The sequence below is a fragment of the Lactuca sativa genome, chromosome 3 (assembly GCF_002870075.4).
Source record: "Lactuca sativa cultivar Salinas chromosome 3, Lsat_Salinas_v11, whole genome shotgun sequence".
Taxonomy (NCBI): Eukaryota; Viridiplantae; Streptophyta; class Magnoliopsida; order Asterales; family Asteraceae; genus Lactuca; species Lactuca sativa.
This window is the reverse complement of record NC_056625.2, coordinates 164,488,205-164,560,293: the sequence shown is the minus strand read 5'-3', so window position 1 is coordinate 164,560,293 and position 72,089 is coordinate 164,488,205. Positions and strand designations below refer to the sequence as shown.

At 35.1% G+C, this 72,089-nt stretch overlaps 2 protein-coding genes across 3 annotated transcripts; both read right to left on the bottom strand.

The window, feature by feature from the left end:
• Positions 1 to 2,953: 2,953 nt before the first annotated feature.
• Positions 2,954 to 17,423, bottom strand: LOC111880206 (sister chromatid cohesion protein SCC2). Its single transcript, XM_023876618.3, has 28 exons — positions 16,999 to 17,423; positions 15,531 to 15,640; positions 14,351 to 14,487; positions 14,184 to 14,277; positions 13,841 to 14,103; positions 13,156 to 13,263; positions 12,721 to 12,841; positions 12,480 to 12,612; positions 11,496 to 11,682; positions 10,905 to 11,342; positions 9,479 to 10,017; positions 8,817 to 9,027; positions 8,306 to 8,356; positions 8,063 to 8,221; positions 7,829 to 7,996; positions 7,444 to 7,743; positions 7,011 to 7,163; positions 6,766 to 6,935; positions 6,081 to 6,189; positions 5,811 to 5,978; positions 5,615 to 5,719; positions 5,296 to 5,526; positions 4,996 to 5,129; positions 4,628 to 4,915; positions 4,087 to 4,543; positions 3,906 to 3,998; positions 3,698 to 3,823; positions 2,954 to 3,621 (listed from the first exon to the last, which is right to left on the bottom strand). The coding sequence occupies exons 1-28, from the start codon at positions 17,244 to 17,246 to the stop codon at positions 3,373 to 3,375; spliced, it is 5,550 nt and encodes a 1,849-aa protein (XP_023732386.1). The 5' UTR covers positions 17,247 to 17,423; the 3' UTR covers positions 2,954 to 3,372.
• A 26,027-nt stretch (positions 17,424 to 43,450) lies between these two features.
• LOC111880200 (F-box protein At5g39250) lies at positions 43,451 to 45,124 on the bottom strand. 2 transcript variants are annotated; one of them, XM_023876611.3, is made up of 2 exons: positions 45,017 to 45,124; positions 43,451 to 44,437 (listed from the first exon to the last, which is right to left on the bottom strand). In XM_023876611.3, exon 2 carries the CDS (start codon positions 44,379 to 44,381, stop codon positions 43,623 to 43,625), a length of 759 nt encoding a protein of 252 aa, XP_023732379.1. In that variant the 5' UTR covers positions 44,382 to 44,437; positions 45,017 to 45,124; the 3' UTR covers positions 43,451 to 43,622. The 2 variants fall into 2 exon arrangements, with proteins under 2 accessions (XP_023732379.1, XP_023732378.1); XM_023876610.2 differs by having other exon boundaries at positions 44,924 to 45,054.
• Between the last annotated feature and the right edge of the window lie 26,965 nt (positions 45,125 to 72,089).

The window sequence follows — 72,089 nt, the reverse complement described above, 5'->3', positions numbered from 1 at the left end:
TATCCCACAAAATTTGATGTAATATCTTGGTTAAAACCATTTTTGCTAGAAAAGTCATATTATGTTCATAAAAACCATAGTTTTTATAGTTTTGTTTTTGTGACCTTTTTTTCTCAAGAACATATAGTATGTTTATACTTATTTTCATAGTTTTGCATTTCTAAACAAACACAACATATAAATGGTCAAGTAACTAAGTAACAACATCTTTTCATGCATGTAATACTTTTACACAACTTAAAGAAGAAGCATGCATAACAACTTGAGTTATTATACAAGTTTACTTGTATTCCCCCCCCCCCCCCCCCAACCCCCCACCTAAAACTTGGAAAACTTGAAAATAAATGGGTATGAACTCACCTTGAGTGTGTTACTTGGTGGATAAAGAGATGGGGATGAAGGTTTTCAAGCTTAGAACACTTTAAGACACTTGAAGAACGTTTGAATGTCGAATTACCCTATGGATAATAACACATATAAATGTGTGTAAATGTAACAAAACTAGTATTTTTATGTGTAGAATCACTAGATTTATGGAGAAAGGCTTAGCAAAAATTGAAGAACCAACTTGTGGAGGTTCAAATTATTATAAAAATCATTATTATTAAAAATAATAATATGTTACATGAAAGTCAGGTTGAACTCCCAAGTTCTTGTTGCTAAAAATTTGGGTGTTTAGTCGAGTATAGACTTTATCACATTTGGTGACGAATTCACCAAAAATTTGTGTTTGTAGCGTTTGCTATGAATTTGTCATGTAGTATAAGATTTATGAATTTCACTACTTTGAGTTATGAATATTATTTATACTCAAATAATAAGTGATTAATTTATCGAATCATTGTTTTACCAACCCAAGTTAGGGTTTATATTCGATAATTGTCAACCAAAAAGGTACTTGTATTATAACTTGTCAATGGTACATTAGAAACGTTAGAGAATATCACATTTCTCCTAAAATTCTAATACAATTCGAGTTGACCTGGTTCACTCTTGTTGACTTTGTTTGACCAAAATTTACTGTTGTGACAATCTCCCTTTCTTTTCATTTTGGATATGGAAGGGCTACATGTTGCTTTATTTAGAGCCTAATTAGCTAATGTCTTTAAGGGGTTTCTATTTCTGGGATTGAGATTTCACACCTTCTGTACGCAGATGACGTCATGTGAGTGTCTGTTTGGGATCTAGAGAATATGAATCGACTTATAAGCATTCTGCGTTGTTTTTATTTGGCTTCAGGTCTTAAAATCAATTTGCAAAAAGAAAAAAAAATGATTGGTGTGGGTGTTCCTCATACCCAGGTCTCTTGTGTTGCTGACAGGATTGGTTGTGGTTTAGAAGTTCTTTCGTTTATTCATTTGGGTGTTCTAGTTAGTCAGACTTTGACTCGGGTTTCTGCTTGGTCTCCGTTGATTGATCGGTTTCGGACGAGGCTTTCGGGTTGGAAGGTCAAATGCCTTTCTTTTAAAGGTCGGCTTACTTTGGTTAAGTCAGTTCTAGGTTCGTTAGGAAGTTATATGATGTCGGATTTCCTTACTCCCATGTCGGTTTTGACTTCCTTAAAGGTTATAAGAGCTAGATTCTTTTGGGGTGCAGACTTGGCTGAGAGACATATGCATTGGGTCAGATGGGATAAAGTTTTAGCAACAAAGGATAAGGGAGGTTTGGGTGTGGGGAGCTTATTTTCTTTCAATAGGACTATGATGTTCCGCTGGCAGTGGAGATTTTTTCACTCCCCTGATCTCATGTGGGCTCGTGTTATTAGATCTCTTTATGGTTCTGATGGTGGTTCCAGAACTTTGATTACTATAAGAGTTGGCTCGGGTCCTTGGTATGGGGTTATTCGTATGTTCACCCAACTTAGAGATAGAGACATTGACATTCGGTCTTTATGTCCCATTAGGGTGGGTGATGGTCATCATACTTCCTTTTGGCACGATGTGTGGGTGGGGGAGGTGCCTCTTGCTTCCATGTTTCATAGAGTGTTTGCATTGGATGCTTTTAGACATGCGAGTATTAGTGATTGAATGGCTATAGGGTAAGGGCTTCATACTCTTAGACATCCTCCTAGAGTTGGTATTGAGCAAGAGCAGTGGGATGGCTTCGTCTCTCTTACTTAGAATCTTCAGATTTAGTCGTTTCCAGATAGGTTGGGCTGGATTATTGATACCTCAGGTACCTTCTATGTTTCATCTACGCGTTGCTATATTGATAGTAGTATGCTTTATTTAGGAGGTGTTACAACCCAGTAGAATAAATGGGTTCCCATTAAGTTGAATGTTCTTTTATGGAGGATTTGACTTCTGAGTATTCCAATGAGAGAGATAGATAGAGACTTTCTTATAGGGAAATTTAGGTGAATTCCATTATTTGCATCATTTGTGCTCATTATATGGAAACTATTGACCATATATTTGCAAGTTGTCATGAGCTCATTGATATTTTGGCACGTATCGCTATTTGATTGTCATAAGCTCATTGATATTTTGGCACGTATCGCTATTTGATGGGGTATTCATCTTCCGGAAGATAATTCTATTAATTCTCACATTTTGTGGTTTGATTATGTTTTATGAGAGCTGGCCAACATAAGGCCTTTGATGCAGAGTGGTCATGACTTCACTTTGGTGCAATTGGAATTTCCGAAATTCCACGACTTTTGGAACAGTTCCCCTAGGACATCCTTCCTTTTTGATAATGCCGTTTATAAGGCTTTCTTTTGGATTTGTAATAGATGTAGAAAAGTCATAACCTTGTATCTAAAATAACTTGGTTTAAATAATTAAATCCATACCAAAACAATGTAATGTACTTTGATTTTCTTTATAACTCGAGCATTGTTTAATACCATTACCTAAATTCAAAATACGAGATTGATCTTATCTTTTGCATATGTTTTCGTTGTTGTACATAAGGTACAATCCCCCAAAGCTTGATGTATAACTCCTCAAAGAAAACATAAAACCTTTTAGAATCAAAATTTACCAAAAGCAAATAAGCAAACACAAGAAATTTAATCCAACACAATCTTTTACGATCCTAAACTATCTCAATCTACGATAAAATAATATACAAAAGTGTCTTTCAGGTTCACACAAACCCACCCGCTAAAAAGATCTAAAACCATAGAGCAATTAATAAGAAAAAAGAAAAATCAATGCAATTAGACTAGTACTAGCATGGCCTATATTAAAGGGCAAAGTTGTAAAAAAATGAGAGTGCAAGGGTCGAAGTCCAACCTGCAAGTTGTTGTTCATACTTACTTCATACAACCTTTCTATTCTTTTGATTGATTGAGTGATTGCTTCTTCTTCTTCTTCTTCTAGGGGGGCTGTACATGTTAGATTGTTGTTGTATTGGGTGTATTTACAACTATAACCTTTGTCTACTTCTGGTGGTGATACCGCCTCTTCTCACACCGGTTGTTACGCGGGTCCCGCTTCCCCAATTCTCATCACCGGAATCGTCATCGGAATCTTTATTGTTGTTCCCGTTGTTCACACGGCTTTGTAATACTGCTTTTGTAGTTCCAGGCTTCCTTCCAGGAGGACGTTTCCTTTTGATATTTGCTGTGTAGACCGAGTAGTCGACTGTGTCTTCTCTCAACGCGTTCTTGAATTCCTGTTATTAACATGAAATTAAAGTCGGGATACTTTTCACATATTTTTAATCAAAAAGTGGTGAATGAAAATATAACCTGATATCTTTGTAAAATCTCCTGGTAGGTGGTGGGTCGAGTGGTATCCACCTCACCCACGTTGAATGGGATATTCTGTCGTGAAAGAAACTCCCCTGGTTTCGGAGGGTCAGCTGGAGAAAAAGCCTATAAAACAAAATAAATAATTTCTTTTAATGGGATATAGAAAATTAAAAATTTTATTATTAGTAAATGAATGAGGGAGTACCTGGCATCGAGCATCATCTAAACTATAGATTATTTTTAGGTGCCTTTTCAGCTTCAGAAGTAGTTGCAATGCACAAGCTGCAAGGCAGTCACCCTGGATCATGCATAAGCAGTTAATCAAATGGGTTAACTACTAGAAAGAATAAAGAAATAGTCAGATAGATACATGAAAGTTTCTATACCTGGATGTGTGGAAGATCATCCGGGGATATAATAACAACAGAATTGGCATAGTTCATTGATTGTTGATCAACATCCATAGGCTCGGTTTCAGTGACATTATTAACCTCAGTAGCAACCACCTCTTCTTTAACCTCAGTGGGAGCTTCTTCTTTAATCTCATTGGGAGCCTCTTCTTTAACTGGTGCATTCTCATCTACAATGGGCTCCTCACCAGAAACAGGTTGAGCAGTTGGCTCTGGCTCAGGCTCAGGCTCTGGCTCTGGCTCTGGCTCGTGTTGGACTACACTATTTTCAGGTTGTTTTGGGATTTGCTCTTGTAACTTATGTAGGAATGTTTTCATATTGGACTCGATTCCCCCAGACCTAACTTGTATAACTCTATTTATAGCGTAAATCAAATACAGAGGCTCTTCAGGTAACACGAAAGGGAGTAAAGAGAGTATCTCTGTACAGTATCTGAGAGAAAATGAAAGAGATTGAAATTAAATTGTAATAAAGAGTTTATTTAGGATAGAATTGTGAGAGAAGTTGAGAACCAACATTAAAAAGGTGACAACTGAGTTATGCCATGCGGGGGTATCGAATTTGCGGACGATTGAAGACATGAATTTATTTCTTGATGCGCGATTTCCACGAATGACCTTGTAAATTCGAGAAACACCGAGTCTTGCGTAAGAGAAGGAGCTGCCATCTGGTTTTCCTTTTGTGTTATTAGGTGTCTTGTTTTGGGCATTTGGTGTTTCGGGAAGATTTTGGTTCATTGATTGCATGAAGATAAATGACATCTGTAGTCCATCACCTAGACGGCTTTCGAAAAAGGCAGGATACCTGAAAATATGGTTTATGTATTTATTGGCATGAAGATATTAAGGTTGTAACAACAAATTAAAAGGAGTGAAAGGGATTACTTCTCATTCATATTCATGAGCAAATGATGAGCAAGCTTTGAGTTTGCTTCCTGTGGATCTGTTTCAAGTGCTATCAGATATGGAACACATGTAATCGGATGAACTAGACCTTGGCGTAGAACTATTTCCACAATCTGTTTGACAGGAGCAGTAAATAGCAGTTTTAGTTAGACCAAATTGCCACAAAAAGCAACCTACTTTACTCTCGCTAAAAATATTAGTAACTTACTTTATTTGTTGCATATTTGCTATTATTGATGAAGAAATGTAACGAAAAAAAAAATGAAATAAGATTGTGACCTTAAGAGCAGACTGGCGAACTTGTTCATTTGCATCCAAACATCTACCTAGAATGCTATTCCAATATAACTGAATGATTCCACCACAGATGTTAGTATCACCTGCACCTGCAGCAACAGGGACATGGCTTGCATCTTTACTATTAACAACTTTTTCATATTCAACTTTATCATTCTCCATCTGTTGTTCTGAATCTACAAGGTACTCAAACAAGTTCTGCAGTGATTGCATCTGATGATCAAAAAAAAAAAAAAAAACTTAATTAAAAAAAATTATTACAGAGTAGGATCAAATCAAAGTTTGCATGATATTTTCAAACCTTGATGCGAGCATCGGTGCTAGAAGAGAGTGTTGCTTCTAAGATATTTCCCATGTCTTGTTCCAACATACATTCTGGCTTAGCAATTAAAACATAGCCTAATGCCTGCAAACATGATATAGTGAACATCATAAATAAATATATAAGACTAATAATAAAAAAGAAGAGAATAAAAACGAATGATTATTATTAATACCTGTAATGATCTGATTTTGAGAGCAAAATCCTCTGCATAGAAGTACTTTTTGAATAAGGTGAGGCTGCCAGAGACATCAAGAGTCTGTGTGCTGGAAAGTGACATACGTAACAAAGAGCTTCCATAGCGAATAAGCAATCCAAGACAGAAAAGAGATCGACACACTTGCTGAAAAAATAATCAGAAATTAGGTTGGACTTGGTAGTTAAAAAATTATATACAGAAAATATCATCATGACAACTTAAATGGGCATTGGTCACTTCTCTAACCTGATTGTTTTCGAATCCCAGTGAATCCAAGCGTTTGAAGAATACTTGAATAAGATATCGAATAACAGATGCACCCTTTCCTGCAACTTTGCTCATGGAGCAAAGGCACCTGTAGGTAAATAGATTAGTATATCATTAATACATACTACGAAAAGGTAAATGAGAAAGTTAAATGGTGACAAAGATGCATAATTTGATGAGAGGATCCATTTTAGTAATCTATTTATTGACAATTAAATTTCAATCTTGATGAGGAAAAATATCAACGACTAAAACTACAAGGGTAAATTACAGTTTTCGTCCCTGTGGTATGTTGAAAATTATGGATTCCGTTCCTTCCCTTTAACAAAAGTTTTATAGCACTTTAGTGAATGTCGTTGGTTTTAATCCGTTAACCCAAATGTAAAATGACGATTTTACCCTTACTTTTACGTTTTATTCATGTAAAAGTAAGGGTAAAATAGTCGTTTTACATTTGGGTTAACGGATTAAAGCTAACGGCATCCATTCCAGGGACAATAAGTGTTACAAAACTTTGTTGCAGTGACGAAGAACACTAAGAATTCTTCAAAGGGAAGAAGTCGATTATTTCAACATACATACCACAGGGATGAAATTGTAATTTACTAAAAAAGTATATAAGAGTTAAGGCATCAAAAGAGATAAAGAAAAGAATGCAGTTTACTTGATGCAAGCATGGACAACAGTCAAAAAAGAATGCCGGACGATCATCTGCTTCAAATCTTGTTCAAGATCTTCAATAACACTTTGAGGAAGCTTTCTTACCAAAGGCAAAACAGAGTCGATCACAAACACTATACTTTCCACTAGTTGGGCAACTGCTCGATTATCAGCCTGATATAAAAATATTAAAGCTAAAGCACATTGCCAAAAGTGATAAATATATGTTGTTGCAAAATTAATGATAACCTGTTTCTTTAAATATGGCTGCAATGTGACCACAAACTGAGAAGGATTAGAGGCTGGTGCACAAAGTGCAGGATCCACTAAACAGAAAGCATGCAAGAGCAGGACATAATGAAGTGCACCCACTTCCATATCATTAACATTTGTTTCCTCTACCTGCAGTTCACAGGTTAAATGTTATACAAGAAAGAAAAAAAGTTGACTGGAAGTGAAGAGTAAAAAATGTGAAGTGGGTTATTATCAGTTTTTCACTACCTATCCCCAAACTATTGTCGTTTTTCTGTTTAAGTCCCCAATCTTTTAACAATAGAACACCAAAATTCGTGTTTTACTATTAATCTGTACCATATTTTGTGTTAAGCTTTTTTTACTATGTTATGTATTTTAGTTTATTTAATTGTAAAAAAAAATAAATAAATAAATAAAAAGACAATACCCGTAATATCTTTTCTAACAAGCACTTGCACATGAGCTCACATCGTTTTCTTACGGATGCAAGCATCACAGGACTGATTCCTGCAGCCTTAGCTGCTTGAGGTAAAAAATCAAGGGCTAAATTACGTTTAATAACTATGACAAGTAACTGATAATTGGGCCTTTTCCTCAGCATTTCAACCATTTGTTCAGTCTTCTTTGCTATTTCCAGTGTTACAGAACTACCATCTGCATACATTTGGGTTTGTGAACCTGAAGGCTCCTCAAACCAGAATTCGTAGAATGTCTTGCACACAAGGTCCTGTAAATGCAAGAGGATAAATATTTGTGTCAGAAAGTAATTAATAATTTTATAGTATTTATTAGTTACAAAACTAAAAAATTACCTGAATGCTGGATTCTTCATCGCTAATACGAGAAATGATTTCAATGCAAGCACTGTTGAAGTCCAGGAAATTAGAATTAGAAGTACACATATCCCTAATGATCCTGATGGCTCGTTTCCGAACACTCACTCCAGTATCTTTCACTCTTTCAGCCACCTTCCCATAATACTGATTAAAAAAAAAAGGTGTAAATTAAAGCACAATGTGGAAAAAAAAAAAGTATGGCAATTTTACCCTCTGAGCAACATCAGGATGTGAAGCAATATATCGGCCAACAAGTTCCAATGCTGCTTCTCGTACAGATATAGCAGAGTCACAAAACCTTCCTTCAACAGCTGTTTGAACAAATTTATCACCTAAAACCTCTGGATCAGCCTCTACAATGATACTAACCTGTTTTTAGCATGAAAAAGTGAGGGGGGATTTCTTTCTTTCATTAAAAATGAGGTATGGAAGTTATTATAAAACATGACTTACTGCACGCAATGCTTTAGCACGAATCACAGGAGAACCCTCCCTTAAACTTGCCTGTAATTGATAGTGTCAACTAAAAAAGAAGCATAAAGGGTATGTTTGGTTGGATGGAATGGACAAGGTAATGATATAAGTAAAGTGATGGAATGAATCATTGCATTCCATGATCATTGTTTGGTCAGAAAAATTATGTCATTAAGAAGTTACATAAATGAAAATGGGTTATATTGCAATTTTTCATTAGAGTCCATGATGAAATGAAAAAACACCCTTTGGCTAAGGAATGAAAAGTAACAGTATGGAATGGTTCGTTCCATTCTGTCAGCAAAACAAAGAGGTTTTTGTCATTCTAATGGAAGGAACCATTCCATTCCTTCCGGAATAGTAGTTCATTGCATTCCATCAGGCAAAACAAACAGGTTTTTCTCATTCCATTCCTTCTCCGATTCCATTATACCAAATACTATCAAGTAGTTTTATAGATACTAGAAGCAAATGATGAAAGATATCTGACCAGAAGCATGTGAAGAATTTTATCGAATCCTCTAGAAAAAGAGTTATTCTGTCCCAGTGCCAATGTTATCTTCTTGACAGAACTCCTAGTCAATAAAGATGAACCCATCCCAGAACCACGCACAATTGCTTTTGATTTTAGCCTGGCAAGGTAGTACAAAAACTTCTCTTGTCCATTTGGATCATCTTTGTACCACAAACAAATATAAAACCTGCAAACATCATATAATTAATAAATGTTGAATCCTTGAAAGACAAGAGTAAATTTTACATAAATAGCCCAAAAGTATCCACTTTTGCAACTTTGGCCCTTATTTTTGTCTTTTAAGTAAAATGACTATATTTCCCTTTTCTGATCTGTTTATAACTATTTGTTACTTAAATAAGAAAACAAAATATTTTCCCAGAGAAGATGGTCATTTTATGAAAAAAAAATCAGATGAAGGGTAAAAAGGTCATTTTATTTAGAACGAGGGCCATAAAATCTTTTGAAAAGTCAATAAACCTCTCGTAAGACGAAAACTGTGGAGAAAAAAAATGGAAAGCAAAAACGCTTTTTAGGACCAAAGATGAGAAAAAATAGCAAAACTCAAGGGTCATTTTTGTAATTTACTCAAAAAGATAAATAGTAAATGATGAATGGTGAAAGAAGTAGAAAGTAACCATCTAGTAAAAATATGCACATCCTCAGCAGATGCAAAATCCTGAAGATGATTCAATAACATCTGTTGCACGATCTCCGTTTTTGAAACATCAAAGGTGTCCTTGTCCTTGTCCTTTGACTTTGACTTTTTACGGGTGTGAGTGCCTTCGACTCTTCCTTGAGTCTTACAATAAGATTGTAAAAAAAGGAGTTGTTTTTTGCAGAGACAGAGCTGACAAAACCAACTGCTACCAGATATGTCATGTTCTCTTACTCCCATACAGTCTACATGAAATAATCTCTGACAAGTTTCACATTGTTCCAATGGCTTTTCACTCTTTGGATCCAAACAAACAGAACATGTATCGTCTGGAGGTGAAATGTCGGTTTCATCCCTGCCTAGTAACTCTTTTACAATCCAGAATGTTTCCTTTTTACAGAGGACAGCTTCGCGTTTTAGCCTTGCAGCAACTGTTCCAAGAATATCAATGGCAATGGAACGGGCAGCAACGTCTTTTGACTTCAGACCCGCGTTTTGAAGCAGTAACACACAAAGAACCTGCAAACAATTTTGTTTAATAAAAGAATACAGGTGTGCAAAAAAAAGGAACCATTTTTGGTTGATTTATTGTATTTATATGTAGGGTAAATTATAGAAAAAACATTATGTTTTGGGAAAATTTTGCGATTTAACCATCAATATGTTGGCTTTTTTCCAATCAAACCATAAAAATTTCAGACATTTTTCCAATCAACCATTTCAACTTGTTAAAATAGGTTTCAGTGGTAATTTTCCAAATTACCCATTTTGACATGTTATCAACTAGTTGTATCTGATCAAAATGGTTAGTTTGGAAAGATTTATGAAACTTTTAAGGGTTGATTGGATATATATATATATATATATATATATATATATATATATATATATATATAGATCATAAGTGGTTAAACTGCAAAATTGCCCAAAATATAATGGTTTTTCTGTAATTTGCCTTTATAAAAACCGAAAAATAACCAAACCGAACAGAAATCCCAAAAAGACATTGTTTTGAAAATAGTTTCTATCAAAGAAGTGTTTGTGCCTTTTTTTAAATCACTTGATGTTTTTTGTTGAACAACAATTATTGGGTAATGGGTATGTTTCTAATTCATAATTGGAACTCAATTGTCATCTACTTAAATTGTAGAGTTGTAGTCTTTCTTAGTATAATTTAAGTGTAGCATTTTTTTTTAATATTTACCAGCATGGCTAATGTAAAAATACAAATACAAAAAACTTAATAAAAAAACAAAAACCTAATCAGCTAAAGACCAAACTACAATGGGTTTTTTTTAATACCGATTTCTAAGTTTGGGTTTAGGTTTTAGCCAAAAAACAAAGCGAACCAAACTCACCCCTAATAAAGCACACACTTAAGTGACTACAAATTGTATATATATTACCTCAAGAATATGAGCTGAAGCAGGGTATTCAGGTAAATTCAATGTTGTCAGAAGATCCATAACAAGATTTTCCAACATGACCTTGAACTCAGATGCATCTTGATTTTGATTCTTGGTATTTGCAAATCGTTGAAGCACACGACTCCAGAAAAGACAACATGCATCAGTTACTGCCTCTTGGGATTTAAAAGGGTAACTAGAATCAATTCCAATTTCAAATAACGGATTGGAATCAGGTGCTTCCCTCAAAGAATCAGGAAGGTTTGCACTACAATGAATTAACTGAATCAATAAAGCAGATATCATTTGAATCTGTCTTTGCTCTTCATCTGCAAGGTGGTAAGTTCTAGGAATCTTCTTTGAAAATGGTATTTTCAAGAGCAGATGAAGTAAATCGTCCATCACGTATACTCGATGCTGATTATATGAATAAAATATCTGCAAAATGATAAATTGATAATCAAAATTAAAACTAGATGTTTAAAAAAAATCAATACGATCATTTTCAGTTTCCACTGAAAATGATTAATGAAGAAACCTAAACATTAAAAATATAAACCATAAAAAGAAACAAAAAAAATAACTGCATACCCCGCCTATTAGACTGATTGCCTTCAATTGTAAAAGTTGAACATTATCCACCAATAAAGTTGAAAAGCATGTTTTCACTAGTTGTAAGATGCAACTATCTGAGAGGCGCTCTATCATTAATAAATCCTTTAGAAAACCAATTATGGTGCAAAGTTTCTGAAGTATGTTATGTGCTGCAGCAGAAGTCCTGAAAAAGAAAAGCCTTAATTAATCACTGTGTATATTGCTCATTCTGCATTTTGAAAACTAGGGTCTGTTTGGTATAATGAAATAAAATCACAAAGGAATGGAACGAGTCATTCAAACATATTGTTTATTATGTATTATAACACAACAAAATTGATTAAAAAAAGATATTTTATTAAAAAAACTTCAATCAAATTGATATCATTAGATAAATTGTATACAAACATATTTCATGTCCCTTAAACTATATACTACATGTATTTCAAAAAGTCAAAAAAAGAAGTATTTATCATTTAGAGAAATCTGTTGACAAAAATAAAAAGTTAAATACCATGAAATGCTAAAATGGAATTATAATATATTTTTTTTTAAATTAGTTTTCAAAACAAGAGAGATAATTTAATTGAGGTTTTATTTTTATAAAAACCAACTGTTATTGAAGATTATATATATAGAAAAGTGATTTACAGTTATATTATAACGTAACATTCCTTCAAGAAATGAAAAGGAAAACACCCTTCTTTTATTTCAGTTAAAACGGAATTATAATTTAAAAAAAGTTATTTTTCAAAAATAGAAAGATAATTTAATTGAAGTTCCATTTTTTTTAAAAACAGCAGAGTTATTGAAGATTATATATGGAAAAGTGATTTATAGTTATATATTATATCATTCCATTCCTTCAAGGAACGAAAAAGGAAACACCCTTCTCCCAAGAGAAGGAATGTTGTATTCCATTCCCTCTTGGATTACTACATACCAAACACTACCCAAATTCAGATGACTTTCTATACATACTTGTTTGTTCCTGATCTTTTCACTTTTGCATTCCTAGTAGTACGCCTTTTCTTGCTAGCAGATCCAAAATCCTCATCATAATCATCATCATCATCGTCATCGTCATCATCCTCATCATCATCATCATCATTATCTGTCAAATGCAACACGGGGAAGAGATGGAAAAGTAAATTATTAGAGATATAAGTAAACAGATTGCCCACTCAGCATGAATATCTATTTATATCCCAAAAAGATCTACCGAGTTTTTTGCTCAAATTGCCATTGTCAGTTGGTTTGATGGTGGGACGATGAGATGGATCACAAGCTACCATGACATCTGCTATTTGTCTCCTTGAAAACTCCACAATTCTTTCAATGATCTAACAATAGAAACACAAGATTGAACATAGTTATGACTCATTGAAAGATGAAGTGTTACAGAATGAAAAAAAATTAAAGAAATGGTCCCTGTATTTTATTTTTTACCGTGTTTAGTCCAAATTTGAAACTACTTTCACATTTGGTCCTTGGTTTAACAGTTCATATCGATTTTGGTCTATGGAACCTTGAAATAAGGACCAAAACTAGAGAATGTTCCAACGTTGGACTAAACAGAGTATAAATCAGAAAGCAGAAGGGACATTTTTGTAATTTGCTAAAAAAAATAATGTATAGTTTGAGCTAGGGCACATACCTCTTCCTTGTAGATTTGCTTTGGCATGCCATTATATGCCATAATTGCAACAGCTGCATGGATGGACTCAAGTGCTACCATAATTGTAGACACTACATCCGAATAAGACTGGAAAAGATAACAATTGACCAGAATGGAAATCATTAAAACCAGATTATCAGAAACATATAAAAATAGTTAATGCTTTTAGACACATTCAGTATCTTTACAAATAGGAAAAAAGATGAAAATGCATGACCAATCAGCTACATGAAATCAATGTGTTTTTAACCTAATCAAGAAAACTAAAGATATCCGTCGTACTTACAACCTTTCAGCTGATAGACAGATTGCAAAAGATGCTCAACACTTGATATCAATATATGCAAGAAACAGTAATGTACTTTCATTGATTTGTATATTATAGAATGCTACTCTCATTTCTTATTGATTTAGAGCATTGTATGATAATGTATACAAAGAAAATTTCATGCTTTTTCAAAGTATAATGTCCTAATAAAAAAAAATTAAAAGTACAATGTTAGAATATGGTAGATTTTTCAAAAGTACAATGCCTCAAAAAGAAAATTTGCAAGTACAAGGCTGTAATAGAAAGAAATAGAAGTAGGATTATCTTTTTTTTCTATAAGCATGTATATGTAAACATTGCTAGACAAGAATTAAAGCATGAAGATAGCAAACTTACACTTTCAGATTGAGTAATGGATAAGCCTTCTGCACTGTGAATATGATGATCTAGAACTTTCAACATTCTTTCAAGAAGACCAACAGGGACAAAATGCTGTATTTTGTTTGTTCGAGCTGCCATAACTTCTTTCACAAGAGTTCTAATATTGCCAACAGGCAGAAGTACCCATTCTGCTTCACCTTCTTCCCTATCATCCACAGTAATTTCTGCTTTCCCACATAAATCCTCAAGCACTTCACAAAATCTTTCCACAGCAGCATCTGAACAATTAAGTCATAAATCTTAAATATCCAGTTAACACGTAAGAAATAATAGGAAAGCTGGAGGGGAGGGGGGGTACCTTGAAGTTCAGTGCCTTCTGGTTCAGTTGGTAATGTGTCATCAGATGTTTTCTTTCTTGCTTTTGGTTTTCTAGATGAAGATGTAATAGCATCCTGCAAATTCATCTCCATGATTAGAAAAATAAGAATTTAATAAAATAATCGACAAATGTCATGTGGAAATTACATGTTCATGTTGACGCTGAGTTTCTCCTTTGTCTTTCACGGGTTCGTTGTTAGTGGAGAGTTTTTGCACTAACTGCTTCCTTTCAGATACCTTGTTATTAGGTACCGAATTATTATACAATTGATGCTTCGCAGAACCTGAGAAACTTAAAAATATCAATAAATGATAAAGTGTTGTAAAAATCGGCCTAGAGGCTAGGCGGATGTTTAGTAAGCAGAAAAATTAGGTCAACCAAGGTCAAAACCGGTCAAAATGAACAAGTCGTCAAAATAGTCAAATCAAAAAGTCAAAATTAATAAAATAAATATCTTAATTTATCTATTCTAACCCTAACTTGAAAAATCTTACCAAAAGAAGCTCTCATATGTCTCTCTCTCATCGATCATATTAACACTCAACAGTTAAACATTTAAGTCTATTAATTAACACCTGAGACTACTTTCAGTATTTTGTTCCATAGGAGACGTATACTATAGATTTCACACTTGAATCAAATTATTTCAGGTCTGTAATTATAAATCACATATTATAGTTGTTTACCTCTTTTGTAATGATATTGATCATATATAATAATAATAATAATAATAATAATAATAATAATAATAATAATAATAATAATCCTAAAATTAAAATCTTTACAATTTAAGATCCCAACTAATCGAGTAATCTCCTAGGAACTTTTGCAATTTTGCCTCTCATCTATGTCACACACCTTCTTTAAATATGTTGTTCATTGTTTGCCCTACATTAAATACCAAAATCTCCTGGTTTAGTGTAAAGATGGTAATTAACTAATTATAAGGCATACGCGAGAAGGTTAAGAATCAATTTTTAGAATGCGTTCTCAATAAATGTTTATTTTTTATAACAATTGGAATTAATAGCGAAAGATAACAGTTTCGTATCAGCATGTATCATAACTATTGTCATCTTCCAAGTCCAGTATAAAAATAGACTGCTAACAACAGTAGCGATGACATCTAAGAGCTGAATATTCCATGCTACTTTGGGCTAATTATTAATTTGTGGAGAAGAAATTATATATGCATCATGATACTCCCCCGTGTAATTGGTAAAATTCTTTTTCCTCAAAAACAAAAAGTCACTGAACATCTTCAGAAAATTAAGGCTGCTATAAGAATCAATCAACATTAGAATTGGCTTAACAGGCTTTGTTTACCTGGAGCAATGTGCTCAAATGCTTCAGGGTTGCATCTAAGAACCTCATTGTAAAGGTCTAGATGTCCTTCATGACCATAGGGTGATTGGGTTCCTTTCGTTCTAAGATTCCTGCAAGTAGAAATTAATAATATCAGGAAAGAATATCACCAGAAGTGACTAAAGGTTCGCATTTGGATTTGGGAAGAAGAAAAGATTTAAGATAAATTACAAATTCTGGTCCTACATGTGATATCTTGCACACATTTTTGCAAATTGCCAATAGGAAAAGACACAGCAAATGACAAAAAGATGTTTGTATGGGGAAAGAATGTATTCTTATCATAACAGCCAACAGATTTTCCTTTTATATCAAATGTGACCCTAACCATAGATCTCTTTTGTTGCAGGTCTAGGAAGTTGCATACCATCAATTAAAACATGTTAATATTATGCAGCAGCTAACAAAAAATGATGTAAAAGTAAAACCAACACCTTGCATAACATTCCTTACAACTTGCATTGAAAATTAAAAATACTCTTCAGCGCTTACTTCCATACATCAGATTCATATAGCATGCCAAACCATGCAAATTTTGTAAAAGCACACAACTTTATGTAGTATTACTTTCGTTTCTTAATATGCAACTTAGATACTCCGGAAAAAAATAAAAATAAAATAAAAAGCTTTACAACCAACATTACGTGATCCACACGAATAGGCTTTTAATAAGATGTCAGTGAATAGGACTTCTGCAATAGTGCAAACATGGTGGACCTTGCAAGGGTGCCATTAAAATGGCCATGTAAAGGTGCAGCCTTGAATCAGCCTTGCATACCAGACCAGATTGTCATTGAGAAAGCCAAAAAAAACTAAAAAATCCACATTTCACCACATACCACATTCATTTTTAAATTTGGGAGATAACTTCTTATGAACTGTAGCATTATCCTACGCATATTAGTAATTGCTTACACTTACGATGTAATCTTCTAATAGACCAAATGATATCAATAAATTTTAATACTGTTCTATGTTTTTTACGATTTGATCTCTTCCATAGTTCCATTCATATATTTAGTTACTTCATGTGCAATCCTTGTACTATTCAAGGTCTACAACCATCCTTCAGCGTGCTTTTAGTTTTCAATCCGCATAAATGAAAAATGTACCATTGACTTTTCCTGACGACTGTTCCCTCACAATAAAGTTGATATATACTACTCTAAACTTGACTCCTCGTTCAAAAATGAGAATATTCTCACGTTTCGCATTTCAGAAAACAGCAAAAATTCGAAACATTTTGTTAAGAATGAGCAACATTGATTCAAATTCAAACGCAATTTCAGATCTCAATCTACCATCGCTTTACAAGTTGAGTTTCATTTTTGATTCAGCGTACACGTATGCAGTAAAATTCAGCATGACTATGTACGCAGAGCATGATAAGCAAATTAAAATTCACAATTCAAGTAGTTCCGATACTCACAGGTAAGACACATCAGTAGACTGGAGAAGTTTGGATATCTTGCTAGCCTGATCGGGAACATCACTACGGTTTAACTGCTTGGCCGAACCCGTAGGCTCGTCAATTAACCGCAGGTCCTGGTCAAGAGCGCCGCAGAATACCGGCAGCGACGGCAACGGCAAGCATGGAGCGACTTCGGAATGAACAGTGTTGGCGAGGCTGATACCTCTAGGTATCCCTCCTCCACCTCCGACACGAGAATTCGACATTGAAATTAGTTTCTCCGAACAGAAAAATGTGCGAACAAGTTCATCAAGGGTTTAATCGCTGAGAATTAGGGTTTTCTGGTGAAATTTGGAAAACTGGTGTTCAATTGCTCAGTTTGGAGCCCTGGAGAAGAAATAGTGAGGAATTGGGGCTAAGGGCAGTTGAAAGGGAAAGAAAATATTTGATCTCATACGACTTTTGATCTCTTTTCAAAAATCAAAAATAACTAAACTGATTTTGATTTTAATTTTGATTTTTTTTTTTCAATTGTCTAGATTTTGTGATAATTAAATTGAACTATTTGTATGAGTAGTAATTAACCGCGTTTACTCGTATATTATTTGGTATTTTGATGTTAATAAATCGAATAGTCAAATTTTGAGAAACATATACTAAATTTATATAAATATTGAACAAAATATTTTACTATAATAATAAATTTATTTGGGATATTGATGAAATTAGCATTTATAAACGCGATAACTAACAAATATAACATTTTTTCCGTATTTGAAAATAGTCATTTTGTCTCTGAACATTTTGGACTAGTTATGATTGTTCGAGAGTTAATGAGAATTGACGTAAAGATATTCTGGAATCTTACACAAGTATATTCTCTAATATTATACTACATTTTATAATGTTAACGTCCATTTTGCACTAACATAAAAGCATTTCACAATAAGAAGTTTTGGCTTTTTTAGCTATTGAAGTTTCAAAATTGTCTTTATATGGCCACCAAAATTCTAATTATGTTGAATAGATCATTGAAGTCATGATTTTGCTTCCATTTAGCCATTAAGACCTGTTTTAGCATGTTTAGTAGGTTTTATTTATGACTTATGACATATTTGACCATTTAAGTTATAAAAATGTCACAATTTAGCCTAAATGGATTTTTATGAAAAAAAAAAATCATTTTTTAAATAATCTCTCTCTCTCTATGATGATGATGATGATTATTGCATCAATTCCAAATGAACCATGCTCTCTCAAATTAGAGGATATGGTACCCTCATTATGTCTCCAAATGAACCATGTATGTAATGGCTAGATGAATTATTCTTAATTACCTGGTCTCAGGTATTACAAGCTCATCCAGCTAGGGATGGCAATGGGGCGAGGTTTACCATCTCTGTCCCCATCCTCGAGTCTGTAACCTCGTCCTCGTCCTCATCCTCATCCACAACGGATGCGAGGAAATTAATCTCCCCTCCCTCTTTAAATTTTGGGCTTATCCCCAACTCATCCATGTTCTATCAACATGATAAATCAACTTACACAAAAAAATAACTTCAACTTTAATAAGTTATCAAAACCAGATGTCATATTTAGATTATGTTTACATCGATAATAAAGTTTAACAACCATCAAAATGAGAATATGATTACACAAAAGAAATTTCAATCTTTAGTTCTATTTGTTAGCTTGAAAAAATAATCAACATCATCATCATATGCAACCATCTGATCAACAACCTTTAGTTCTCCTTGCTTTTTACCTGAAACATATAAAACTTATTTTTAGAAAAATTAATATTTATACACATGTATGATATAACAATTGATATATTTATTAAAAATTTACCTTGAAGTTCCTTTCGTAACCAACTTTGGCTACACATTAATGCCCCGACTATTTTCGGTTTGAGTCGGTTATGTTATTTTGTCACCTTATTCCCACTCATGCTAAAAGCTGATTCTGAAGCAACTGTAGAAATTGGAATGGCTAAGATATCTCTAGCAATCTTTTGTAATATAGGAAACTTAGAACCATTGCACTTCCACCACATTAATATATAAAAACCTTCCTCGTTCGGTAACAACTTATCAGCTAAATAACCATCCAACTCAGTTTTTTCAAATCCATCTTCCTCATAAAGCATATTCTCGAAATCTAACTCACGTGTTGATTTGCTTAAAGTAGAACCCCCTCCATGAGAGACGTTTGTTGCACATCGTCGTTTCCAAGAAGCTCCTCGTTTGTCATCATGTTTCTTCTTATACTCTTCAAATAACTCAGTAATTAGGTTACATATTTGCATAATATCACTTTTTGCTTATTCCCCATATAACTTTGGAAAGAAATAACTGATTAACTTTAATTTATAATTTGGATCCAAGACAATTGCTACATTATGTATTACGTTCCAATACTTCTCAAATTTGACCAACATAGTTGATGCCATATACTTAATAACACTATTATGAGGTACTTTCCAACTCAACAACTATAGTTTCATGTCATAAATCAAAGGGAAGAAAATGTTTAACGAGGGATATTTAGTACTAGAAAATTTTTCAGTCACTTGATAGAACAATTTCAACTTTTTAGAAACATTTGATGCCATATCCGTTCATCTTCAATAAGCAAGCAAATATAATGTTTATCTTTTTTGCTCAAATGATTAAAAACTTCTCTATACTCCAAAGCAACACTCAACGTCATATAAATGGAATTCTACCCTGTTTTGCAATCAATAAGTAACTCCTTTTGGCAACCAACACCTACTTTTTTTTAACAACAAATTTAACATACTCCTAAATTACACCTTAAATCCACCAATGTCCACGACGGGACTTGAACCCTCAACCGCAAGGAAAGAGGGCAACATCGGATACCGTTGGGCTAGAAGTACTTTGGTAACCAACACCTACTTGTCGAGCAAAAAGTCTAAAATATTGTATTCTTTTAGGAGAACTTGTCCAAAAGGAGACACTATTCCTAGCATTTTCAATTGCACTGGTAATCAAAGAAAATCCATTATGCACAATAAGATTAATTATGTGTTCACAACATCGCATATGAAATATTTTCCCCTTCAAAATTAGCGATGAAGTAGTAAGCGTACCTAGAAGCTTGTCGACGATGGCATCATTTGTTGAACAATTGTCAAGTGTTAATGTTGACAACTTAGTGTCAAAGTTCCACTCCAAAAAGCATTCCATTATAACTTGTGATAATGCATCAACAGTATGTGTAGATGGAACATGTATAAAGTTGCATTAAACAAAATATAACACTTTTAAACTTCATCCAATATAAATTACAAATAATTACATTAATTAGAGTAAATACCTCATAATTTGATTTTGTAACTTCCAGTTGCCATCTATATAATGTGATGTGATTGTCATGTAATCTTTCTTTTGGTTACTTGTAGTGTCTATTATAATTTGACAGAACACTTGTATTATAATTTGACAGAACACTTCAAGACTCATCTTTCATTTTGTTTATACTTTAGTGTCTATTATAATTTGACAGAACACTTGTATTAAAATTATATTATTAATGCAATGAATGATGTTGTTGCTTGTTTACTACTTTTCATTGTTGTGATACTGTACATGACGTCATCCGCCCCAGAACGTTTCCGCCGTTCTTGGTTTTGGGGTGTGACATATAGTTTAACAAAACTCCGTTTTTAAAGTACAAGCATAACTTGATAGTAAAATGAGTATTTTCAATATCAGTTCAAGTAGAATACTAGTAAAGTATAATGGGTATAGTTTAGGGGTTCAGTCATACTAGATACAATACACGATAACAGAAAGAACAAACTAAGATACTATAACAAGAGAAGATACTAAGATACTATAACAAAACAAACATACTAAGATGCTATAGCATGACACCATTACAGGATCTAACTATACCAATGAATAACTAACTCATTGTTCTAAACAAAAGGTGATAGTTATATTGGGTATACATGATCATATAATTTTAATGTGGATGTTCACGACTTGCAATTGATTGCAGAGGTCGCGTTTGGGTCCCAAAATATTTTGATAAGGAGAGCGTTTAGTATGAGATCTAGCCATCACATTATACCTTCATAATCAATTTAAGGCAATTAGTATGATAGTAGTTACTATATACAATACTACAGAACAGTCGAGCTTACATTTTACAAACAACAAACAGAACAGTCGAGTCTAGTACAATCACTAGAAAGGAACCATAATGCTAACCTTATGATTCCTTAATGTATACATCAAGGGATATATATAAATAGGATCCGATAGGTAATATAATGTGTGTTTTCTGCTTCATTTCCTGTACCTTGTTTGGTTGTGGGCTTAGAGCAGATTCACCCAACCTATTATCTATTCGATTTTAGTTATATATATGTTTCGTACACATTAAGTCATCATAAGGGGTACCGGGTATGGGTCAAGTCATACGACACTAATTCAATGCATAGTTTTCTAGCACTAATCATACTTTTCAAATCAGAACTTTTTGTATACAAAACTAGAAACTTACCAGTAAAGGATTTAATCCATTTTATTAAACCAGTGTAAACTTAAAGGACTTTAGGTGATTGACTCTATAATACCTTAGTTTATACAACATGGTTATATATCATTAATACCCAACAGGTATTTGGGTGTGTGCTTTCCGCCTTATTTCTTGTTCCTTGTTTGTGTTGGACTAGTGTCTAAGTCCATAACTATTTTGGTATGTACTTGACCCGATCGTGCATGGTCCTTTTGGGTTGCCTTCACCAAAGCAACTTGATAGGATGAATTATGGAGAGAAAGGATTAATTATGATTTATTAATATATTATGAGAATAATATATTAAAGGAGAAATCATATTGTTTAATTAATATTAGTCAAGAATTAATAAGAATTAAGTTTGTGGCTAAAAGACATTAATTAAACTTAAGGGACTAGAACTGTCAATTGTGTGATAGTTGAATATTGGGCTAATGGACTCCATATTAGAGGGGTGGACGAATTCTATGGGGAAACCCATTAGAAATCGTCCTAGGCCTCTAAGGAGGGAGTCCATGGGTTGCTTAGGGCCTAAGCATCCAAATTAGAGTTTCCTTGTTAGATAACCCTAATAGCCTCACTATTTAAAGGACCCTTGAGACCCAAAAACGTGGTGAACTTATTCCTTAGGTTTTCCACACGTTTTGGGCAGCCTCCTCTCTCCTTATTCTTCATCCTCTTGCTCTTGGTGTTTGTGAACCATTAGAGGAGTGACATTTGTGACTCTAAGCTTTCTAAAGTCATTACAAGGAGGATTTGTGATTGTTATTGTTACATAACAATCAAGGTAAGATCTAAAAACCCTTCCACATGTTAATATGATTAATTGTATGCTAGAACTAGGGTTTAAAGTCTTGGATGAATTGCATGTACAATAGAGAAACCTAGATCCAAGCATTAGGGTTGCATGAGCACATAGGATATTCTTATGGCCAAAACCCATCAATGGTATCAGAGCATTGATTGGTTTCTATTGTATTGATACCTTGGTTATTTGTTCAAGCTTCAAAAACCGTTTTTTTGCTCCCTACCTGATGAACTCGACGAGTTCCAATGTGGACTCGGTGAGTTGCTCCTACTCAGCGAGTCCATAGAGGAACTCGGCGAGTTCGAGCGTCAGAAGGAGGCTGTTTCGGGATTTTTTGCCTATTTTGACTTAGGATAACTGTCATAATTGTTTAAAATTAATAAAATTCAAATTTTATTGATTCCTTATGATTATCTTTGTCAAAATAAAAGATTTTGGTCATCTAATTAGATAATTGTTGCCTTATTTGATAAATGTTAAATTATTTGGATTATTTGATCATTATCTTGCATGAAATTGAATTAGATCATAGTTAGATAATCACCAATTAATTGTTTAATTGCCTTATTTGTATTTTGATCTAATAGTTTTGAAAGGTTTCAAAATTTGCCCTCAGGTTTTGGAATTTAAATTTTTGAGTAAAAAGGTTTGATTTTGAAATATTTAAATTCTAAACCCTAATGATTTGAAATGTTTCAAAACTTGCCCTCAAGTTTTGGAATTTAAAATTTGATTAAAAGTTTAATTTAGAAATGTTAAATTCTAAACCCTAGTATAGTTTTGAAAAGTTCAAATCGCATCCTTATGGTTTTATTAATTAATTAAGATGTATAATTAAAAGAGATCTAATAAATCCATAAGTTTTGGTTTACAATTTAATTAAATTAAAAGTATAATTATTAAATTTGACCATCTAGTATTTTAAAAGTGTAAAATACACCATATACTATATATAACATTAAAAGTCTAACATTATATATGTATAAGTAAAAAGTCAGTCTTACCGTTAGTAGGCCTCATTCAAGAAGCTGATCTATAAGGGGTGTTTAAGGAAATTTCCTATAAAATGGTGATTGAATGGGTATCCACTCTTACCCACCGCACTCTTGACTAGTGGAGGGTCATTAGCCGAACGGGTAGGATAGGACAGAAACCATCCATTATAAGTATAATGAAGTACAAAAGTAACTAAATGCTTTCATAAAATTCCCAATCTTAGTTACTTTAGGCAAAATTGAATTGATGCAATTCCATGAAATTACACTTTGCTACCTTGCGAAGACGTTAGTGGAGCGCATGTGGTTAACCGGCACACTAAATGGTTCTAAGCAAAGGTAGCAAAGGGTGACTCAATGTTTGTCATAGTTCGGTGGAGCGTGTGTGGTTAACCGGCACATCGAATAGATGACTATAACGTGTGGGGGCACCATGTAAGTTTGCATGGTTATTCACACCCGCTTTGTGATCCTCGGTATCCCAGTCACAAACTAGAGGGGCATATCGAGATTTAAACATGTCATTGAAATGTTCAATGAATCTCAAAAGATCTAGGAATTTTCAATAGATTTAAAACTTATATTTCTTTTTCGTTTTTCATGGTGGAAATTGGTAAATCGTCATTTACCTACCTTCAAATATTCTGCAACTAGATTACGGCATCCCTTTTCTAGGTTGTAGTGTAATGTGTTGGATCCTAGCCTCGATGTTTCATTTGGGTGTCACATCGAGGATTCTAATAAATTAACTTGAATTTGTTTTCTCCCGTTTTGTAGATGTCAAAGTATGACAACTATGGTATTCCCAAATCCCGTGGGACAAGCTTTCCACATGAAGATGATATTCCACAATTCGATCGAGGAACAAGAGATCATGCTTCACTTCCTCCACCTCCTCCAATTATTCTCCCTAACCCACAAGTTTGAAGGCTTGAAAAGTTCAAGCTCACTCAAGCCCTTTTGGCAAGTAAACATGAAGAAGGAAAGTCGGTGTGTGCACACGTCCTAGAGATGAAGTCACACATTGATAGGTTAAGAATGTTGGGATCAGTTGTCTGTGAGGAGCTGGTTGTTGACTGGGTTCTTCAGTCACTTCCTAACTCATATTGTGAGTTCGTAAGAAAGTACTATATGATGAACCATGACGTGACCCTTATAGGTCTCACCGACATGCTTATTGCTGCTGAATTAGCAATGATTTGGCACACTGGAAAAGCAAAGTTGATTGGTGAATCTGCCTTCCAGACCTCTATGGACATAGGCAATGGCAACAAAAGACATGCCATGATCGAAAAGTTTGATCATAAGAGAAAGGCAAAGTCTGAAGTAGTTCCATGTGCTGTTCCAAAAGAGTCAATTTGCTTTTATTGCCAAGAGAAGGGGCATTGGAGACGAAGCTGCCCTATTTACCTAAGAGATCTAAGAGATGGGATAGTCAAAACATATGGCTCTGCTTTAGGTAAAATCCATTAACTAACTCTTTTAAGTTCATATTCTAGATTCTTAATACATGATGTGATAAGATTACAATTGATGTTTTATAGGATCAAAGAAAAGGAGAGGAAGCTTAAGGGAAGAAGTGAGCGGAATCTAACCGTGAAGAAATGGATTTCGATTGCATTGCTTGAAGATTGGATTCTTGAGCAACTACTTAGAGTTAGAAAATATTGCTAAGAAGTATGTATTAACATAGTTTTTCGATGAGTTGCATTGTAAGGACAAATTTTTCCGCAATAAAATAAAATTTTGTTTTATATTATTTATCCTTACAATGGCATGCATGAAAAATTGATGTTTGAAGATTTCTATTATTAGCAATAATGGATTTGATTCTTAATTATGTTACTTGTGGAAATGTCAAGAATTTACCAAATAGGGAGAGTTTCTCATCGTCCAAGTTTCAATTGGACAGAAACTTGGAATCATGCAATGTGTATGATGAATGAAAAATTTTTCACATTTGGAAATTAGACTAATTCGTTGACAAAGTGTCAAGTGAAGGACTAAGAGATCGAGTACACAAAGTTGTGTATTGATCAAGTCCACCACAAGAGTAACAAAGATATTCGTCATGATTTACTAAAAAATTTAATAAATATGATTATACTTATAATATTAAGTGTAATTCTGAATTGATTAAAAGAGTTTAAATCAATAGCAGAACGAATAAGAAGAATCAAGTAGGCAGAAAGATAAAAGTTTCTCTATTCTAAGAAGAAAAGAGAGTACCTTTTATTATGTTTTATGATAGGTCTTAATGATTAAGAACCATATCTCAATTGATCATCTAAGTGAGTCTTAGTACAATTGTATGTCTGAGAAGAGGAATCAAGAATTGAAGAAATGGTTAAATCAAGAAGTCAATCATACTTCGTTCCAAAACAAGTCTTAGAGTTAAGATTGTGACATTGAGTGACAAGTCTTAAGAAGGTTTATAACAATCATCAAATGTGGAAAGTTGTGATGTCTTGGATAAGACAAAGACCAACTAGGACCAATTTTATGAAGTGTTCTGTCTTGATAAAAGCTACACTAACTCTTGAATATTTGTTTGTCAATAAATGTTTATTGACAAGAGAATCTTATATGTCAAGGAGTCAGTGGGAGTCTTAATGGTCTTGAAAGGGTTCAAGAACAAATCAATAATAAACCTTATCGAACATCACTAGCACACGACTTGAGCTTTACAACCTATCGTGTTGACCCTATCTTGTTTCTGTGCCGTTCCAATTGAGTTAATTATGCATGTGACTTCTATGAGTTCTCATTTGAATGCATAAAGGGCAAGGACCTTGATCAATGAAAAGTACATTGATAAGAAAGGGTGAGCTGCTTAACTACTTGGAAGACATGGTGGGCACTCGTGTTACCATAAGGCAAGAAATCAAAATTGAGAAAGTTTGGTCCATATGAGTTTGGATTTGTCGCAAACTTTGGTTTTGACAAATTCACATGGATAGGAACACATACATCATTAAAATCTAAGTGTCATAAGATTCCCTCCTTCATGGAAATGACTGTGAGGAAATGCTTTCACTAAGAGAGATTTGAAGAAGATAGTAATTGTGAAAATTGGATTCTCGAATTCGATTATGGTTACGGTATCCCTTTCCATGATTCGAATTGTGAGATTTGGCAATTAGTCTGAATTGTTTAAGACACACATATGAGTTATCTAAGGCAAAGGTGTATAAGTTTAAGAAGCTTAGATAAAGGATTATCAAAGCATTAGGTATTAGAAATATGAACTTCAGAAATTCAATAAGTATTGTTTTCTGGAAGTTCAGTTGTTTTCTAAAACATGTCAAAGCTAGTGGGAGCATAAGTGTTATGCTTATATGATAATAATCATCATGATAGTGGGAGCATAAATGTTGTGCTTGTATGATTATTAAGGCAAGTATTGCAAGTTAGCAATATTAATTATAGAAAACAAGAGTTATACTTTGCAAAGTCGTAAGGATTGAATAGTTGTTTTGCTATAATTAAGGGAGAGAATATTATGCTTCATTTCAAATCTAAAGGCTTAGGTTGTGGAATGTTAATAGATTTAGTCAAGGATACATAGTACGTTCTCAAAATTTCGACTATGATTATGGCATCTCTCGTCATAGTTCGAATTGTGAGAATGTGACACATAAAATATTATGGCAAAAGATTGATAAAGTATCGTATCTTTATGTAAGACATTATGCATCGTATCCCATACACTTTGGGTAAAGGATCGATTACAGATGCTATAATATTTGACCATTCTAAAATTTTCCAAATGTATAGCGCATTTAGAAGGAAAAAGGACAAGAATCGTTTTTGACTAAGATAATTAAACAACTATCAAAGGACGATCCAAAGTTCGCCGAGGATTGGTCGCTTGTGAGTAGTTGGAAGTATAGTAATGGATGGACCATATCGACATTATTATGAATAGATAAGATTCTATTAAGAATGAGTTGTCATATGGAAAATATGGAAATGGTTCCATATTAGGAGTTAGATATTGAGAGTCTATGTCTAGATTATAAAATTTTATGTAAAAGGATGTTCAAGGAATGTACTTTGAGTGAGAGACATCACGTCTATGGAATTGTATTGTAACAATATTATATAGAGGACTTTGTAATTTCATTGGCAATAGTCATTGTGACTTTTGTACTATGACATTATGAAAGGATCATTGCATAAAATGTTAGAATCTAGCATATTATATAAGTGGTAAAAATTTGATATTCTTTCACTTGTGAAAAGGATTAGGAGTTGTGAAATGAGTATGATTGGAAATGTGTTGTGTGCATGCTAAGAGCATGGGAGAAGTGTAGTAATAATTCAAGTATGAAGTTGATTACCCGAAACAACAAATAATGAGTAATCAATATGGTGATAGATAAAAGGTGTTTTATTTATACTCAAAAGTTTGGGGCCATATGGGATTAGTATTATTCTTGTGTTTCACTTTGCATGTTTTGACTTCCTGAATAATTTAATTGGTTCAGAACAGTCAAATTATTCGAACGGACCACAGTCGTTCATATGTTGGAAGTAGGTATGAATGAAGACTGTCGTGAATTGGTGTGTGGATTGTCTAAAGTGTATTAGACATAAGCAATTGTATGCTGCAACGTTCATGAGTGCTTATGAATATGATTTGAGCATTGGATTAAACCCATTCTCACTTGGATCACTTCATGAATTGTATCACGAGTGATTGGTGAGACGATAACATCTTATATTCTTGAAACCGAGATGTGTGAGTTGTATCTTGCGAATCGGTTGCACATTGATAATATGTAAATGCACCAGTAACTTGGTGTTATAAAACATATTACTGTGTGTGATTCGGTAAGTAAGTGCAAGCAAGCATTGAATCAAAGTTTATCCGTTCCTTTTATCCAAAGTAGGATAAAAGCGATATCTTTGGGCCCCTCGATGATTTAGTGATGGCACTTAAGCGTTTGGCCGAGCCGGGACTAATTTGATGAGATTAATTGTAGACTGTTGTCAGTCGTCATAAATCGGAAGTCAGGAAATAGTATAGAGAAAATGATTAGAACTCATGTCTTATATTTATACGATATCTAGAATGGAAGAATATATGATCCCTTATCTAAAGGACACGCGTATCTGATAAGATCAGAGTTGACAGCGGCTTTGGAAAGCTACGATTGCAGATCAGGATCTGAAGTCATACGCATAATAGTTATTAGACTTATCCAAGTGGGAGACTGTTGGATTAGTGTCTAAGTCCATAACTATTTTGGTATGTACTTGACCCGATCGTGCATGGTCCTTTTGGGTTGCCTTCACCAAAGCAACTTGATAGGATGAATTATGGAGAGAAAGGATTAATTATGATTTATTAATATATTATGAGAATAATATATTAAAGGAGAAATCATATTGTTTAATTAATATTAGTCAAGAATTAATAAGAATTAAGTTTGTGGCTAAAAGACATTAATTAAACTTAAGGGACTAGAACTGTCAATTGTGTGATAGTTGAATATTGGGCTAATGGACTCCATATTAGTGGGGTGGACGAATTCCATGGGGAAACCCATTAGAAATCGTCCTAGGCCTCTAAGGAGGGAGTCCATGGGTTGCTTAGGGCCTAAGCATCCAAATTAGGGTTTCCTTGTTAGATAACCCTAATAGCCTCACTATTTAAAGGACCATTGAGACCCAAAAACGTGGTGAACTTATTCCTTAGAGTTTCCACATGTTTTGGGAAGCCTCCTCTCTCCTTATTCTTCATCCTCTTGCTCTTGGTGTTTGTGAACCATTAGAGGAGTGACATTTGTGACTCTAAGCTTTCTAAAGTCATTACAAGGAGGATTTGTGATTGTTATTATTACATAACAATCAAGGTAAGATCTAAAAACCCTTCCACATGTTAATATGATTAATTGTATGCTAGAACTAGGGTTTAAAGTCTTGGATGAATTGCATGTACAATAGAGAAACCTAGATCTAAGCATTAGGGTTGCATGAGCACATAGGATGTTCTTATGGCCAAAACCCATCAGTTTGGTTGTGGGCTTAGGGCAGATTCATCCAATTAACTATCTATTGATATTAGATTATATATAGCCAATATAAACTAAGTGATTATATAAGTAATCACTGTGGTCACTATTTTTTTATAAGAAATAAGGGTTTTCTTAAAGGGTCTTTTCATTTAATATAAAGGAACTACTGCAATTAACTCCATGAGTAACAAGTGAATACACCAGGGTTATATACAACGAGGACCTAACAAACAATGGGATGTGTGCTATCCGCCTTACTTCCTGTTCCTTGTTTGGTTGTGGACTTAGGGCAGATGCGCACAATCGATTGTTTGTTTACTCCGAGTTTTATATAACTTGTATCCATTTAGTACTCATAGAAAGGATTGTAGAATCATTTTACGTATCTTTCATCAAATTAGGAAATATAGGATTTTCTAGAGGAACATACGAACTTTTCTAAAACATAACTTATAACTTACTACATTTCAACTACATTTTTCAACAACTTTCTACAACTTACATACATCACTAAAATCTTATGAACTCACCAACTTAATTGCTGAAAAACTCTTTCAAATAACTTGTATTCTCAGGAAACTAGTAGACAGGTACTCGCTCTGGGAATTCAGAAGATGGAGCAGTATAGCTTCAAGTCTTGTTTTGTTATTTGCTTATGTGCTCTATGTTTTGTAAACACATACTCTGTAAACACTTTCTATATAATGAAATGGTTTTTCATTACTTTCTTACTATGATACATGTCTTGTGATACTAAACATGACGTCCTCCACCCCGGACGTTTCCGCCGTTCCGGTTTTTGGGTGTGACATCGGCCCAATAAGGCCTAAAGAAAAAAGCTTTCGACCTAATAAGGTCCAATGAAGGGTTTCGGCCCAATGTAAAGCCCAATAGGTCCCAATGAAAAAGTCTTGATCTAATAGGAGTTTTGGGCCGAGAATTCCTGGGCTAAGGCCCAAAATTGATTGGACTTAGCCATTGGATCGAGTTTTGGACTTGCATGAAGCTGTTTCGACTTAAATCACTATGTGTGAAGGTATGAACTTAAATAGCATTGTAGTTTGAATTTCACTAAATGGGATAATGCAAGGTTACATGGAGGAAATTGTCTTGTACAAGGATCACAATCTTAACCCTAATTTGCTAGCCGTGACAAATAAATTAATAAATTACATAAGGATAATTTTGTAATTTTATATATACTCATTTTTTAAAACCAAAAATAACTACAACATATATGGAAAATCCCTAAGATAATGGAACAATTTCTCTTTAAATATCGCCGTTCTACATCTGGATAAACCTATTCCACCATCGCCGATTTCATCTACAACGATCCCCCTCACCACCCATTTTTTTTTTCCGATTTCCTGGCGCCGATTTGTTTTACGGAAACTTCATTCCCTCTGCCTACTTACTTTATGTTCGTATTTATTTGCTCAAGTGGTAGTGTATTGTTGGAGCACCCTCAATGGGCCACTGTGTGTTTTTGATCATGAGCAAGGATTGGTGCAAACTTTTTTGACCTTCAACAAAGTTGTTTAGTAAAGGTAATTAATTTGATTGTGTATTATTTTGTTCAATTTATACATTTATGCTTGTTTTTTTTATTAAATTCTCTTTTATTAGAGATTTAGGGTTTTTATAATAATTTTGAAGTTGTGATTACGTGATTTTGTGAGAAAGCATGTTAATTGTTTTTCTTTTTTCCTTGCATTTTTCGATAATTTAGAATTTATCTTGCCATATGATTTCTACCATCCCAAAATATTTTTATTTCCATTTTGATTTCAAAATTTCAAACAAGTATTTATCAAATTTTGTTTTGCTACATTGGATTGGCTAACATAGTTTCCATATAATAAGCAATTTTCTGTTTCGATATAATATTCTTTGTTTCTTTTGTGAATTCACTGTTTTTGTTCTTCAGGAAAATGACCCAAATGAGAATGACACAATAATTGACTAAATTTCTTCAATTTTTTTCGTTACTTATATTTCCAAAATTCAAGCGATTATCTCTAATTTCTTTCAATAAAGAAATATAGTGTTAGATGTTCATCTGACCGTGCCATCATACTTTCCTCTTGAAGAGTTTTTTTTTTTTTTTTTTTTTTTTGCTCTTCTCATTTTTTTTTATTCCCCCATATCTTTCAATCGTTCCAATGTTATCCCAATTTGGTTTAAGAATGTATTTTGATAAATTTTAATTTTGTTATCATAGATGTTTCTTAAAGAATATAATTATTCTTTTTAATTTTTTTTTATCATAGATGTTTCTCATAAAATGATTTTTATTTTTTTGTTGGTTGTGAACAAATGATTTTAGTTTGTTATTCTCATTACAATCATTCTGATAGAATTCGATTGTTAGAAGTTGTTCTCAATGAATTTATCATAAAGGATAGGAAGGTAATAGAGATAACTTGTGCATGAAGGAGAACATGATGCTCGAATGCCTAAAGGTTGGATGATGGTGTGTGGTATTATGATGAATAATGATCATTGATATTCCAAAAAGAAAAAAATATTCATCGTCTTATTCTTTTAGAATACATCATCAACATATTCTTTTAGAATAGATCAAATTTATTCTTTTAGAATTATCATCAATATATTCTTATTTTTTCATGTAATTTACTTCAAGAATGTTTTTTGTATCTCATTCTTCAAGAATGAAAAAAAGAAATTGATACTTTTTCCAAGATTTTTCAATCTATTGATGTAGATTGGTTCAAAAAAAATAATAATTATTTGACATGTTATTAGATTAAAGAATGTTTTTTGTGACTTCATTAGTTTATGACCGACATTCTCATAGAATATCATTTTACAATAGTGTCATTCTGACAAAATAAAATCGGTTATAATTAAAATTATGCTATAATTGAAATTTAGTTAATTAAAAAATTTAGAATTAAAAATTAAAAGATTCTATTATTCCTTAAATTTCGAAAATTTACTTTTTTAAATATAGTGTAATTGACTAAAATATTCTTATGATGAATTTTGTGATATTATATTGTATATGTTATTCCATTTTAATATCATAGACTCTCGGATCAAAACTATTTACTCCATTCATCCATTAGTTCAGAATTGTCCTTACGACCATACAATAGATGGTATCCACATTATAACCTAGCTATATATATATATATATATATATATATATATATATATATATATATATACTAAATTATTTTTTTTAATATTCAAAAGTTTCATCCAATACAATACATTAATATGTACTTATTATCAAAAGCTTTTTGTCAAAAAAATATTAAACTATAATTTATTTTTCTTAGAAATTGTTTATCAGTTATATTTAATAAATAAAAATCTTTTGGTTTCTTTTATAAAATTGAGTAATATTCAAGTTATATACTTTTTTAAAATGTCTTGCCTCTTAAAAATTGAATTGTAAAAAGCGATTCAACTGAATTATAATTTGGTTGGATGAAATCGAATTTTTTTTTTTGAACTATTTGAATTCATGTTTTGACAATCAAATTCAATTTGAATCAATTGATCGAATAATATAAATAAGACAAAACTTCAAAAATGGTCCCTGTGGTTTTCGAAAATATCAAGTTTAGTCCCTAATTTCAAAAAAAATCACAGATGGTCCCTGTGGTTTCAAAACTTTTAACATTTGGTCCTTCCGCCTAACTTCGTCAGCTTTCTACCGTTAAGTGAGGGATATTTTCGTCATTTCAACACCCAGGGACCATTTATGAGGTTTTCTATTTTTTTTTAAAAAAGAAAAAAACATTAAATTTAAAGGGGTCCCATCTCTCTCTCTCTCTCTCTTTCTCTCTCTCTACAACTCCCAACACTACCCAAAACCATCACAAACCACCATTTCCCCACCATAAACCGACCCTACACCACCTTATAACCCCTTCTGATCATCAACACCTCCAGCCAACCCTTCCCCTCGTCAGTATATCCTCCAAAACAGAAGAGAAAACGATGGCAGCAGCCACCGAAGTCCCTCCTGCAACCTCTTTTCTTCCCACCGAAAAACGTACTGCTGCCTGGCAAGCTTTCTCCACCTCCGAACTCTCTTCCCCTTCCCTTCATATACACTAAACAACAAGAAGAAATCGATAACAGGAGGTTGTCGGAGCTCCCCGTCATCATCCAGCCACCCTTCTTCCACCGAGCATTGCCACCATTTTTTGCCACTCCATAAATCCGAAAAACACCTCCAGTATAACCTAACACCTCTCATCCTCTCCCACTTATGTAGCTGTCAACGAAACCCAGAAGAAAACGATGGAGGCAATGGAGCTGCCACCGTGAGACCCACTGTGGACCACCATCACCACCTCTCACAGTTTGCTACTACTGTAAGATCATCCCCACCATTCTTTTTGCTATGTTTCAATCTAATCATAAATCAGAAGTCTCGATTGAATTAAGGGCCATTTGCGTTTTTTTTTTTCTTTTGAGTCGATGATTTCCCTCTCGTTATGTATTCAAGTTTGATTATGCAGGAGGTAAACATCCTCTTGCGTCTTCTTCGTTGTCAGTTATCGCACCAGAGAAAAAAAAAGAAACCGATTTTTGTGGCTTTGAATGTGGAACTCGACTGGAGTTTATTATTTACGAAGGGTTTAGGAGGACTTATGGTGGTGGAGTAGCAGCAATCGCACAGGTGGTGATGGTGGTGATTTGGAACAACGACGAGTGATAACTCTTAGGTGTTGTTTGTTTTTTCTGAGGCAAAATGTCTGCAGTCTGCGGACTACATCTGTAGACCTCTGCAGTAGAAAAGGTGGACCAAACATCTACAGTCTGAAAAAAAAAAGACTGTTTGTTTTTTTTAACATCTGCGAGCTACTAAAATAAACTGAAATCTAAATAAACTGATTTTTTTAAACTTCAAAGTGATTTTTTTTAATATTTTTATGACTTTGTTATAAATAATTAACGAATCTAGATCAACTTTTATGTATTATTGTATAAAAAATAAAAATAAAATGGTATGAATTAACATATATATTTGATAAAAACCAACAACTTTGGTTGCAAAGTTATAACTAAACATTATAATTATTGATCAAAGAATTTGATACATAAATGGATGGAAATAAACTCCGATTTTTTTCAATTAAATCCATTAAAAACGTACCATAAATATTTTATCGAGAAATTGACGATATTGTATTAAATAATGTTTTACAAAATTTGACAAAAAATTATAAGAATATATTATAATTTTTTTTCATATTTATATAAACAACTTTAACACTATTATTGTAATAAATTTTTATTTATAAATATATCAAAAATATCATGTTTGTATCGTCGAACGTTTTTTTTTTTTAAGTTTTGCATTTTTTTTCAAATTGTTTATCATTAATAAAGTTGTAAAAAATATAAATTAAAAAAAAAACTTGAAAAAAATAAATATACATATGTTTTTTTAGGCTAGAAGATGACTGAAGATGTTAGAAGACTCTAGTCCACATCTGCGCCAAGAAGAGGGCGCGCATACATTTTTAGGTATGCAGTCTTCAAAAAAACAAACAGTTTGCGAAGGCTCATGTCTGCGCGTGGTCTGTACGGCGCAGAAAAAAGAGGTCACACAGATCTGCAGACAAAAAACAAATACTACCTTACTAAATAAATCAGAAAATGAAGGAGGAGAACAATGCACTCCAGGTACTCGATGAAACACCTGAAAGAAATGTTACTTCACAAAACTAAAAGTGTATAATTTCACACCCGAAGAAGAAGATTGGCTCTCAATTCGAACAGGTCACACTCGATGAGGTGTTTGGGTTACAACAACAACAACACCACCCGTGGGGGTGGTGGTGTTTCTCTGTAGTGAAGGAAAAGGGGAAGGGCAGTAGAAAAACGTGAATGGAAGGCAACAAGTGGTGGTATTTGAGGGTGGGTTTGAGTGATCAAACGTGATGGAAGATGGGTGGCTGGGTTGTGATTTCCGGTGGGGAAGGAGGTGATGACAATGGTGGTTTTATGGGGGAAGGTGGTGCTACCGTGTGGAATCGTAAGAGAAAGAGAGAAAGAGAAAGAGAGAGAGAGAGAGAGAGGGGGGGGGACCCCTTGTATATTAAATATTATTTATTTATTTATTTAAAAAAAGTAATTGAATACCTCATAAATGGTCCATGTGTAGTGAAATGACAAAAATGTCCCTGACTTAACGGCTAAATGGTAACGGAGTTAGCCGAAAGGAATAAATGTTAAAAGTTTTGAAACCACAGGGACGATCCATGAGGTTTTTGTGAATTAGGGATCAAACTTGATATTTTCGAAAACCACATGGACCATTTTTGAAGTTTTGTCTATAAATAAACAACCATACTAAAATCCAAGGCATCCCACTAAGTTGTTAACGTTATACCATTGACTTAAACTCTTACCATTATTCATTTATTTTTCGGAAAAATGAAAATTATATATATATATATATATATATATATATATATATATATATATATATATATATATATATATATATATATATATATATAATTGAAAACTAGTGGAGAAACCCCGCTCCGCGGGGTTCGGTTAAGACCAGAGTTTTATACTTTTGTTTATCGGTTATGTATGCGGTTTAGTGATGGTAGGGTAACCCGACTTCTGCTTACCAAAAATGGCCCACTTTGAGCTCTCGATTTCGTCGTACGATAATGGTTTTCAAAACAAATTAGAAAAAAAAAACAATAAATTCAAAGTGCAGTGCTATTTATTGCATTTATAACCAAAAAATTGAAGAAGTACGAAATGACAATCTATGTTTGTTTTTTGGTAAAGGAACTAAAAGAAATAGTAAAAAATAGAGCCCAATATTAGCAACATATTTTGGTTTTGGCCTTTATAGTAAACTTGGGTTATTTTAAAAAAATAGAACCCAATTTTATGAAGGCCAAAACTAAAAATATTTAAAGTCTTCTTTTGATATGTTGCTGATATTGTATTCTATTTTTTGTTTTTGATGTTAGATTATTGCTTAAATCTTAATCGTGTTTGCAAACCCAAATCTTGTGCCACTTTCACTTTCCTTTCTGGGGAAGTTTGTTATTGACTTTAAATATTTTCTCTGGTGATTACACTTTATGATTACTTAATCTTCTCTTTTTGTCACTAATTTGTCTTGTTTCTTCTTCACCGTAAGCTTCACCATCGCCGCCAACACTGTCACTGCCACTGCCGTCCACCATTGACTGAAATTCTTCATTATGAATGCAGTCTTCTTCCGATTTCATCTCCCCTAAGGCATCAAAAAGAGAAAGAACATTATTTTTCAACTAAAAAGACTGTAGCTTTGACTATTTTAAAGCTCAATCTATCCACCTTTCAAAAGTGAAATTCGGCAAAGAATATTTGGTTTAAGCTAAATATCAATGATAATTTCAACTTAAGAACATAACAAAGTGAATATGGTAAATTGGTTTCAAACGACTTTCGAATATCAAAGAGATCAGGTGGAATTTCCAAATTCAAATTTGACCTCTTATGATATAAGAGATGGAATTATGGTTTCTTGAAGTTCAAATTCAGAAAGAAAAAGAAAAGAGACTGCAAAATTCAAGCTCTTTCTGAATATAATATATGAGAAATGCTAAAGAACTGCATAAAGATGATGCAGAAGACCATTCCTTTTACAAAAGCACAAGAAAATTATATACATGTAAGTAACGTATAAAGATGATGCAAAAGACCATTCCTTTTAAAATAATTGGAACACCTTCAGTCTCATACCCTCTTTTTGCTTTCATTATGTTCACTATGTGCCATGTGAATTTGTCCATAGCAGCCTATAATAGTAAAAATAAATACATATAAATATATAAATATATAATCATACCATGACATGATATTTGGAAGAAAATTTCTGACATATTGGATTTGGCGATTCTTGGAACATATTTTAACCAAACAGGAAAACCCCTAAAATTGAAATGAAAGAGAACTGTAACTTATTTGTCAAATTGTCAAAAATTACAAGTAAAGATTTTACTATTTTTGTAAAAAAGTTAATTACCCAAAATTGCATTCCACATAATCAGAAGGACCAATTCTTAGATGAGCATAGACTCCAGCTTGCTTGATTAGCTTAATGAACTTCACCAAATCATCGCTATCTTCGAAATAATACTGGAAAAAAGAAAAAAAATATTGAAATTAAAAAAATGATATAGTAAATTAAATTAAATATAATTTTATTTCAATAAATACTTACTTGACCATATATCGGCTTTGAAGAAGGCATGAGGTGTCCACATCTGAATATTAATGAAATTAATGATGTGTTGGCAAGTTAATTCATAACCTGAAAAAAAAAAACAAATGTTCCTAACCTTATTTGAATTAGGAAACAATTTGTACAAAGGGATCAAATTGTTGTTTATCCTGCTTAATGTAAATGACAACCAAATCCCTGCCTAATTTAAAAAAAAAATGTGAGGTGAACTGATTTTAACAGGGACAGAAGAAAACGTGTTGCTTAAACCAAAAAGAAAAACAATACCTTAAAATGTTCTCATTATATGTCAGCCTAAAATTAGTAGTTGTTTCTTTCCATTTCTTTGAAAGAATCAGGAGCATAATCTGGAAGTGGAGAGTGCCTCCTTCGGCTAATAATAGCAACCAGAATCATCAAAAAAATTACAATTAAATTAAGAAGTACCTTTGCGAGAGAAGGCGGTAAAAACACACAACAGATCGAACTTTGTGTAAGGATTAACCCCAATTTATAGCTTCGATTTATGATATTACTGTGACCAACCATATGACAGGAATCGCAAATGTCAGTTCCAGAAAACTCAAACCTTTATGGTAGGATTATGAGTTTAGATGAAGCTGCAACCAAAAAAAAATCCCTAATCTTATAACTTCGATTTGAGGTCGAAATCACTCGCCCTAACAACTGAATTTGCAAAAATTTGAGACATACCTATCAAAATTAAGCTTCAATGAATCCATGCTGCAGGAGGGATGAGAAATCTTACCGAGAAGATAGTGGTGATGCCTTCAACGGTTATCAACACCAAGATCGTATGGATGTTGCGAAGCAAAGGAGTGACGGGGGAATAAAGGAATGAAGAAGAAGAGTGTGCAACATCGAGGTGGTAGGAAGAGAAAACAATGAATGCCTCACCCTCAATGTCTCGATTCCTCTTTCTTATTCCGATTGAACCCTAATCGAATAGAAAACCCCCTGTAGGTTCGATTTATGGTCTCTGTGTGTTGTCGTAGTAGGAGAGAGAAGCAGTCGACGGTGGTAGCCAAAACCACCGATAGCAGCAGAAATATGAAAATCAAAGTAAGAAGGAAAGAAGTAGATTAGGTGGGAGAGAGCAGGAACGCAGAGAGATATCACCTGTAGATGTGGAATGAGTGAGGCGTCGATAGCAACGAAGCCGATGAAGGTGGAATCGTCGGGACAATTTCGGTTTACCTTCGGCTTGGATTTTTCTCACGAATAGCTCCGATTGGAAAAAAAAGGGGTGTGAGACACCGATTGTAGGTTGGTCTGGATTAGTAAGAGTGAAGGGGGATGAAGCAGAAAAAGAGTGGAACAATCGGGAAGACAAAAAATGGTGGAGGATACAGATGTTTGTTAACCATCACTGTAAGCGACAATCACCAATGAAGATGGTGAGGGTTTACTTAGGGCAAGAAGAACAATTAAAGGGAAAACGGAGATAACAATACGAAGGCCAGTAGATGATGACGGTGGAGGAGCTTTCCAGAGAAACTGATAACCATTGTGATGATGAAGATATCGGGAAAGGTTTATCGATGGGGGCAGGGACCAAATTATGAGAGAAGGCGGTGGAAGCAACTATGTCAGCATCTGATTGGAGAGCAAAGGCGGTGGAACTTGTATCAGAAGCCAAGGGAAAACAACGTGTCCAGTAAAATATAGACAATGTAAAAAAAGACCCAAAATAGAAAATGGACAATTTTTTAACATATATACATTAACAGGGGACCTATTGTGTCAAATCCTTAACAAATTTACTGTAGTTAAGGCAAGAGAATTTTAATATATATATATATATATATATATATATATATATATATATATATATATATATATATATATATATATATATAATGAGAAATGAATAGTATTTTGGATGTTGTTTTTATTTCCACATAAGTTTAAGATATTGACATTTTTGGTCCCTCCTCTTTTGGTAGTTTTATTGTTTGACAAATTATGTCCTTTTAAATTTCTATTTGTTCTCTCACTTTTATGGTTTGACAATTTAAGTCCTACTAAATTTCTATAATAATATTTTCCTTCTATTTTTATAATACTTTGAAAAAAAAACATTTTCTACCCCTTTACATTTTAAAATTTTATTTTGACCCCCTCCACTTTGAACTTTATAAAATATTAATTTGATTCCTTTTATTTTTTAAATTTTCGTGTTTACCCACCGTAATATATATAAGCTGATTTTCTTTAACAACTTTCGTTCGTTAACTACATAAAAACTATTTTTTTACATACTTATTTTTGTATATGTGTCGATATAAATTTAAAGTGATCAACTTTTCAACTCAAAATTAGAAGTTTCGTTGTTGATTTATAAAAAAACACTTGTTTTTTTAATGTACATGCGATATAAATTCAATTTTGTCTACGTTTCAATGTAAAGTTGTTTATGTTTTCGTGTTTATTCGAGTTTATAATATCTACACATTTGGTCCTTCTTTGTATGTTTTTTTTGTCTACCATCGTCCTTCATATAAATCAGACCCATCACAAAATGGAAAGAGTAACTTTCTAGTTCAATCTATTTTTTTTTTTCAAATTGTCAATTTTCTTCAAAAAAAAAAAAAATAACAAATATTTCAAATTTGTCATCCAACAATGAGATCAGTTTCATATGGCTCACCTACAAAATAGGCCACCATATATAAAACATATAAGACTATAAGATATGGGCACAAATTTGCTCGTTATGGCCGACGTGGCATGACAAAAACGACGTTGTAACGGGGGAACCCCCCCCCCCCCCCCCCTCCCTTCTCGTTATAGCTCGTTAAGAGCGTATCTCGTTGGCGTCACAACTGGAAGAAACGAGTTAAATTTGAACTTTAATCGTTGACCGACCGTTGCCAACGGGTCATTTAAAAAAAATTAACTATCAAAAAAATCATTTATCCTATAAATACCTACAATTTTACAATTATTTTCATATAATTTCTCTCTTTCTCTCTATATAATTTCAATTATCTTCAAAAAAATTATAGATCCTTTCGACTCGTCTGATGATTCCGATGGCAATATATTCTTCAAGATGATGTATCATTATTACATTAACGAGTTGCAACAGCCATACCCAACCCCGCTACTAAGAAGACGTGCAATGTTAAACAGAAATCGCGAGGAAGGACACGAACATCTATATCGCGATTACTTTGCGGATAATTGTGTATACGGTTTGAAGGACTTCAAAAGAAGATTTTGTTTGAGTAGGAATATGTTCCTATGGATTGCCAACGCCTTGGAAAGTCGGTATCGTTTCTTTAATCTTAATACATATTTACTATACTTTTATACAAAATAAATACAAATGTACTACATGTTTCTTTAATTTCAATACAAATGTACTATATTTTAAAACGGTAGTTAATTTATGTTTTATGTATGGATTTTTTCAATTGAGATATGATGCTAGAGGTAGACGATGGTTTACAACGTTGCAGAAATGTGTTGTGGCCATTCGTTTGATGGCTATGGGGGAGTCACCTGACACCATGAACGACTATATGAGAGTGTTCGAAAGAACCATAAGGGAGAGTTAGTATACATTATCAAGAGGTGTTGTTGAAACATTTAGGGACGTATATTTGCAGAAACCTTCGTTGCATGATTTGCAAGAATTATTTGCGGCACATGAAGAACGTCATGGGTTTCCAGAAATGATTGGAAATATTGATTGCACACAATGGAAATAGAAAAATTGTCTAGTAGCATGGAAAGGGCAATACACAAAGTGGTCATCATGGATCGTCTTTGTTGGTTTTTAGAGGTTGTTGCTTCTCAAGAATTATGGAGTTGGCATGCATTTTTTGGGGTTGCGGGTTCCAACAACGACGTCAACGTTCTTGATCAGTTGCAAATATTCGACGATCTTTTGAATGGAAAGGCCCCGAATGCTCCTTTCACAGTGAATGAAAATGAATACAAATTTGGATATTACCTTACAGATGGAATATATCCTCAGTATTCCACATTCGTGAAGGCATTCCGATACTCGGTTGAAGAAATAGACAAAATTTTCAAGAGAAGACAAGATGAAGCATGTAAGGATGTGGAACGTGCTTTTGGAGTGCTAAAGACGAAGTGACACATAGTTGAACGTGCGACACGACCATTGGACTTAAAAACTCTACGATATATCATGTATGCATGTATCATAGTGCATAACATGATAGTAGAAGATAAATGACGAAATATTGCACACTATATCCCAACAAAGCCCAAACACGTTCGATATCAACCAGGAACAGAGTATTTGCATAGAGTCGTTGACATTCGGGACGCAAATAAACACATACAACTTCGAAAGGACTTGACGGATTATATCTTCCACGGTAACGATAACAAATAGCGTTGTTTAGGAAAAATAAAATATTTTTTTATTGTAATATATATATTTTTTCAATTTGGATGTTATGTGTAATTGCTATGTTATTTTTTTTAAACATTATGTTTTATTTAAAATATATTTGTTTTAACTAAAATAGAAACTCGAAAAAAAAAGAAAAAAAAATTATGAAATGGAAAAAAGTTGGTATTATAACATGCTCTCAACATGGTGACCATCTCCCAACTTGATGATATAACATCATTGCTTATGTGACATGTGAGATGACACCAAATTGGTGTTATAACAAGTTGCTCACATCCAATGCTCTAAAATATATTTTGTTAATTTTCATACAATATTTTTGTAAAATATCTCTCAACCAAAAAATTTCGTTTTGTTAAAACAATATTAAACTCTTTTTTATTATGAAATGATATCTTCAAATTTCTACCAAAAATAAACTTCAAAAATATGTTCTTAGATGGAAAAAATCAGGATTAGCGTCAAAATATAAATACATATATTTTTGTAGTGATAAATATATTCGCAGGTCAAATCTTAATTTTTTTAATTATTTTCCAGTAATGATATTGTTTGGGTATTTTTTCAGGTCAAACAATAATTTTGCAGGTGTACCTATTAAATAATATACTTTTCTATTTCTGTAAATAAAAAAATTATTTTTTCCGAAACCAAGTTTGTCAAGATTTTTTATATAAGATCACTTTTCGCTTAGCAAAATCATGATCATAAGATCAAATTGGATCGTAAGATCCTACCAAAAACATTTTAAAACATAAAAAATACATTTTCATTAATTTGTTAACGATTCAACTATCAATAAATAGTTTAAAACATAAAAATACATATCCAAATATCTAATAAATCTTTTAATGATAAACAATTAAAAATGGGTATTTACATAGTTAGTCAAAGAAAAATATTAGATTTAAAAAAAAAAAGTTAGCAATCCTACAACGATTCTACGATCTTAGAATCTGATCCAACGATCCTATCGCGATTTTACCGAAAGACGGTAAAAAGGAAAATAATAAACAATAAATAAATAAAAATTATTAAAAGCAAAATAATAATTCTGTGTGGAAAAGGACCAAAAACACAATAAAAATATACAATAGAGGAAATCCAACAATAGAGGAAATCCAAGTTAAAAAAAAGTTGTGAGAGATTTCCTTCTACCACGCTACCAAAGGGACTCTATATGCAATTTGCACACTAATACACTATATTGCATTACATATCATTAGTATTTAAGGATAACGTATTATCAGAATTCAATTATAATCAAAGAAAAGACTAGCACCAAAATTCAAATTTTACTTTAGATAACATGTTTCTTTCTTATTTGATTATAAACTTATACCATTGGCCCTTAAACTATGATCCTAAAAAAGCACATTCCCTAAAATAAAATAAAAATACTAAAACTACATTCCTTCTACATCCAATTTGTACACTTCATCGCACAACACATTTAACAAATGTAAACAAACTTCAACCATACAAAACAAACATTTGACATAGTTGCATCAAGTACAAGAAATTGTTCATATCTTTCCATCATAAACACAAACAAATATCTACAACAATCATCAACAATCAAAAAGACCAATTTACCCTTATTCAATCAACAACATGTAACCAATTACTTCCAATCAAGCATATCCAACAACCAAAGCACCTCATCCTCCGAATTAGCAGCATCACAAAAGTCCATTTCAACCCCAAACACATCAATGATCCCTTCCTCCCCATGTTCCATGAACAACAAAGAAATCCAAGCCCTAATCCCAGACACAAAAGGGTAAATCGGGGAAAACACCAAGTAATCAAACGCAAGTGCTCTATAAGCAGATCGGTCAATATAGTCAAACATTGACTTATTGATTATACAAGCAACTTTATTGGTGTCTTTTCTTGATACAAGAACAGAAACACTAACAGTTTGAGTATAAGGAACAGCAAACTTTGGGTCAACAGGTAAAGTCATTTTATATTCTGGACCTTCTAAATGATACTTTAGGGTGTCACAGATGCCAGGTGGCGGGGTCCACATACCCTTTCGAAGGGCGGGTCCTTGAATAACTTGTGAAAAGAGTATTTCATCATCTGCCCATATGTCAATGTAGAATTCAAGGTCGTTTAGGGAGATTCTTGGGGGTAAAAGTGTCCTTCTGTGTTCACGTTTGTAGAATGTTTTGAATAATTTGTGGTATGTTACAGGAGGTGATGGATTTTTGCATGTTGAAGGCCATTTTCTTGCACATAGACATTTCCAGAAGTAATCATCTTGAGCTATTTGTTGCCAGTGTTTGCATACAGACATACAAGAAGCTAAATCAGGGCCATTTAGTAGGGGGAAAACAGCCTTTAATATTTCATCAGATGACATATTATTACTCATTGCTTAGAGCATTTGGTAATTCGTGAAGTGGGTAGTGGTTGACTTGTATGTTTGACCTGCAAAAGATTTAGAAGCTCTGTTTACTTTCTCCTATTTGATTCTGTTCATGACAAGACATTCATCACATGATTGACTAGAATTATTCATCAATTGAGTCTTATATCTTGTAACAAAATGATATGTTGTAATGTTTGATGAGATTAAAGATACAGCGCTTGAATTCTACTTTATCTAAGAAAATGAAAATGATAACCAGATCAAACTGAGCAAGACACCATTTTTGAACACTGGTATACAAGGTCAACCAAAGATGAACAAAAGCGTATAATCCACCAGTATAATACGACTTTCATATATCAACGAATGTAGATATCAGAATGAAATCACGATCCGCATATACATACCGGATAATTCCAATGGATTGCGGTCGATTCAATTTAGGGTTTCTTTAGCAACTATACTTTTGGAACCAAAACAAAGGAAAAAACCTAAAATTGATATCAATCAAACACTCATAGAAAGAATACAGACGAAATAATCACCGTTTTGTCATGAACCGAGCCTTGATTACAAGATTGTTAAGATCAATTTCATGGCAATCAACGACGTAAAATAAAAAGGGGCGATGGAATCACCTTTGGTTGACGAAAGACAAAAAGCCCTAGAAAATGACGACGATGGGCGAGAAGGTATTATTTATCGAAATGATTACGTGGACGTCGTAATCTGATGGTCTCAATTGCTTCATATTATTTATCTTTTCTTTTTTATGTTAGATCCTTTCTAATCCTTATTATAAATTTGTAATAAATAAATTAGATGTGAAACTATTATATAAGCTTATTTAAAAGAAAAATTAAATATATAATTCAAAATATTTGAGAAGTTTGAATTTATAAGAGAAATGAGAAAAATATTGAATTATAAAAATTAAAGTGTTTTTTTTCTTTTAAATTTAAACAAATAATTTAAATAAATAAATAAAGGAAATTAATGAAACTTTAATTTAGTAATTTTGAAATTAGAAGGAAAGTTTATTAATGAAATTGATATGCATTTATTATTATATTTAAATAATATATCGAATTTAATAAAATGAAAAAAAAAACCATAAAATAACATGTTGAATAACAATTAATTTAAAATAACAAAAAAAATATATGTGGCAAAATAAATAAGAATGTGACATACGACAAAAAAAAACTTTATTTATTAGACTAGAGGGAGTTGTAACACTCCTAGCATCTTGTCATGTCATTTTTTTGAGTGTCATATCATTTTTTTTTTGTCTTGACACCTAATTCTTAACATTTCATAGGGAGTGGTAATACTCTTATCACTTAATTTTTTACTTTTTCAAATTTAATTAAAATTTATTTTTTTAATACATAAGCATTTAATATTACATAAATTCTATTTTTTTAATACACAAACATTTAATATTACATAAAATTTATTTTATTCAAAGGACAACACTTAATATTTAAATAGAAAATGTTATATTAATTTAAAACATAATACTAACTTAAAAGGTTTCTATTTTTGAACAAAAAGTAGCAAGTTGCTTATACTTTGGGACAAAAAAACCATGTAGCTGAAACTTTGGGGATTAATTATGTAAATTCTTTATCTTCTTCATCAACAAATTTCATCAACAAAAATGAAAGCTTTCGACACTTCTCAAGTGCCAAAAATGGAGGGATTTTCCAATATCAATTCAATTAGGGTAGTTTATTTCTTTCTCTCACTTCTCGTCATGCATATAACGAGTAAATTATAGCGACATCCCTAGCGAGTGGTAGAGGGTGGTGTGCTCCATCCTTAGCACCTTTAGCGAGTGAGGTAATGACCCCCACTCCGTTTAGCCTTAGAGTAGATAAATTTATTTTCCTATTGACAAGTGTCATAATATTAGAAATCCTCATTAATATTATATGCCACCTTTCATGCTTTATGTCAACCTATTAATTCTCTATTTCAAATTTTTAAAATTTAAAATTCTCACTCTAATTACATTAAATAAATAATTGATTCTTAATTTCAAATTGTAACGACCCAATTTTACAAAGAAAAAAATTTCACTTTTGAGTTAATCAAAACAAATCTCATAAACCACAGATTCCCAAACATATGTTTTCAAATTAACATTCATTACGTATTTGTTTTCCTTTTTAAAACATCCGAGGGTCCCAAATACATTAAAAAGAGAGATAGAGTGCGCGCCACATCATCATGCTGGGCCCTTGCCCTTGGGCTCAAAAGTACCTGAAACAAATCAACAACCTGTAAGCGAAATGCTTAGTAAGTTTCCCAGAGCATACCATACACATTCACATACACATATCATGTTAGAAAATTACACATATCATGTTAGAAAATTAAAGCTACAAACATGCCACATAAACCATGCAATACGATCCAACAAGAATGCTATGGGCTACCCCGCATGGTCTTTACCTAGGACTGCCATGGGCTACCCCACATGGCCTTACATCCAATGTCATGGGCTACCCCACATGGTCTTTACCTAGGACTGCCATGGGCTACCCCACATGGTCTTATATCCAATGCCACAGGATCCCCCCAGGGTCTTCCATACCAACATAATATCACATAACATATCAATTCATAAATGAATAACACACACATAACATGATCACATAATGGGCCGACCTTGGTGCCGTAGACCTACAGGTATGGTGAGAAGACTCACCTCCGTCCGATGAATACAAATACTGCACTCCTAATAATCCGCAACCTCCCGAGCTGAATAATAACAATAATAATATAATCAATGATAAGACCTTAAATTACCCAAGGAAAGGCCTAACCTTCAAACCCTACCCCAAGGCCCAAATACCCTTTTCTTGCAAATGGGCCCCAAAATCCAAGTCCAATATCCATAATGGGCCCTTTGGCCTAATAAAGCCCAACCATTAAGTCCTCGGCCCGAACATGATGAAAAGGCCTCTCACTCATAGAATCCATTCAAGCTCAACAGCCAAATGAGGCCCAAAGGCCCAAAACAGCTTAGGGTCCAACTGAGTTGCATACGCCCAACGTACCTCCTTGGTATGTGCAGCATACTGATGGTCTAGGGACTACGCGCTGCGTACAGACAGTTACACCCAATGTACAACCGTATTAAGCATTTCTCCCGGTAAGTGCTTAATGCTCGAATCCCTCACGTCCAAAAGTTAGATCTAAGTCTGAAAAGATGTCCTAAGACATAAAATTGGCAACTTTATGCCCTTGCATGCCTCATACACACCCAAACCACTCCATTAAGACCTTTCCAAGGTCTTTTACCCATGCTTGAGGTCAAATCTCTCATCAAACTTCCATTTTTATACTTCTAAATGACTAGGGGACCTCAGATCTGACTTTTATATCAAAAGGGAAGGCTTAACCCAACAAAAGAGGTCCAAAGTTCATAAAAGGGACAAACCACCAAAACCCTAGATAGATCTAAAGATTAGAAAGGAAACATGCAAGCTTTTTACCTCCAGAAGCTTTGCAAGATGCTTTTGGTGCAGGATCTTGAAGCACCCATTTGATCCAAGCTTGCTTGACCACCCTTCTTCTTGAAATACACACAAAAAGGACACAAATGCACTCTTTAAGGCTTAAGAATGATCTCACAATGTTTCCAGGAGTATATGGATGTTCTAAGGCTGTGGAGGCTCTCTAGGGTTTAGTCCAAGGAACTTAAGGTTGTTTAAATAGGCCTCAAGTCCGGATAATTAGGGTTTTGCGACCCTGACACGTACGCCCCACATAACTTAAGGTAAGCCCCACGTACCTTGATTCCTTCGCGACCACATCCATGCAGTACGCTAAGCGTACACTTAAGTACGCCCAACGTACTTAAGGGACCATTTATGCAAATATTATAATCCTTAGGGTTTTAAGATGTACCAAAATTTTGGATGTTACAACTTGTAACAACCCGAAATTTTCCATCGCCGAAAAACCCGTTCTACCCGTAAAACTCGCCGTTTATCAGTTCATTCCGATTTCGTTTTGGGTTAAATTATTTAAACTTATATGTTTATTTGATACTAATGAGTGTCTAAACCCCTTAGGAACTCATGAAATTAGCCCAAAATGTTTACTTTAGAAATTTTAGAAACGTCCCCGTCGGGTAACGACAACTTAATCGGGTGCGACCAAAAGCCCTGTTTAATGTCGGTATCGGGTAGAATTCCATCGTGTCCAAGTTTTTGGACCTATTTAAACGTGTTCCAGCTTTCATTTGAAGCTTTTTCTTCCTCTCTTTACTCTCTCTCTAACCTCTCTCCTAAATCCAAGTTTAAGGGTCCAAATCTCAAATTTAAGGCTTCTAATCACCAAGGTACCTCCCCTAACTTGTTATGCAACCCCTCTAGCCTTCAAATTCGAGTTCAAATCATGGAATAGGACCACATTCATGAGTTTACAGCCCTGGAACAGTCCTAGTCCGTGAACTCATGAATGTGGTCCTATTCCATGATTTGAACTCGAATTTGAAGGCTAGAGGGGTTGCATAACAAGTTAGGGGAGGTACCTTGGTGATTAGAAGCCTTAAATTTGAGATTTGGACCCTTAAACTTGGATTTAGGAGAGAGGTTAGAGAGAGAGTAGAGAGAGGAAGCAAAACCTTCAAATGAAAGCTGGAACACGTTTAAATAGGTCCAAAAACTTGGACACGATGGAATTCTACCCGATACCGACATTAAACGGGGCTTTTGGTCGCACCCGATTAAGTTGCCGTTACCCGACGGGGACGTTTCTAAAATTTCTGAAGTAAACATATTGGGCTAATTTCATGAGTTCCTAAGGGGTTTAGACACTCATTATTATCAAATAAACATATAAGTTTAAATAATTTAACCCAAAATGAAATCGGAACGAACTGATAAACGACGAGTTTTACGGGTAGAACGGATTTTTCGGCGATGGAAAATTTCGGGTTGTTACATTATCCCCCCGTTAGAGGGAATTTCGTCCCGAAATTCAAATATTTAGATACAGATCATGAATTGGAATGAGATACGGTTGGATTTGCTGCTCTGGGTTTTCACACTCCCAAGTGGCATCGGGTCTCCGCTTGACGTTCCAGCGAACCCTCACTATCGGGACGCGTCTTGATTTCGTCGAGTAGATACTTCTTAAGGACCGAGACGTGAAGTACCAGAGGAATGTTACTAAGTTCTGAGGGTAGCCGAAGTTTGAAGGTTACGGAATCGATCCCACAAGGGTCGCGAAGGGTCTAATGTATCACGAGAGAAGTATTTCGCTTTTCCAAAGCATTTCATGTTTTCTCTGGGATAAGGCTTTCAATAGAATACAAACTCCAACAAGAAGGTACATCTTCTTGTGGCAGAGTAGCTAAGGGATTGATGATCCTGAAAGAGATTTCTGGGACCTGTGGGTTATGGGCCTACGGGTATGGTTGCTTTGTTTACTACAAGATCAAGGAAAATGATTTGACCGAAGGGTACCACTACGAACTCGTGGTGATCATATCAGATCCTGATCGCAGTATTGGATATATCATCTTCCCAGAGGTTCGGTTACGAGATAGTTCCAAGAATTAGGTCAATACGAGGCTTGACTAGACGTTCGGAAGGAATTCTCAAGGATTCTTGGGAAAGGCATCGGGGAAAGAGTTGCAGACTTCCTATTTCCCGAATATCACACGGACGGGGAATGTATGGGAAACTTTCTAAACTTTGATACACGAAGATGCGAAGGTTGGATTTAGGTTTGATGCCGAGAATTATGAGAGTCGGTATCAGAAGAAAGATTCAGACAGATGACCCTTTCGAAAACAAGAATAACAGCATGAATGAGACTCAGTCATTACATGCCAATGATCGCATCAAAGCTTTTCATGAAAAGTTTACTATTGGATCGAATGGAAAGGAATAATCATCCGAATTGAGGATAAGATCTAAGGCTATGACATTAACGTCCTCTTTCTCACTGGTTGGTCATCTCGACGGTACACGTTTCGATTACTAACGAAGGATTTAGTTTAGAAAGATATTTGAATAAATGGTTAGCAAATTCTTTCAGCATTAGAATCGAAAAGGACCACGAGCACAAGATTCATCGAGGAGAAGTATACCTATGGCATCGGTGGGGTTGGCGGCTGTCCTTTCTTGTCCCATAGTCAGGACTCTCCCGGTGTTGCCAGATGTTACTGCCTTAGGACAGTTTCGTTTATAATGTCCGACCTCTCCACAACTGTAGCAAGTTTGACCGATACCAACTCCGGAAGCTTGACTATCTGATTGGGTTAGGGTTCTGCAGTTTCGTGCTAGGTGACCTTCCTAGCCACAGCTCTTACAAAACTTTGCACGACAAGGGCCAGGGATACGATGGTGGTAGCTACATCGGTTACACCACGGGAGGATACCGGCATATCCGGTGACAGGTGCTTGGGCTGAGGAACCTACAACAGATACAACAACAGGGGTAGTGGCAGCGTGGACTGCCACTATCTGCTGTTTCTTCGAGGGTTCGGGGGAAGACTGACTCTTCTTCTTATTTTTCCAAAACTTTCTTTTCTCGCCACTCTTTTTTGTTGGCTCCGAAGTGGTGTCAGAAGTGGTGTCTGCTTCTTCTTGGTCATCATTGTGATCGATCAGGGTTTGCGCTAGACATTTGGCGCTGTCATAGGTATCTGGCTTCGCCGCTATAACATTCCCTTTTGTTGGCTGGGTTAATCCCCAGATGAACCTCTCTACCTTTTTGCTCTCCGGGGTAACCATTCCTGGAATAAGCAGTGCTAAGTCATCAAATCTGGATGTGTAGGCGGCGATATCGGAACCTTTCATCTTCAGGTTCCAGAGTTCATGCTCCAGCTTCTGGATTTCACCCTGAGGGCAATACTCCGCGCGCAGTAGTTCCTTCATAACTTCCCATCCCATAGCATTGGCTACAGGTAGAGTAAAGGATTTGACTCGGCCGTTCCACCAAGTCAAAGCTTTATCGATGAGCGTACAGGCGGCAAATTTTACCTTGTCGGATTCCGAACAGGCACAAATCTCGAAGATAGATTCGATTTTCTCTAACCACCGAGTTAGAGCAATGACACCCCTTATGCCATCGAAGAATGTGGGTTTTGCGTTCATAAAGTCTTTATAGGAACACTCCTTCCGGTGTCCTTGATTACATTCTGGGTTTTGGGTTTGGGAACCACCCCCTGAACCACTGGGGTTTAGTTGAGGTAGGATGGCTGATATTGTGGCAGTAATGGCTGCCTGAAGTGTTTCCAGATAGATTTGAAGAGGAGGTGGTGGCGGCGGAGGGTTGTTGGTGTTCTTCGAGCTAGGTCTCTTTCTTGGAGGCATCTTGATCTAAAAAGATCAGGAAATAGAGGATCATAAGTCCTCTGAATTGAATCAAGAGATATGGATCAGGGGATATCTCATCAAGACAGATATAACATTATATTAAGCGATAAGGCAGGAAAGAGTTATCAAGGCAGATAATTTTATCGCTAGAGGAATGATCAAGGAACAACGCGTATACGAGGATTTCTACAAAGGATCGGCTTGAGAAATACTCCCATAGTATTTCATGGTTCGCTGCAAAGACGGCTCGTTGTTTGGGGTATTGGGTAAGTTTTAGGTATGCTGCGTACCACAGTCACTCCCAAGCACATGTTGGCCGTGTCTCGAATGAATATAGTTGGCCAGGCTATATTGATCCTACACACGACTACATAACTGCCCAGGTTTAACCGCAGCGTACAACACCCATTTACTTATATTTTGTTCTACTTGTAGTACGGATTTCGACGGTCGGGTATACTTGTATACTTTAGAAAATACTTATATTTGTAGAGTACACTTTTAGTTCAGAGCACTTAGGCCCCTTAATGTCTATAGTCTTATACCATGTAAGTTTTGGTATACTAGTTCACTATAAACAAGGGCTCTGATACCAATCTGTCACACCCCGAAAACCAAAGGCGGAATCAAACCCTAGAAATTCCAAGCCTTGAATCAAACCCTAGAAATTCCCTCTTATGGTCCTTACTTTGTTCAAAATACATTTCCAAGCCTTGAATCAAACCCTAGAAATTCCCTCTTAATTGATACAAGCCATTTTGCACCATAAACCACCCCACCATGAGTTTACGGCCGTAAACTCACGGGGAATGGGTCTTTAGGGCCGAAAACACTCCTATGAGTTTACTCTTGAAGAGTAAACTCCATTCCCTAGTCATACAAGTCCTTAAACGCCACCCGGGTCCTTCCAAACACTCAAAATGGGGTGTTTCCGCAACTAGGAGTGTATGTCCCTAACAAATAAATTAATCAAATTCTAATTAGATACAAATTTATATCATTTGATAATCCATAGGAATCTTGTGCATTCGCGAACCCAGAACTAACGCTTAGGATCCAAACCGACGCGTTTCTCAACCAGTGAGTTCATACCCCTACCCTTTTTCAATGGTTTTTCAAATGTTTTCAGGGGGGAATACAAGCAAAGGTACAAGGAAATCTTGTACTTAAACGTATTTTCAGTTCAAATGTTCTATTTCATGTATGTTTCTAATGTCGAAAAATCGTGATAACTAATGATTTGAATTGCAGGGAAAACAGTTAGACTAAAGTCAGATTTCTTTAAAAAGTGTTTTAAACTATATTACTTTTTGTAAAAGAAATCATACTAATCATAACTAAGATTAATACTAAACGAATACGAATATAACCAGTAGGATAGTACGAATACAAATACGAATGCGAATTATGAATATAACCAATAGTATAGTACAAATACGAATACGAATACGAATACGAATATAACCAATAGTATAGTACAAATACGAATACGAATGCGAATACGAATATAACCAATAGGATAGTACAAGTACGAATACGAATACGAATACGACTATAACCAATAGGATAGTACGAATACGAATACGAATACGAATATAACTATTAGGTTAGTACGAATATGAATGCGAATACGAATATAACTAATAGGATAGAACGAATACGAATACGAATAGAAATAGGACTACGAATGCGAAATAACGCCTTTGGATGACACCAAGACTTCGAATATACAGTTAGTGTACGCCTTGAATGTCACCAGAGTTTCGAATTTAATACGAAAGTACACCTCTGGACCTCTACTGAGTTTCAAATACATCCGCCTTAGAATGTCGCCAGAGATACGAAAATACAACTAAGTTAGTAGATGATAGACATTCGAATGTAGAATAACTAGGAGTTTAGAATACTTAACTAATATTACGAGTATGGTAATCATTAGTACTTCGAAATTAAATTTAAGAACCAACCCCGACACATGGGAAAATATGGGATTTTCCTGAAGTAACATAACAACTAGTAACGAAATTAGAAACGAATAAAGTAACAAACGAATAAGTAAACTATTAGGAAAATATGGGATTTTCCTGGAATGACATAGCAAACCGTTTTCGAATTTGTAACAAAAGATAACTAAACTCTTTTCATAAGAAAAATATGGGATTTTCTTGAACAACAACTTTTTCAGAAAGCAAAGGAAACTCGTTCTTTTCAAAATTAAACCGCTTATGAACTCACCAACTTTATGCTGATTTTCAAATCGCTTGTATTCTCAGGTCAGCGTTAGACAGGTACACCGCCACCTTTTGGAGAAGACGGAGCGTTCCGAAGACTCGTCTTTACTTTTGTTCATATGATATATGTATAACACTTGTATAACTTTTCTTTCAAACAGATGTAAACAATATTATGTAATGTAATGTTTTGTGTTTACTGTTTTACTATGTGCATTGGATTTGATACTCAACACGGAGTCAACCCTGGAAATGTTTCCGCCTTTGGTTTTCGGGGTGTGACACAACTGTTGAATTAGATGTCTAAGCCCACAACTATTATTGGTATGTATTTGACCCGAGAGTAGCATGGTCCATTTGGGTTGCATATCATCAGGACAATTTGTTAGGATGGACTTTTGAGAGAAGGTTATTTATGGTTTATTAATATATTATAAGTTATAATATATTAATATGAAATCATATGTTTTAATTAGTATCGATCAAGAATTAATTTGGAATTAATTTAGTGATCAAAAGAGACTAATTAAATCTATGGGGACTAATTATGATAATTAGTTATATTTATATGTGTTGGGCTTACGACCCATGTTGGACCAAGTTTATGTATGGATACATACAGAGTTGGGCCACATGAACCATGGATCATAAAACCCATGGGTATGGATTATGGGTTATACCCATGACCCTTGGAATCCTACATATAAATAGGTTACTCCATAGCCAAAACACCACTTCTTTTCTTAGAGAAATATTGAGGTGTTTTGGTGCATGGAATTCTCTCTCAAGAGCCACCTTTGTCCTAGGTGTGTTGTGATTCCATTTGAGGCATTTCATACTATTGGTGCTAAGCTCTTAAGGCCAAATACATCAAGACTTCAAGCCACATAAAAGGTATGTTTCCCTAACTAGTATATTATATGGTTTATGTCAAATGCATGCTAGTTATAGGTTTAATGCCTTGGAAACCATTTGCATGTATAATTAGTGAAAACATAGATCTAAGGTATTTATGGTTGTATGTGCACCATAGGATGTTGTATTATACCAAAACCCAACAGTGGTATTAGAGCCATGGGTTGTTTTCTACTATATTTGATGCAAATGTATTTTTTTCAAGTTGATGAAAAAAAGAAAAAAAAAACATGAAGTTTGTCAAATTTTATGATAATTACTTGATTTTATGAGAAACTAATTATTTGTAAAATTTGAGTCACTTTAATACAAGAGTTGAATTAGGTCAATTTATTAAAAGATAGAATGATATGATTATTTTATTTGTTTTAAAAGTTTGATCTAAGTGGTTTTAAGGAGTTACAAATTTTTTCATAAAATTTTGGAACTCAAAAGTTTTTTTTTTTTAAAGTTATGATCTTAAGAGTTTTGAAACTTCCATAAGTTATGGATGTGAAATGTCTCATTTATTAACTCTTTAGGTTATGAAGTCCAAGAGTCTTCAAAGGATAATTGTCAAAGTTTCAAGATTTGTATTAGTTTATATGATTATCTAATTTCTTGAAAATTGTTGATGTGAATTATCTTTACTTATGAGTTTAATCTAGATCATAGAAAAAATATTTGATTATTGTGTTAATTGGAATATTTGATCTTAATGGTTTTTATGAACTCCATAACTTGTCCTCAAGTTATGGAAAGTGAAGAGTTTTTCTTTTTAAAGTGTCATTAAGTCTCATAGGTTATGAAAATAGAAGAGTCTCTATTTTTAATGTTATCATTAAATGATTTAATGTCTTCCATAACTTGTCCTCAAGTTATGGAACTTGAATTTTTTTTTCATTAAACCTTAATTAAGCTCATAAGTTATGAAAAAGCCAAGAGTTTTGAAAGGTTTCAAAACTTGTCCTCAAGTTTTGGAATTTGTAAAGCTACCCCCTATGTATACTTTAATTCCAAACTAGACCTTAGAATTTTAAAAGTTAAAAATCAACCCTTATACTTTATAATATTATAAGTTAATAATATATATATATATATATATATATATATATATATATATATATATATATATATATATGTATAAGAGTAAAGTCAGTCTTACCGTTAGTAGGCCTCATTCACAAAGCCGGTCTATAAGGGGGGTATAAGGTTACTGCCTATAAAATGGCAGTTTAATGGGTGTCCACTCTCACCCACCGCTTCCTTAACCGGTGGAGGGTCATTAGCCGAACGGGTAGGACAAGGACTATAATTCTCCCTTCATTAAAAGTATTAATGATAAATACTAAGTACCTAAACCTTTTATAAATACCCAATCTTAGTTACTTAGGAAAATGTGAAGAAGGTGCTAATCCATGAAATTACACTTTGCACTTTGTTTAAGTCGGTTAGTGGAGCGTGTGTGGTTAACCGACACACTAACTCGTATTTAACAAGGTAGGAAAAGGGTAACTTAATGTTTATCATAGTATTGATGGAGCGTGTGTGGTTAACCGGCACATCGATTGAGGGGTAAACACTTAAGGGTGCCAAGTAATTTGCATGGTTACTTCACACCTTGTTTTGTGATCCTCGGCATCTCAGTCACAAAACCTGAAGGGCACACTCGAGATTGAAACATGCCATTGAAAAGTTCAATGAATCTCAAAAGATCTAGGAGTTTCAAATCCAATTAAAACCTAATAAATTATTTCGTTTTTCATGGTCGAAATTGGTGAATCGTCATTCACCTACCTTCAAATATTCTATAGCTTGGATTACGACATCCCTCTTCCAAGTTATAAAATAGTTTTTTGGGTCCTAGCCTTAATATTTCATATTGGGTGTTATATTAAGGACTTTAAATCAACTATCTTGAATATCTCCCAAAAGATGTCTAGTTCAGACATCTATGATCTTCCCAAATATCTTGGAGCTTGACTTCCTCCACCTCCTTCAATTATTCTCCCTAATCCACAAGTTCAAGGTCACTCAAGCCCTATTGGCAAGGCAATGTCTAGGTGTGATCACATCTTGGAGATGAAGTCACATACTGACAAGCCGGGAGAGTTGGGTGTCAAAGTCTTAAGAAAGTTAGTGGTTCAATAACTTTCTAAGTCACATAGTGAGTTCCTTGGGACTCCTATTAAACAGACTATGACAAGACCCTTAATGATCTTATCTATTTGCTTGGTGCTGCTAAATCAGAAATGATTTAGTGTACTAGTAAAGCAAATTTGATTAGGAGATCAACTTCCCAAAACTTTATGGACAGGGACAATAGTGACACAAGAGATCTAGAAAAGCATTCTCTTCCCAATGGAAAGGGATTGACCATAGTCAACTCGGTTGACCAAATGGTAAAGAGAAAGGCTAAGTCTGAGATAGTCCCATGTACTATTACCTAAGGGTCCATATGGTCCTATTGCCAAAAGGAAAGGGCATTGGTTGCGAAGCTGTCAATTTTACCTGAAAGATCATAAGGCTAGTAAAGTCAATAAGTTTGACTCTATTTCAGGTAAGGTCCACTATCTAACTCGGTTAAGTTTCTATTCTGAGATTCTTATTACAAGATGTGACTGGGTCACATGTTGATGTTTAAGAATCAAAGGAAAAGTGAATGAAACTTAAAGAAAGAGTATGTTGAATCTGATCGCGAAGATGGATTTCTATCGTTTGATTGAAGATTGGATTCTTGAGCTACTCTTAGGAGTTGTGATAGATTGCTAGGAAACAAGTAATAACATAGTTTTCATTTCAAGTTACATTGTAAGGAAAAAGTTTTTTCCGCATTTTAAAATAAATAAAAGTTTGTTTTACTTTATTTTTATCTCCTTACAATGGCATTCATGAAAACTTTATGTTTGTATGTTTATAGCAATATTGAAAATATGAATTTGATTCGTTCATTTGTGGTAGTGTCTAAATTTACCAAATAATGAAAGATTCTCATCACCCAAGTTTCAATTGGACCGAAACTTGGAATCATGCAAGTTGTATAGTATGATGAATGAGAACTTTCGAGCATTGGAAAAATTAAGACTAACTACTTGTTCACATGGATGTGTGAGTCAAGAGAAGGACTAAGGGATCAAGTACACTTTCTTGTGCACTTGTCAAAGTCCACCACAAAATTTGGATAAGACTATTCGTCATGATTTACTAAGGTTTAGTAAATATGATTATACTTACAAGCTTAAGTATAATTCTGAAACATTGGAAAATTTTCAATGTATGACAGAACGAATAAGAAGAATCAAATTAGGCAGATGAATAAAAGTTTCTCAAATCTGAAAAGATGGGAGAGTACTTTAGTATCATGTTTTAAGGTCATCTTAATGATTTTGAGACCTTATCACAATTCATCCTCTAAGTACATTCTGATAGTTAAGAAGAGGAGTTATGAATTGTTGAAGTGGTTAAATCAAGAAGATTATTCATACTTCATTCCAAAACAATTCATAGAGTTATACTCTAAGATTGTAACTTGAGTGACATGTCTTAAAGAAGGTTTAAAAAAATTGTCAAATGTAAGAGTAAAAGTTTTCTACTCTTGTATATTTGAAATTGGTAAGTTGTGATGTTTTGGATAAAACAAAGACCAACTAAGGCTAATTGTGTTAAGTGTCTGTCTTGATTAGAATCCACACTATCTCTTGAATATTTGGCAAGAAAGTCGTATAGGTCAAGGAGACAGTGGGAGTCTAAAAGATCCTGAAAAAGGTTTCAAGAAGTAATCAAGAATAAAACCTGTATTTCATGGTTAGCACACAAGTAGAGGTTTACAACCTATCGTGCTGACATTTCTATGCCCAGTCCAGTTAATTTGGCTACACATTTGAGTTCTACATGTTCTCAATTGTTTGCATAACTACTTGGAAGCAATGGTAGGCCCTTGAGTTGCCAGGTGGCAAGAAGTTAAGATTGCACAAGTTCAATCCATATGAGTTTGGATTTGTCATTATCCTTGTCTTGTGATTATGGTTTTGACAATTCACATGGATAAGAACACATAAACCATGAAATCTAAGTGTCATAAGGTTTCTCTTCGATTCATGAAAATGATGGTAAGGAAACTCTTTCACTAAGTAGATTTTGAGTAGATAGCAATTGCGGGAATGACAAAAGGTCTAAACATTATGATTACGACATCCCTCTTCATAATTGTTTAGACACACATGTGAGCTATCTAAGAGAGGTGTATGATATTGATAAACTCTTATCAAGGCAATCTAGTATCAGAAATCTGAACTTTAGTAAGAAAGTCAATAAAGTATTGATTTCTAGAAGTTCAGTTGATTTCTGGGTACATGTCAAAGCTAGTGGGAGCATGATAATTATGATAAGTATTGCAAGTTAGCAATGTTAATTATAGAAAACAAAAGTTTCAATTCGTGAGGTTGCAGGAGTTGAAAAAGTTGTTTTGCTATAATTAAGAGAGAGGAAATTATACTTCATCTCAAATCTAAAAGCTTAGATTGAGGTCTTAATCGTATTTAGTCAAGAATATATATGAATTTCATGTTGGGATGGCTCAAAATAAGGAAATCCTATATATGGGTTCATTATTTGCGTTCTAAAATTCTATTATGATTACGGCATCCCTTTTCATAATCTGAATTATGAGAACTTGGCAAATAGAAATGGAAATATTATAGCAAAAGACTGGTTTAGTCTTTATGTGAGACATCATGAATCGTGTCCCATATGCTTCGGATATAGGATCGATTACATGTGCTATATTCACTCTTTCTAAGTTTTTCTAAATGCCTGGGGCATGAAGAAGGGAAAAAGGTCTAGAAATTGATATGACTAAAATGATTAAGCAATTGTTGAGGACAATCTAAGGTTTACCAAAGATTGGTTGCTCAAGGACAGTTGGAAGTATAATATTAATTCTGGAAGGACCATATTAACATAATCTGTAAGGAGGCAACTCTTGTTCAGAAGTGATAGTCAAAATGGAATATGGAAATGCTTCAAAGTTAGAAAGTATTCAATCTGTATGATTAGGAAACTTAATGCAAGAAGGATGTTTCCAAGGAGTTGATCTCCTTTGGAATACTCTGTAATGATTGTTGCCAAGTCTTTGTGAATTTGTGCATAATCATTACAAGAGGATCAATGCATATAAGTTTAGAATCTAACAGATTTCAGTAAATGGCATGAATTTGGAATTCTTGGATTTGCAGTAAGATTTGGGACTGTGAAATGAGAATCATTGGAGTTATGTTCAATTGATCTATTTCACAAAGTAAAGATCATAGACAAACATTGTATGCATACTTGGTGTGTGGCATGACTAGTGTTTAGAAAAACATAGTGTACATGCTTGGAGCATGGGACAACTATTGTTTTAATTCAAGAATAAAGTTGATAGCTGAAACAGTATACAATGAATAATGTGTAATCATATGGTGATAAATAAAAGGTGTTTTATTTATATTCATAAGTTCTGAGACCATATTGGATTCGATTATTATTGTGTTTCACTTTGCATGTTTTGACTTCCAGAATAACTAGGTCGTTGTTCTGATTGACTAAGTTATTCAAACCATCCACAATCGGTCATATGTTGGAAGTAGATATGAATCAATACTGTCATGGGTTGGATTTGTAGAGGTCTAAGATGTTGGACAAGGTGGTGCTACAACACTCATGAGTTCTCATAAGTTCTGAGTATTGGATTCAACCCGCGCTCATTGGAATAACTTCATGGATTTTATCACGAGTGATCATGAGACGATAATATCTTATATTCTTCAAACCTAGAGATATGAGTTGTTACTATGAGTTGGTTATACATTGATTGCACGAAAACGCATTGGTAACTTGATGTTATAAAACGTGCCTTTGTGTATGATTCAACAAGTAGTAGAACAAGCCATATGAGTCGAAGTTTATCCATTGCTTTTACCTTCGGGATAAAAGCTATATCTGTGGGCCCCTCGATGATTTGATGATGACAAATGGAAGTGCTCAGCCGGGCCAGGACTGATTTGATTTGTTCAATTAGTCAGTTGTCATAAATCGGAAATCGGGAAATAACAAATGGACAGAGAGAATGATAATAATCCATGTCTCAGTCCATATGATATCTTGAATGGAGGAATATATGATCCCTTATCTAATGGACGCGTCATTGATTTGTTCAGAGTTCGACAACGACTTTAAGAGCTACGATTGCTAGTCGGGTTATGAAGTCGTACTTGCAATAATAGTTTTAGACTTATCCAAGTGGGAGACTGTTGGATTAGATGTCTAAGCCCACAACTATTATTGGTATGTATTTGACCCGAGAGTAGCATGGTCCATTTGGGTTGCATATCATTAGGACAATTTGTTAGGATGGACTTTTGAAAGAAGGTTATTTATGGTTTATTAATATATTATAAGTTATAATATATTAATATGAAATCATATGTTTTAATTAGTATCGATCAAGAATTAATTTGGAATTAATTTAGTGATCAAAAGAGACTAATTAAATCTATGGGGACTAATTATGATAATTAGTTATATTTATATGTGTTGGGCTTATGACCCATGTTGGACCAAGTTTATGTATGGATACATAAAGAGTTGGGCCACATGAACCATGGATCATAAAACCCATGGGTATGGATTATGGGTTATACCCATGACCCTTGGAATCCTACATATAAATAGGTTACTCCATAGCCAAAATCACCACTTCTTTTCTTAGAGAAATATTGAGGTGTTTTGGTGCATGGAATTCTCTCTCAAGAGCCACCTTTGTCCTAGGTGTGTTGTGATTCCATTTGAGGCATTTCATACTATTGGTGCTAAGCTCTTAAGGCCAAATACATCAAGACTTCAAGCCACATAAAAGGTATGTTTCCCTAACTAGTATATTATATGGTTTATGTCAAATGCATGCTAGTTATAGGTTTAATGCCTTGGAAACCATTTGCATGTATAATTAGTGAAAACATAGATCCAAGGTATTTAGGGTTGTATGTGCACCATAGGATGTTGTATTATACCAAAACCCAATAACAACTCTCCCCCACTTGGACTAGACTCCACCCTCGAAGTCTGTGGCTGAAAATAGATCGGGGTAATGCTCCCGCATCTCCTCCTGTGGCTACCATGTCCATTCGGAGCCCCTTCGGTGCTGCTATTGCACCTTTACCAACTTCACTTCCTTGTTCCGAAGTCCCTTCGTCTTCATGTCAAGAATGGCAACCGTCTTCTCGACGTAATTCAGACCCCCATCCACCTGAATATCATCCAAGGATATAACCGCAGACTCATCAGCAACATACTTTCGAAGCTGAGACACGTGGAAGGTGTTGTGGATCTGACTAAGCTCTTCTGGAAGCTCTAAAAGATAGGCTACTTTGCCCACTCTGGCTATGATCCTGAACAGGCCTATAAATCGAGGCCCTAGCTTGCCTCTCTTACGAAACCTGATAATCCCCTTCCAGGGTGACACTTTCTGTAAAACAAAATCCCCCACCTGAAACTCAAGATCCGATCGTCGTCGATCAGCATAACTCTTATGATGGCTCTACGCGACCCGCAACTAGTCGCGCACCTATTGGATCAATCCGGTGGTCTTGAGTAGCCCCTCCGTGCTCCCCATCACCCGATGTCCAACCTCGTCCCAACATATTGGGGTCCTGCACCTCCGACCATATAACATCTCGAATGGAGCTCGCTCGATACTGGCATGATAAATGTTGTTGTACGAGAACTCTACCAGTGGAAGGTACGTATCCCAACTTCCTCCAAAATCCAGCACGCATGCTCGCAACATGTCCTCCAATGTCTGGATCGTCCTCTTACTTTGACCGTCATTCTGAGGGTGATATGTTGTACTGAAGTGTAGTCGAGTACCCAGTTCCTCGTGGAACTTTTTCCAAAACCTGATGTAAACCGAAACCACTGACACCGGCACCCATACCTACCCACCACTTCTCGAGCATAGATGTCTGCCAAATTTTCTGCGGATATACTTTCGGAGATCGGAATGAAGTGGGCACTCTTTGTCAGTCTGTGCACAATAACCCATATGGCATCCACTCCCCTCGCCGTCCTCGGTAGCTTCGTAATGAACTCCATAGCGATCTCTTCCCACTTCCACATGGGAATGGGTAACGGCTGAACCTTGCCATGAGGCCGCTGGTGCTCGGCCTTGACCTTCCTACAGGTCAGGCACTACTCCACAAACCAGGCGATCTCCCGCTTCATGCAGGGCTACTAATAACTCAGTCTCAAGTCCCTATACATTTTTGTTGCACATGGATGTATAGAAAACATGGACTTATGCGCCTCCTCTAACAGTCTTTGCCTCACCCCCTGCCAACGGTACCCACACTCGGCCACACTGAGTCAAATGACCGTGGCTATCCTTGACAAACAAAGGATACTGACCCCAAATTTTGCTATGCTTTCCAGTTCTCCTTCTTCACCCCCTCAACCTGAGCCACCTTGATCATTTCCAACAAGGGAAAAATCACTGTCATCCTCATACAAATGTCCCTAATTGGGGACCCCGTCGCCTTGCGACTCAAAGCATCGGCCACCACGTTGGCCTTCCTTGGATGGTATAGGATCTCGCAATCATAATCCTTCAGTACATCCAACCATCTCCTCTACCACATGTTAAGGTTCTGTTGATCCATCAAATACTTTAGACTCTTGTTATCGGTGTAAATAATAAACTACACTCCATACAAATAGTGCCTCCAAAACTTGAGGGCAAACACCACCGCCCCCAGCTCCAAGTCATGCGTGGGGTAATTTGCCTCGTGAGGCTTCAACTGCCTCGAGGAATAAGCAATCACATGCCCCCTCTGCATCAACACTGCACCCAACCCTAATATCGATGCATCACATTATACCACTAAATCATCCAACCCCTTAGGCAATACCAGGACTGGAGCCTTGCATAACCTCCTCCTTAGGGTCTCAAAAGCCTTCTACTGATCCTCACCCCACCAGAAAGTCACATTCTTCTTGGTCAAACGGGTCAATGGCACGACAATCTTGGAGAAATCCTGGATAAACCTCTGGTAATAGCCCGCTAAACCCAAGAAGCTACGAATCTACGAGGCATTCCTCGGTACCTCCTATCGCATCACAGCCTCCACCTTGGCTGGGTTAACCGAAATACCTTCTTGATTAATGACATGCCCCAAAAACTGCACTTCCCGCAACCAGAAATCACATTTGGAGAACTTTGCATAAAGCTTATCCGCCCTCAAAGTCTCCAACACCTCTCTCAAGTGCTGCTCTCTGGTTTTGGAGTAAACCAAGATATCATCAATAAAAACGATCACTGACTGATCCAACATCGGTCTGCACACCCAGTTCATGAGATCCATGAACGCTGCCGGGGCATTAGTAAGCCCAAATGGAATCACCACAAACTCGTAATGCCCACAACGAGTCATGAAAGTTGTCTTCGGTATATCTTCATCCCTAATCCTCATCTGATGATACCCGGACCGAAGATCAATCTTGGAGAACCAAGATGCACCCTGAAGTTGATCAAATAAATCGTCGATCCTTGGCAAAGGATAACGGTTCTTCACCGTCAGCTTGTTCAGTTCCCTATAATCAATGCACATCCTATGCGATCTGTCCTTCTTTTTCACAAAAATGATCGGTGCTCCCCATGGAGAACTACTCAGATGGACGAACCCTCAGTCTAGTAGCTCTTGAAGCTGCGTAGATAACTCATGCATCTCCGGTGGTGCCAATCGATACGGTGCCTTGGCTATCGGAGCAACACCCGACACCAAATCGATGCGAAACTCCACCTGCCTCTCTGGAGGCACCCCATGCAACTCCTCGGGAAAAACATCTCGAAAGTCCTGAACTATCGGCACACTGTCAATATCCGCTACCGCCTCTATTCGTGTATCCGAAACATAAGCCAAAAATCCCGTGCAGCCCTGCTGCAAAAACCTCCTGGCCCTCGCGGCTGAATAGAGGGTTGGACCCTGCGAGACCCTCTCGCCCTGAATGACTAGCTCTCCCCCCTCTTGGGGTTCGGACCTGGACCAACTGTCGCTCACAATAGGTCATTGCCCCATTGGCCCCCTAGCCAATCCATCCCAATGATTACCTTCAATCCTTGCAATGGTATGGGAACTAAATCGATGTGAAACCTCTCGCCATGCACATTCAGGACGTAGACCTGATATACCCTCGCATCACTCATAGTGCGATCATCTGCAATTTCCACCTCGAGTGGGGTATCCAGAGTCCCCGACGTGCCTCGAAACTTCTTGCTAAGCGCAAGAGACACAAATGATCGGGTAGCACCCGAATCAAAACAAAACATGAGCCGACATACCATTGACCAAAAAGGTCCCTATGCAAAACATAATACATACATATAAGCAATTATCCAACACAAGATAGAGAAGAATAAACACATACCAACCACTATGTCTGGTGCTGCCCGAGCCTCCTCGGTAGTCAGCTGAAAAGCGCGGCTTTTCACCGCTGGAGCTTCCGCCTTGACAGGGCGACCGTCAATAATCCTTATAGTGGCGGGCGTGAGTGCCGCCACTGATCCTCCTCCTCCTCCCAACAACCTTGGACAATTGGACTTTTTATGGCCTGTCTGGTTGCAATGGAAACATAAGAGACCCTTCTTGGGGCAATCCTTACTGATGTGGCCCTGCTGACTACAAGAGTAACATCCTGATATCTCGGCTGTCTGACAAGCCCCACTATGAAACCTACAGCACTTGGCACACTGGTCTCGACCCTGCTGGCCCCTACCCGAAGAATCATAGGTCTTAGGTTTTTTAGCCCGAGCCCCTTCTGCCTGTACCTGCTCAGTCTTCCGCTTCGTGCGGGACTCCAGCTCCATCTCCCTCTCACGAGCCTTCTCCACCATCTCGTTCATGGTTTTTCACCCTGTAAAGCTCACAAACTCCCGAATATCATCCCTCAACATAACATGATATTGAGTCCACCTCATCTCCTCATCCGCAACATACTGAGGAATCAACAAAGCTCGCTCACGAAACTTGGCGGTGATCTCCGCCACCGTCTCAGTGGTCTGTTGTAGCCCATGAAACCCCCTCACCAACCGCTGCACCTCAATAGTTGGTGCAAACTTCATATCGAAACGTCGAACAAACTCAGCCCACGACATCTCAACCACACCAGCTACTCCCACCTGGCTAGTAACCTCACCCCACCAATCTCGGGCCTTGTCCGTCAGCATACAGGAAGCAAATCCAACCTTTGCCTCCTTTGGGCAAGAACTCGTGTGTTGGGCATTCTCAATGTCCGCTATCTAGCGCCTGCTCACAATGGGGTCCCTGACCCTACAGAACTCTGGAGCTCCATATGCCTTGAACTCCCTAAACTAGGGAGTTCGAGCTTCGCCCTGACCCACAGCAAAATCGGCCCTGAACTCTGGAGCTCACAATGGGTTCCTTTGAGATTCATTGAACTTTCAATGGCATGTTTTAATCTCGATATGCCCCTCTTGTTTGTGACTGGGATGCTGAGGATCACAAAGCGGGTGTGAATAACCATGCAAACTTACATGGTGCCCTCACATGTTACAGTCACCTATTCGATGTGCCGGTAAACCACACACGCTCCACCGAACTATGACAAACATTGAGTCACCCTTTGATACCTTTGCTTAGAACCATTTAGTGTGCCGGTAAACCACATACGCTCCACTAACGTCTTCGCAAGGGCACAAAGTGTAATTTCATGGAGTTGCATCAATTCACTTTTGCCTAAGTAACTAAGATTGGGAATTTGATGAAAACATTTAGTTACTTTAATACTTCATTATACTTATAATGGAAGGTTTTCGTCCTATCCTACCCGTTCGGCTAACGACCCTCCACTAGTCAAGAGTGCGGTGGTAAGAGTGGATACCCATTCAATCGCCATTTTATAGGCAATTTCCTTAAACACCCCTTATAGATCAGCTTCGTGAATGAGGCCTACTAACGGTAAGACTGACTTTTACTCATACATATATATAATGTTAGACTTTTAATGTTATATATAGTATAGGATGTATTTTACACTTTTAAAATATTAGGTGGTTAAATTTAACAATTATACTTTTAATTCAATTAAATTGTAAACCAAAACTTTTATGGATTTATTAATTCTGTTAATTATACACCTTAATTAATTAATAAAACCATAAGGGTGTGATTTGAACCTTTTCAAAACTATACTAGAGTTTTAGAATTCAACATTCCTAATTAAACTTTTACTCAACTTTTAAATTCCAAAACTTGAGGGCAAGTTTTGAAACATTTCAACACATTAGGGTTTAGAACTTAAATATAGATCAAAATTAAACAATTTAATCAAAAGTTAAATTCCAAAACTTGAGGGCAAGTTTTGAAACCTTTTTCAAAACATTAGGGTTTTAACTATTTAAATTTCAAAACAACAAAACTTTTGGGTTCATTTAAACTATAAAACCTAAGGGGAAAATATGAAACTTTTCATAACAACAAGGATCAAATAACAAATAATCTAAATTAACAATTAACCACATAATTATCCAGATTTGATACATTTAATGATTTCTTGCAAAACAATTTATCAATTTAGTCAAAATAATTAATCAATTATCACATAAGGAAACAATTATCTTATTAATTGATAAATATCTTCAATTAGATCAAGAATATAGTCAAATATATCATAAAATCGGATTTATATTGATCTAATATGATAAGGTAACTATCCCAAAGCAAAAACAGCAAGAAATCCCAAGATATACTCCATCTGACGAGTTGACTCGTCGAGTCTGCATGGACTCGGCGAGTCCAGCCTCCAGAACACCAAAAATCGAATTTTTCAGATATACAATGCATCAATACAATTGAAACCAGTCTAGGCTCTGATACCACTGATGGGTTTTGGTCCTAAGAACATCCTATGTGCTCATACAAACCCTAATGCTTGGATCTAGGTTTCTCTATTGTACATGCAAGTTATCCAAGGCTATAAACCCTAATTCTAGCATATGGAAATTGATATTAACATATAATTAGGTTTAAGATGTTACCTTGATTGTTATGTAGTAATAACAATCCCAATTCCTCCTTGTATTGACTTTGGAAGGCTTAGAGTCACAAGTGTCACTCCTCTAATGGTTCACAAACACCATAAGCAAGAGGATGAAGAGGAGAGAGGTTGGAGGCTACCAAAACCGTGTGAAAACCCTAGCAAGAAGCTTAGCCACGTTTTTGGTCCTTAAGGGATCTATATATAGTTAGGCAATTAGGGTTATCTAACATGGAAACCCTAATTTGGTTGCTTAAGCCCTAAGCAACCCATAGACTCCTTTAATCAAGCCCTTGGACGATTTCCTTATGAGTTTCCCATTAAAATCCGTCCACCCCTTGATTCAAGACAATCCATGGCCCAAATTGCAATTATCTTATAATTACAATTCCAGTCCCTTAAGTTTAATTAATCTCTTTTAGTCACAAAACTAATTACCAATTAATTCTTGACTAATATTAATTAAACAATATGATTTCTCCTTTAATATATTATTCTCATAATATATTAATAAATCATATTTAATCCTTTCTCTCCATAATTCATCCTATCAAGTTGCTTTGGTGAAGGCAACCCAAAAGGACCATGCACCATCGGGTCAAGTACATACCAAAATAGTTATGGACTTAGACACTAATCCAACACTAGGTTTCTCTATTGTACATGCAATTTATCCAAGACTATAAACCCTAGATTTAGCATATGATAATCAATATAACATATAATTAGGGTTTATATCATACCTTGATTGTTATGTAGCAATAACAATCTCAAATCCTCCTTGTAATGACTTTAGAAAGCTTAGAGTCAAAAATGTCACTCCTCTAATGGTTCACAAACACCATGAGAAAGAGGATGAAGAAGAGAAGAGAAGGAGGCTCTCAAAAACGTGTGGAAACCCTAGACAACTTGTTCACTATGTTTTTTGAGCATAAGGTTTCTATATATAGTGAGGCTATTAGGGTTATCTAACAAGGAAACCCTAATTTGGATGCTTAAGCCCTAAGCAACCCATGGACTCCTTTCCTTAAAGGCCTTGGACGATTTCCAATGGGTTTCCCCATAGAGTTCGTCCAACCTTATAATATAAGGCAATCCATAGCCCAATTGCAATTATCTTATAATTACAATTCCAGTCCATTAAGTTTAATTAATCTCTTTTAGTCACAAACTTAATTCTTATTAATTCTTGACTAATATTAATTAAACAATATGATTTCTCCTTTAATATATTATTCCCATAGTATATTAATAAATCATATTTAATCCTTTCTCTCCATAATTCATCCTATCAAGTTTCTGTGGTGAAGGCAACCCAAAAGGACCATGCACCATCGGGTCAAGTACATACCAAATAGTTATGGACTTAGACACTAATCCAACAATGTTTTCAAATTAACATTCATTACGTCTTTGTTTTCCTTTTTAAAACATATGAGGGTCCCAAATACATTAAAAAGAGAGATAAATTGCGCGCCACATCATCATGCCGGGCCCTTGCCCTTGGGCTCAAAAGTACCTGAAACAAATCAACAACCTGTAAGCGAAATGCTTAGTGAGTTTCCCAGAGCATACCATACACATTCACATACACATATCATGTTAGAAAATTAAAGCTACAAACATGCCACATAAACCATGCAATACGATCCAACAAGAATGCTATGGGCTACCCCGCATGGTCTTTACCTAGGACTGCCATGGGCTACCCCACATGGCCTTACATCCAATGTCATGGGCTACCCCACATGGTCTTTACCTAGGACTGCCATGGGCTACCCCACATGGTCTTATATACAATGCCACAGGATCCCCCCAGGGTCTTCCATACCAACATAATATCACATAACATATCAATTCATAAATGAATAACACACACATAACATGATCACATAATGGGCCGACCTTGGTGCCGTAGACCTACAGGTATGGTGAGAAGACTCACCTCCGTCCGATGAATACAAATATTGCCCTCCTAATAATCCGCAACCTCCCGAGCTGAATAATAACAATAATAATATAATCAATGATAAGACCTTAAATTACCCAAGGAAAGGCCCAACCTTCAAACCTTACCCCAAGGCCGAAATACCCTTTTCTTGCAAATGGGCCCCAAAATCCAAGTCCAATATCCTTAATGGGCCCCTTGGCCTAATAAAGCCTAACCATTAAGTCCTCGGCCCGAACCTGATGAAAATGCCTCTCACTCATAGAATCCATTCAAGCTCAACAACCAAATGAGGCCCAAAGTCCCAAAACAGCTTAGGGCCCAACTGAGCTGCGTACGCCCAACGTACCTCCCTGGTATGTGCAGCGTACTGATGGTCTAGGGACTACGTGCTGCGGACGGATAGTTACGCCCATCGTACAACCGTATTAAGCACTTCTCCCATTAAGTGCTTAATGCTTGAATCCCTCACGTCCAAAAGTTAGATCTAAGTCTGAAAAGATGTCCTAAGGCGTAAAGTTGGCAACTTTATGGCCTTGCAAGCCTCATACACACCCAAACCACTCCATTAAGACCTTTCTAAGGTCTTTTACCCATGCTTGCGGTCAAATCTCTCATCAAACTTCCATTTTTATACTTCTAAATGACTAGGGGACCTCAGATCCGACTTTCATATCAAAAGGGAAGGCTTGACCCAACAAAAGAGGTCCAAAGTTTATTAAAGGGACAAACCACCAAAACCCTAGCTAAATCTAAAGATTAGAAAGGAAACATGCAATCTTTTTACCTCCAGAAGCTTTGCAAGATGCTTTTGGTGCAGGATCTTGAAGCACCCACTTGATCCAAGCTTGCTTGACCACCCCTTCTTCTTGAAATACACACACAAAGGACACAAATGCACTCTTTAAGGCTTAAGAATGATCTCACAAGTTTCTAGGAGTATATGGATGTTCTAAGGTTGTGGAGGCTCTCTAGGGTTTAGTCAAAGGAACTTAAGGTTGTTTAAATAGGCCTCAAGTCCGGATAATTAGGGTTTTGCGACCCTGGCGCGTACGCTACACGTAACTTAAGGTACGCCCGCGTACCTTGATTCCTCCACGACCACATCCATGCAGTACGCTAAGCGTACACTTATGTAGACCTGGCAATTTCAGACACAAAGATACGAATCTGTGAGAGACACGACACGACACGAATAAACGACACGAATACATCTTAAAAATTGAGATAAAGCTTATTTCTCATCGTGTAATCGTATCGTGTCAAATTCGTGGCTGACACATTTTCATGACACGAATACACGAATTGCCAGGTCTACACTTAAGTACACCCAACGTACTTAGGGACCATTTATGCAAATATTATAATCCTTAGGGTTTTAAGACGTACCAGAATTTTGGGTGTTACACAAATTTCAAAATTTAAATTTCACACTCTAATTACATTAAATTAATAACATTAAAATAAAAAATAAAATAAAATCAATATATATATATATATATATATATATATATATATATATATATATATATATATATATATATATTATAAGGTGATATAATTTCATGTATTTATTTAAATCAACGATTACAATTTTATAGAACTAAAAAAATATCTCTTAATTAATAATTTATTTAAAATAATTTATTTGAAATAATTGAATAATTTTGAGTTTTTACTATGAAAATTTAATTAAATTTAGAACCGTGGTTCTCACGGTTAATGCAGAAACTTGGATCTAACACTTTACAACACAATGCATTGTGTATAATCATAGTAACGAACGAGAAATTAGTTGAATAAACTTACAGTAGATTGAAGCATCGACATGGTGAGTATAGTCAGAAGCAGGATCACGAATAACTTCGAACATGGTTATCGGTGAATGGATGGTGGGAATGAGAAGTGAGAAAGGGTTTGTTTGGGAAAGCATGGGGTGTATATTATATATAATAATTAGATCTTTCAGGTTAAGAAATGTTGCAGGATTCAATGTGTGTGTGTGAAAGACAGAGGGATGAACTAGGTTTTGAAGAAGATGATGGTGGTCGATCGTATCTTCTGGTTATTAAGAGATATAAATAGATAGATAGATAGATAGATAGAGATCAAAGCGTTACTACTAAGTATATTAACTTTATGTCGTCTGTGCAAGGCATGGTAGTAGGGTTATAGGAGATACATAAGGAATCTAGGTGTATGGTTC

Coding starts and splice junctions, on each gene's coding strand:
- LOC111880200 (XM_023876611.3), bottom strand. CDS start 44,381: ATGAGTAATAATATGTCATCTGATGAAATATTAAAGGCTGTTTTCCCC.
- LOC111880206 (XM_023876618.3), bottom strand. CDS start 17,246: ATGTCGAATTCTCGTGTCGGAGGTGGAGGAGGGATACCTAGAGGTATC. Junction 6,936..7,010: donor AGCCATATTTAAAGAAACAG/GTTATCATTAAT, acceptor TTTTTATATCAG/GCTGATAATCGAGCAGTTGC. Junction 3,999..4,086: donor ATGATCTTCCACACATCCAG/GTATAGAAACTT, acceptor TGCATGATCCAG/GGTGACTGCCTTGCAGCTTG.